The 72,089-nt window shown below is 39.0% G+C and overlaps 1 long non-coding RNA gene across 1 annotated transcript; it reads left to right on the top strand.

Moving 5' to 3' along the window:
• The first annotated feature begins 20,315 nt into the window (after positions 1–20,315).
• Positions 20,316–69,925, top strand: LOC120363655 (uncharacterized). The gene is made up of 3 exons (XR_005579120.2): positions 20,316–20,518; positions 40,829–40,939; positions 69,830–69,925. It is a non-coding gene; the product is annotated as an uncharacterized LOC120363655 (long non-coding RNA).
• Positions 69,926–72,089: the final 2,164 nt, after the last annotated feature.

Genomic DNA, 72,089 nt, shown 5'->3' with positions numbered 1-72,089 from the left:
ACCATTCTAACAGGAACCATCTGCATGGTAAATCCAAGTTTGAAACAATTCATCTATACATTTGATTGCATTATATTTCATAGCTAGGGTATGCTTTCTCTGATTTATAGGTGATTGAGGTGAGTAGTCTTAACCAGTTCTATCAGTCACATTTATATAAAATATCACTTAGCCTTCAGTCAAATATAAGTTTACACTATCTTGCTTTCCTAATTCTAAATTTACCTCAATTCTAAGCTTACTTAATTACAAATTAATCTTAGGGTTTAATCACTGATGTGGATCAGTTAGCTTTTCTTATGTCTCCTTTATTTGAACTAAAATTATTTGGCTCAAAGTTTGCAAACAGAGCAAAACACCTTACATATGTTTATTTGTATTTGTATTTTAATTACAGCAACAAAAGAGTGGAAATGGTAATCATGAACATCTAACACTGCTCATCTTAAAGGAGGACCCCTTGGACATTACCAACCAGGTTGAGGAACATCTTACAAAACTGAGATTTGTCCTTAAGCATATGCATCTGAGGACTGTTACAGTATTTAGTAAGGAAGTGATTAGTAAGGAGATAATATTTAGGAAGGTATGGCCAGCAGCCAGTCCCCAGTCAGTGGTTCAATTCCTCTATGAGTGAATTTATAGAATTCCAGAACTAAAGGAGTTGGTTAAATGCCTAGAAACACAAGTGCTTACTAAACTCAGGAAAAGGAAAAAAAAAAACTAATTTTGACAGCGTGTTTGTAACTATAATGCACTACAGATAACCTTGCAGGTTTTTTTGAGATCTCATTGCTACTTCATTGATTAAATTGTGAAACCTCTGTGAACTCTTCATGGTCTCAGTTCAGCTCACTGCTTTGATCAGGTTGGATTATGAAAGACTGCAGAGAAAATATAATGTGCCACGTTTTTTGTAGTGGAAGCACATTAGTTACACAAGCAGTTTGAACCTACTAATAATGGACAGAAATAGCTATTACAAATTATTCTAGAAAAAATTAAGACATTCAGAACTATAAGCTTGTAGAATAACAGACACACTTTTAAGCTTTTTATGTAATGATAAAGCAAAGCTATTATGAAAGACAGCAAACAAATAATACCAAGACTTACACTTGTACCAATTTTAAAAAATGTTTTCTTAGTTGAGAAAATGCAAATCATATCATATTTAAGAGTTAGTCTCTTTGATTTATTATTTGTAATAGTTCTTAAATCTATAGAACACCTGCTTTTTGTATAGGTATATTTGTGCAGTACCCTTTATAATCAAATTAAAAGCTCCTAATTTGTCTTTAAAGCAGAAATAGACTCTCAGGTTGATAAATTTAAAAAAAAAAAAAGATCACTATAATGGGTCTTGGGCTAATAAGGAAAAAATAAGCCATGTCTGTAATTTTAACAGACACCTTTGAAAGGTATATGCTAAACCCATGGCCAAGGGGGGAAGGTTCTCTGACAGATTATTATAAAAGCAAATAAAAGTTGTACTGGTGATGTTTCTCCTCTCACTCCTTCACTACTCGAGTCCATTATTGTCAATCAGCAACTCCCTGTTTTATGAGCATTTTTGTTGAGATTTATGTGCAAGTCACCTGAAAAATAAGTATACCAATAATTTTGCCTTTGCAAAGTCTAGACTCTATTTTTTTTCCACTCTAGGCTCCCTTGTTTATATAATGCCCATTCTGAAACCCTCTCTCTCCTTCTAGGCTACACTCTCTCAACCTTAGCAGTATTGACTTTTCTGATTCAGATAATTCTTTATTTTGGGGGACTGTCTTGACATTATAGGATGAGCCAGTGTTAATGGTTAATTTTATGTGTTGACCTGGGTGAGCCACAGCGCCAAACTGTTTTGTCAAACATTATTTTGAATGTTTCTTTCTCTGTGTGTGTGTGTGTGTGTGTGTGTGTGTGTGTGTGTGTGTGTTGATGAGATTATCATCTAAATCAGTGGACACTGAGTAAACTGGGTACCCTCGATAATGTGGGTGAATATCATCCAGTCAGTTGAAGGTCTTCATAAAACAAAGACTGGCCTTTCCCAAGCGGGAATAAATTCTCCCAGCCTATTTCCTTTGGATTTGGATGGCAACTCTTCCCTGAGTTTCCAGCCTCCCTGCCCAGCCCGTCAGACTTTGGACTTCCAAGAGTCATGGTCCACCTGGCATTGCTGTAACAGAACATCTAGGACTGGGTAACTTAAACAGAAAAGCGGTTCATTTCTCTCAGGGTTATGCGGGCTGGGAAGTTCAATATTTAGCAAGTGCATGTGGTGGCTTCTGGTGAGGGCCTCTTCTGCATTAACTCATGACAGAGGACAGAGAGGGAAACACGCAAATGTCAAAAGCAAATCGCAGAGGTGGCTTCACTTCACAGCAACCTGCTGTCACCAAAGCCAGTCCACTCCCATTCTTGACAAAAGACAATCATATGATTTGTCCCCATCGAAATTCATGTTGAGGCTTGGTCCCCAGAGTGACACCTTTGAGAGGTGATGTCTTTAGGAGGGTGATTAGGTCATTAAGATGGATTAATTTCTTTTCACTGGATAACCCTGAAAAATACAGGGTTTGGAACTGAGATATGGGTGCCAAGACAAGAGCCTCCTTTTTGGATTTAGCAGAGCAGGCTGCTTAGGGCGTCAGGGGCCAAGCTACTGCCCACATGTGTGGGCACGATGCTGCCCTCAGGGTCCTGGGGTGAGTCTTCTGCCCTCATGAGTGTGGAGAACAGATCATCAAGGGAAAGAGGATAATTCTTAGGCTTTCAATCCAATGGATGTTGCCCCCCTAGCTTTTGAACTTTATAGGGATTCCTGACCTCTTGTTTTTGACTTCTCCCTTTTGGAATGAGAATGCCCACCTTACTTATGCCTGTCTCACAATAGCAGCATGAAACTAACTTGTCTGGTTTCACAAGTTCACAGGATTAATCATCCCTTGAGTCTCATCCATATTTGATTAGAGGAGATTTAAATGAGATTCAGGACATAGAGTTGGGGTTGGAATGATTTCCGATTTTGAGGCTGTCGAGATAGGGCACTGAATGTATTTGGCTTGTGAGAGGGGCATGGATTGATTTTGGAGGTCCAGAGAGTAAAGCCTGAACTGTTTCCCTTCGCATTCTTATTTTAAAACCTAATTCCCAGATAGAGCTTTTGCAGACAAAGCTTTTAGGAGGGAGCCTCTAAAGAGGTCATTAAGATGAAATGAGGCCATCAGGGTGGGCCTTAATCCATTCTAGGTGGTGTCCAGGTAAAAAGAGGAGAATGGGATATACAGAAAGGCACCGGGCACCATGCACAGAGAAAAGGCCACGTGAGGACACACAGAGAAGGCAGCCTCTGTGAGCCACCAAGAGAGGCCTCAGGAGAAACCGCAGCCCATCTTCACGTGGCTCTTGGACTCCCCGCCTCCAGAACTGTGAGAAGATAAGTTTCTGTTGCGTAAGCCCCTGCCTGTGGTGTGGTGTGACAGCGGCCCACAAGACAGTATGGGCAGTGTCCCTGGCCTCCTCCCATTCAATCCCATGACAGTGGCCCACAGCACAACATGGGCAGTATCCCTGGCTTCTCCCATTCAATCCCAGTGGCATTTCCTTCCAACCACCACCTTCACTCTCCAAATCATGACAAACGAAAAATATCTTCAGACATTGCCGAATGTTTTATTGGGATGATGCTATTTTAGGTTGAGAACAGGTGCTTGGACGGAGAAAACAGCTACAAAAGCTGTTACGTGGATCGCTTCTCTTTGAAATTTCCTGCAATTTGGTATCTATTCGTGGCATTGGCCTCTCTGTGTCTGAAGCTTCTTTATTCTGCCTTCTTTCTCCATCTTCTGTATTTTTTCCTTTGATATTCTCATTTAGATTTTATTGTCCTGGCCTCTCTCGTAATCCCGAAGTGTGAATTTCCACTTGCCAATTTTCCAAACAGCTCTTCTGGAAGACCTTTCCTGGATATTCCACCACCACAAACTCAGCTGCTTCCACCACACGGTCTCTTCCGTAATCCCTGTTCAGATAAACAGTTCGGCTCAATCAAAACAATTTTTGAGCACGTTGGGACCTTGTGATTAGCTGGTTTGATATAGAATAGAGTCACCCAAACAGATGTAGTGCAATGTGATGAGCTCAATGACAAAAAAAAAAAAAAAATATGGGGAGTACAGAGGAGGAGCATTTTATCTAGCCTGGGGTGTCAGAAGGCTTCCTAGAAGAGGTAAGTCATGAGCTGATAGGTTAGGTTTCCTAAAGGTAACTCAACATCAAGTCACTTAAAGTTTGAAAAGTAAATTTTAAAATGCATGTAGATACTGAGATCTCTACAGCACTGTCCTGCTAACTACTGCTCTGTTGCACCACATGTTCATAAAAAGAAGAGAAATGAATTTGTTCAAGTATCTCAGCACATGAAGGCAATGTTTGACAGTCACTGGAATTTCTACTTCAGAGATACCTGAGAACTTATATGCCAGAAGATGTAACCCGATAAAGGAAGTCGAGTCTGAAACAGAAGCCAATTACCACAGCAGTGACTCTGACTGTAGCTTTCTTTGTCCCCAAGGGCCACGACAGGGGCTCACAGCCAGTGCCACGATGTGCACACAGTAGGGGCTTGCAGGACCCAGAGACCTCTGCGCTTGCTCTGGATGTGCCCGACGGTCACAGGCCTGACATCATCAGCTTGGAACAATATCCACTGGGAGCACTGGTACTAAGGAAATTCTTATAAGCCTTGGGCTCTGCCAGTTAACGCGAACAAACTCACTTCCAAAGGGAGAAGGCTGAGTCTTTCCAGCTCACCAGCCGTTCAGAAGGTCCGTTTCCCGGCAACTCCTGTGGAAGGTTGGATTTACATGTTTTTCTCTCTCTTTTAAAACTTGGGCATCACTTTAGAAACTCAGACGCAGAGATCCCTTTGGTTTTTATTTCATCTTTCTGCATAAATGCCATCTTCAACAATTGTTTATGAATGTTCCATTTCAGTTATTGGTGAGAGTAGAAGCTGGCTCGTGAGGGAAGGTGCAGAGAGGAAAGGGTCAATTCTCAAGTCATGAATAGCGACAAGTGAAATTATATGGAGAAAGGAAATCAATTCCCCCAAATGAAAAAGGGCGAAGGCAGAGTTGAGGCAAATGAATCGTTACCCACAACAATGACTGCTTCACATCTGTGAACCAGAATCTGAAAAAGTTCTCGGTGCAGCACTGGTGATGAAATATCATCCATCGATAGATTTCCAACCAGCTTCAGAGACAATGATCTGTTCTTTTCAGGGCATAAGCTTTGATTTGCTGGAAGAAAGAATTCGAGGGGTTCCAAGAACAAAGTCTCTGGGCATATTTTTACTTTCTTTTTCCATCAATAAGAGGCTGAGGCTGGTAGAGTTCCGATTCCTGGGCTGGGGTTGTAAATTGTATTTGGATGTATCAAGTACCAAACTGTGGAAAAAAGTAGCACAACTCTGGTTTGATTGAAAGACGGTGTTTGAGTCTGAGCATGGCCTGTGACGAGCTGTGTCACCCAGTGGCATATTCATCTTCTGCAGGAGTCCGTTTCCTCTCCCAGATGCTGAGCCTGGAGACCAGCTTCTCCTCCAACCCCTTCCCAGCTACAATTCTATGAAGCAGTAAACGATACTTTTATTTCTTCTGTTGACTATTTGCTTTAAAACCTAGTATCTCAAGTTTAGACTGTTACCTGTTGAAAATTGGAGAGGAAATTAAATAAAGATGAGAATCAAGAAACGTCATCAAAGCTCACTCCTAGAGTGAAATTTACCCCAGCTTTTGAAAATCGAAACAGAATTCAGGGTTTGCATTTTGCCACCTGAAAGGGCGATTTCAGGTCCCAGTATGTTAGGTTAGCTAATGCGTCCCTGTTTGCTTGGAAACATTTATGCTCCTTGGGGGTGTGACATATGCTCTCTGAGAAGTTATTTGCTTACCTTGGAATTGTACCCATTATGATAATCACAATTTTCCAGGGACCCATAGAACCCAGTGGTAGGGTCCCATCTAAACGACAGCCCAGTTCAGCCCGAGCTGCAATGGCACACAGCCCAGGAAGGAGGGACCCTCATTGCAGGGCTGAATGGAAGTTAGAGATAGGCATAATACCCAGGGAAGGATCAGAGAAGGAGGGCAAAGGAGACGGACATCATCTTTTAAGAAGAGGGAGAGACGGAAAAGTTAAACGTCGTTTGTCTGTGTAAAACGTTTGTGACATTTCTCTTCAGAGAGAGATTTTATTGCTCTGAGCTAGGCGGCAGCTTGTACTCTGGTCAACTGAAGCCAGACGCCTAAGGGTTAAAGGTGATTTTTCCGATTGATCTTTCTCCTCTTTATCCTGCCCCCAGCCAGCCTAGCACATTCCATTCAAGTGCCTATCCCATTCAAAGGTTAGGGGCTTTTGAAAACCAGATTACAAAGTCCAGAGGAGTGGAGCAAGGCTTTTTCTACGTGAAGAAATTGAATATTCCCTGCCTCAAATTTACTTGCCAAAGATGTAGGATTACATTTTCCCTCCATTCCACAAATTTGTTTTTGAAAAGCTCCTAAAGTGATATCTTTTAAACCTAATGCTCTTTTTATCACAGAATTTAGGGAACCACTCAATAAATTTCACAAGCTGCCCTGGGATTCTGGAACCTCCTGGTAAATAGCTACAACTCATTTATTTAGGAAAACACACTTTATCCTTAAGGGATCTTGTGTACAAAAATGCAATATTTACTTATACATAAATTTGTTCTTTCTCACTTATTCAAGAGTCAAATTTTACTATATTTTTTCTTTTGCTTCCACTTCTCTTGGGTCTAACACAAGACCTGGATGTGCTGCCATCACAGCTGGGAAACCCTAGGAAGGGAGAGGAAAATGACAGATTCGTAGCTATCTGTCAGCCTCTGCTGGTGATGGCAGTCCTGCCTGGCTGTCCTCGCTGGCCCTTCCTGAGCTGCAGGCTGCATTGACAATCAGAGGTAACTTCCTAAAATTCGAATGCACCTCACAATAATGTTGGTTACCTCGTGAGGATTCTAATGATCCCAGCAAGGGCTAGAAGACGTAAAGGAAGGTTGGATGAGCATCAGAAAAAATTCCACTGACTTGACTTTTGTCTGTAAATAATTAACAAACATTTACTGATTGTCGCCTGTGTTTCAGGCACATTTCAAACTGATGAACAAGAGAGATTAAACTCTGCTTCCATAGACCTAATGTTTGTTCTTGGTAGGAGTAGGGAAAGAGTGAAGATGAAAAAGAGAGAGAAGGAGAGACTGTCGAGTAGTGATTCAAACAGGGCGGCCAGTGACCTGGTGGCTGGGGAGTCAGCACAACTTCCTGGGTGCACTTGGACTGATGGTTGAATGACTGCAAAGTGCAGGCTGAGCTAAGACAGGAGTCTTGCCTCACGTCTTCTAGGCTACTTACATCTGCCTTCCAACCGTGGAGTAAACTCTTAGGAACTGCTAGATTAGACGATATCGAGAGAGTCCCAAGGCTCGTAAAACCCTAACATGCAGGCAGCCTTAGCATTTTTGAGTGGTAGGGTAAGAGTGCTAAAAACATGTTTATGCCTTTAGTGACAATTATTGTAATTTTCCTGAACACTCACTATGTCCCAGGTAGTATCTGCTACTTCATCCGATTCTCACAATCCAATAGGCTACTGCCCATTGGTTGATGATCCATCCCTCGTTATTCTGTCTACTAATTTTTGGGACATAGCATTTCTACAGCTAAAATGCATTTACGTGGCCTCTGCCTGTGTGGCTGCATCTATCTATCTATCTATCTATCTATCTATCTATCTATCTATCTATCTATCCATCTATTCTCCCACCCATCCATTCATCCACCCACTCACCCACCCACTCATCTGTCTATTTATATCTATCTTCAGAAATAAAAGTTTAATAAAATGCCATTTTCTTTTTTGTAATATATTTTAACTGGATCTTGCTCGATTTCCTTTTTCTAAAAACATGGGTAATTAGTAACTAAATTTATTTTACAACTTATTTTTGTAAATCGGTGGCATAAATAATAACAGTTATGGGCCTGCATTTTGCTTCAGACTGATCCAGGTTTGAATTCTGGCTCAGCTATTTACTAGCTATTTAAATTAGGAAATGCTAATTTACCTTTTATTGTAATCTGAATGTGTCCCCTAAAATTCATGTTGGTATTGTTGGGCTGTGTCCCCCCACCAAATCTCAACTTTTTAAAAATTGTACACCATATATATGGTGTATGTATTTTTGCATACATATGCACACCATATATTTGTATATATTATATACACTATATACTTGTATATACTGTATATCATTTTATTCTTGCTTTCCCAAAATACATACACAGTGTGAACATGTGTCTCTTATTCTTTGTTATCTTTTTGAGACAGAGTCTCACTCTGTCAGCAAGGCTGGGTTCCAATGGCCTGATTTCAGCTCACTGCAGCCTTCACCTCCCAGGCTCAAGCAATTCTCCTGCATCAGCCTCCCAAGTAGCTGGGATTACAGGCATGTACCACCACGCTTGACTAATTTTTTGTGTTTTTACTAGAGAAAGGGTTTCACCATGTTGGACAGGCTAGTCTTGAACTTCTGAGCACAGATAATCCACCTGCCTTGGCCTCCCAAAGTGCTAAGGTTACAGGCGTAATCTTATCACCTGGCCTCTTACTCTTTAAAGTCAAGGAATTGCTAAAACTAGCAATGAATAAGAGGATATCTAGATTTTAGTAAATTTACTATTTATTGCTATTATTTTGTATTGCTCTTTGAGCTTCACTATTCAGTAAATAAAATCGTCTCAAACATCAATGAAAATATCAAGGATGGTTTAACATGTTTTTCTCAGTCCTGGTACCATCTCTCTCCCTGACATTTTTCAGGATGTAAATATCACAGAAAATGATACAATATGAAAGTAGATTAATAAAGTAAGTCATGCTTTATACTTTGAAGATATCACTGAGACTTTTATTAATATATTTCTTATTCCTTAATCTAAGAATTTAAATATAAATGAAAAATATCTGGTAAATGCCACTTCAACAGCCTTGTCTGAAATGGTAATCAGTCTGACACTCCTCACAGTGGAACTTTAAAATGCCTTTAGAAGTTCTCTTCCTGGTAGTCCCCACCATTTGGCAGAGGAAGGGAGACCTATGTGTTCTCATGAATTTAAATATTTAGTTTTCTATTGTTTTTTAGCACTGTGAACTTGGCTTATAAATTACACAGTTTTGTGATATTCTTCCAAACTATCAGACTTGAGAAGCCACAGCATCAATTCCAAATTAGCAGGCTCTCAGTTTTAGGTCATGAGATTTTTTAGAGTAGAAATACTATCTGATTAATCTTTTCCTCCTCCATGGCTGGCACAATCTGTATTATATAGATGACACTTCTTCATTCAGGAAATAGTCAATGCCCTCTTTGTGTCAGGAATCATACTAGGAACTGGTGAGAGAATAGTGAACAAATAGACAAGGAGGGAACACACATTCTTCTAGCAATAGGAAAAAAGAAAAAGAAAATGAACAGATAAATATACACAATGCACAACTGCAATAAGAAAAATTAGGTTAATCAGATAAAAAGTGTTTGGGGCACAGGACAAGGATGGCCATAACTGGCCTCTTTGAAGAGGTCACATTTGAACCTTTAAAAAAAAAAAGCCAGAGTAGAGCCTGTAGTGGATTGAAGAGGGCTGCGAATTGTTTCCTAAGCCTCCCCTTGAAAGATGTTTTCAGAATCCTCCCTGAACCTTGCTGTGATGCATAGTCCATGGAAGAAATAATGCTCTGTAAGTTCTAAGGTAGGAACTTAGGAGATCTGTAGCTTCCACTTTTATGCTCCTGGAACATTCCCTCTTGCAATGCAGCCACCATGTTGTAGGAAGCTCAAGCCACATGAACAGGCTAGGTGGAGGAGGACCTACACCCAGCTGAACATCCAGATCCCAGCTGGTACCAGCTGCCTGCAGGTGAATGAGCCATCTGTGTGTTTGTGCTCAGTTGAGCCTGTAAGTGACTGCATCCCTAACTGACATCACATGTGAAAGAAGAACCATCCAGCTGAGCCCAGTCCACCCAGAGGATAGTGACAGATAATACTTGCCTTTATTGTTTTAAGCTACCAAGTTTCAGTCTGACTGATTACACAGCCACATGTATCTAAATCACTTGTTTTAACACAATGTATAGCAAATGCAGAGGAATCAAGGTGAGATTGTATTGGGCATCCTTCCAGAACAGCAAGGAGAGAATTATGATTAAAGCAAAGTTCCTAAGTGGGAGAATTTTAGCACAGGGAGCCAGAAGCAAGATCATGTATGATATTCTATTCTAGGAGTCACCAAACAATTTGACCCCCAAGCAGCCTGCACTGGGTCTGTAAATAAAGATTTGATTAGCACAAAGCCACACCCATTTACATACACAGTGTCTGTGGCTGCTTCCACACTCCAGGGGGAAATCTGTGTAGTTACAACAGAAATTTCATGGCCCATACAGCCGATGTGACTTATGACATAGCCATATTCAGAAAAAGTTTTTGCCAGACCTTGTTACAGGCCGTTGGGACCCCTTGTAGCGACCGGGTGGAGGAGCAGCCTGATAAGCCTTATGTTTCACAAAGAGCTTCCTGGCTGCTATGTAGGGAATGAACTGACATGGAAAAGACAGAAACAGGGAGAGTATTAAAAAGACTGGAGTCCGAAGATGACTAAGTACAAGTGATAGAGGTTAACAAACATACACATATACCCCTTAACCAAAAATAATTAAAAATTGAAAAACAAATCGTCGCATTTGTACATAAATTGCCGGCTGTATTCAGAGGGTTCAGTAGAGGCAGATCATCTAAAAATAACTGCAGGTGGAGTCTCAACAAAAGGAGGTGCTCCCTGGGAAACACGAGATGACCTGTATTAGATTCACAGAAAAACAGACCTGTGGGGGGCTGTGTGTGCCTCTCCTCCACCCACACAGTCCAGGTGTGAGTAAATCGAATGTGGAAAAAGGCAGCTTGTTTAACAAGCGACCTCTCACTACTGAGAAACACCTTTCTGAGGAATATATGCAGAGAGCTGTCACTTCCAAATCCAGTAACTTTTAGTTCCAACACCAAAATGTGTGACCTGGCACCTCTCAGGAAATGGGAACCTTCTGAGAACCTGGAAACTTTCCCTTGATTAGAAGCAACATTGTCCTTCACTGTTCACAGTGAACCCGCCTAAGAACCCGGCAGGCAGCTTCCTGGTCCTCCTTTGAAGAATCTGATCATACATTTGCTCCAGCTGAATCCCACGAAAATTACAGGAAATTGTTCAAAAGTGTTCACTCAGCACAGTGCTCCTCAGCAATGTTTCGTTTCTCTCATCAGGCTTTGTGTGATGATTTTTCCCTAAGGGCAGAGAAGGCAGACAGCAACCGGACAGACAGAAACAAGGTTTTTAGGGGGACATGGCATAATGAGAACTGCTTTAGGAGCAGGAGCGTGGGACTCCACGGCAGACCTTGAGGCCTATGGCTGTCACTAAATGTGTTTTTCTTACCTTTTAAATTGTATCACCAAAAATGCAGAATCAGCACAATTCAGCATAGTTTTTTGAACTAAATGCAAAGATGAACTTACTGGTGTGTAACTGTAGCACAGTTGGGAAAATTAAAAAGAACTCAAAAAACTGATGGCAGCACCTCCACCCTAAACTCTAAGACCTCCCAGTGAAACAGGAGGCTCTCGCCTCTGGAGAGCTGAAGGTAAGAGTTGCCCCAAACCACAGCCCAAAATGAAAATGGATATCAGATGCAATGACTGAGCACTGACAATTTTTCAAGCTTAGGAATGGCCTTTCTTTGCAGCTGCGAGGCTGACTTTTGTATTTATGAGCTCTTGGTGAGTACTATGACAGGTTTATTATTTGTTGGCTTTTTCCAGCATTGCACAGTAAAAATTGTTTTCAAAGAGTATTCAAAAGTGAAGCTGGCTGTCACTGTAGCAAACCAAACCCATCCACTGATATATTTCACGTTCTTGATTGATAACTGGCTCCACGGTTTGGCATTTCAGGAAAAGAGTAGAAAGAGAACAAGTCTCTGAGGTCATTAATCCTTGCTCTCTCTCAGGCTCCCTTGGGCAGCTGCTTGTGCCATTATCCACAGTTCTTACTGCTGATCTCAACAAGCCCTTGCTGGCCCCAAACCCCGGATTGTCACCAGGTGTCCTTTGGACCTGCCGTGCTATTATCCTGATGACTGCGCATGGGCACTGAAGGGGCTGCTTCCTGGGGAGTCCTCAAAGCCCCAGGTTTGGTAGGACCCTCAGATCACAGCTCTTCAAAGGCAGCCTTCCTGGCAGCGTCCCACACTCAAATGAGGAGCAGAAACTTGTGAGAACCCCTTTGCTGCTGAAAGTGGCATGAAACACAAGAGCGTGTCAGGCTTGAAGTGGGTGTTCACCTGCGCATCTGTCTCCGTGGCCATTTGATGCAATTGTTCTTGATGTTCCACCTATTGTGCCATGAGTTAGCACAGAGGAGAGCTGTAACCGTTCCTCTAGCTGACAGCATCGGATAAACCTGCTTTGGTGTCGGGGAGAGAGGCTGTCATTTCTTATTGCTGTAAAAAAGCTTAGTGTGCTGGATGAAATGTCAGGAATCGTTAAATCAAATCAGCCCCCAATGAAAGAGCAGTCAGTGGTTATACAAACTTGGGATTGCTAATTAATCGGAAGGTGAAACTTGGAAATCAGGGCTGCATGTGTGACTGGGGGAGTGCGTGGAAGTCTCCTCAGAGCCTTCCCTGGTTTGCCTCATTTCAGAGAGATTCCTCCAGCTCCAGATGGATTCAAAATCCCTACGTCTCAGCTCCTGATGAGGATTCAGATAAAGTGTTCTTGTCACTTGCCAGAAACCTGGGGGTATTGTCATAGTGCTGGACGTGTAAACTCTTGCAGAACATTTAAATTAAACACAACTTTCCATCTGTCCTCTATAGAATCAGCCCTCATAGGCAAACTTTATTCCCCCCCCCCAAAAAATTCGTACTTTTCCAATTGGAGAGTAAGAAACCTAAGCCCTTCAAATTTCTATTCTTTCTATTGAGTGCTATTATACTTAGTCTATAGCATTAAAGGATTTATTTTTTATTGCTCAGGGAAACCGTTCAATATGACATTATTAAGTGATATGGAGTGGAAAGTGTATACAAATTTTTAAATGTGCTTCAGTCAGTGGAGGTAAATGATGATGGCTTGTGGGAGCCTTCAGGCATCCCCGCTGACTGCTCAAGGAGGCTTTGGGGTCTGAGGACTTGAATGAGGAAACGTGCAAGGCACATCTCAGCAGCTGTGGGGAAAGCGGAGGTTCAGCCTGACGTGGCTTTGCACTACCGTAGCATTCTCAAGAGCTTTGCAGACAAAACCTACATTTCTATTTGCTTTCTTTTACCTATAAATGTGTGTGTGTGTGTGTGTGTGTGTGCGTGTGTGCATGCCTTTTTCTTCAAAATATATGTGAAAAATATATTTGCAAAAATTCTATGGTAAACTATCATATGAAAACATGGATTCTAAGGAATCTTTGATATGCTCTTATTTTTGTGAAATCAATTTTATTGAGTTAGATTTATCTATAATTTATCCATTTTAAGTGTGCCGCTGGTGTGTTTTGACAAATATATACAGTCCAGTAACCATAAGCACAATGAAGTCATAGCAGTTTTCACCCCATCAAACTCTCTAGTGCTCCTCAGAAGTCAACCCCCTTCTCCAGCCTCAGCCCCTGGCAACCACCGATCTAATTTCTGTCCCTAACATCTTGCCTTTCCTGCAACCTCACATATCTGGGCCCACTTCTGTAGAGTCTGTTGTCTCTGGCTTCTATCACTTACCATCTTGCTTCCAGGTTCATCCATGTCATTTTGTGTGTCGGCCGTTCTTCTCACTGCTGAGTGTATTTCTTATGCAGGTGTCCCACAATACGTTCGTCCACTCCCAGTAGATGGGCATTGGACTGCATCCAGTCTCTGGCCATTATACATGCGGTTGCTCCTAACTGTGTGCACAGGGCTTCTAGAAGAAGAGGAGAGGAAGCCACATGAACACAGACCGACGGAGGACACGGAGGGAAGGCCACGACCTGCACATCCGGGAGACAGCCCTCAGAAGAAGCCGGCCCTGCCGACACCTGGATCTTGTACTTCCAGCTGCAAGCGCTGTAAGGAGACACGTGTCTGTGGTTTGCACCACCCAGTCTGTGGTGCTTTGCTACGGCAGTCACAGCGAACGAACGCACTCACTCACTCCTTTACCGTTCATCAAACAATCATTTACAGCAGCTCTCCTCTGATGGGCGCTGTTCAAGGCCCTAAACAGATGGCATCCTACCCTACAGAGCCAGCCTTCCAGGGGTTGGCCACACATCATAAAAGGAGGCAGGCAAACAGGACAGGACAGGACGAGACAATCATGTAGGGTCAGGCGCTTTGACGGAAAGAACACAGGACACCATGCTAAGCACTGACGGGTCACTTAGGACTGGGAGTGCAGGAAGGGGCAAGAGGACTTCTTAACCTTAGTGCAGAGTGACAGGAGAGAGGCTTCAAGGTGACACCAGGAAGAGGACAGGGAGCCAGAGCTGCAGTGCCAAGCACAAGGGAAGGTGCTCAGCCTCAGAATGTCAGATTGGCATCAAGTGCCATCCAGCAGACACTATCATTCTCGTCACAGGCTGCGGGATGGCTACCTCCACCTTCACAGAGGGGAAACTGAGGCCAACTGGGGATGTCCTCCCCACACAGACCTGAATCCATGCGGGAGTGCACATCCTGGGGGTAAGCAAAGGCTTTTCAACGGTGGAGACATGGTATAGGAGAGATAATTTTCAGATCCTAAGTTCTTTGTAGTTTTTCCTAAAATATCCCTGAGAACATGCCTGACATGAAAGAGCTGGCCTTTCCTTTCCTGCCTCCCCATTCCCAGTTGGAAAGCACGTCTTCGAGGTAGGAATCTTTCTGTGAGCCTGACCCAAGGTTATAAAAACCTGGATTTGCCATAAAGGAAGGACTTGGAATATTGCTGTTGAGAGAGTTCGTGGTTCTGAAGATTGCATGAAAATGCTTTTGTGAGCTCTGGAGGAGAAGCTGCTGCATAATTACCTGTGATTGTTGTTGATGTAAATGATTATGGAATTTTCCACATATAATTCAAAAGGATTTAAAATAATTGAGTGATGTTGCTATGGCCAAACTCCTTCCATTTCCATCTGCTTGTTTATTGGAACAAGGTTTTCAGAAATTACATCTATAATAGTGAAAAGTAGGAACAAAACGGATGGAAATACAACCCACTAGAAAAGATAAATAAGCTAGCCCGATTCATCTCAGTAAGAGATTCATTTCCAAAAATAACTGACTTTAGATTTATTAATCACTTAAAATTTAAAAAAAACATTTCATTTGTTTTTAAAATTGGGTTCTAATAATAACCATAATAATGTAATTCTGAAGAAATTTTTAAATACTTACGTGACTTATGTTCACATGAAATACTTATGTAACTTGTGGTTACATGAAATAAGAATAACAAATAGCAATTTGTATTCAGAATGTTGCTTGAAAAATACGATTGTGTTATCAGTAAAAGACTTTTAAGCACAAGTATATTACATAAAAATAATATTCTGTGAGGATGAAAATGGATTCAAAGAGAAAAAAGCAATGTAAAATTGATAGCTATTAAAAAAGTTATTTATAAAGGCTAAATTTTATATAGTATATAAATATCACTGGATATACTTAAGCTAATAATTTAATAAATTATTTAAATTTTTTAGGATTAAAATGGGCTGGAAATTAAATTCTTTACAACTATCTGAATTTAGGATAATTTTTAAAATACCAACTCATCTTCAGTGTTTCCAGGTCAATGCATGGACCCCGATCTTAGTGCACTCAGCCTGTGTTGAATTCTACAAAGGATAATCATCTTGTGTGTATCAGACACAGCCACCCTGAGTCTTAAGAATCACTCTTGGATCATCGAATTCTCCCACAGTCTTAACCCTTTCCACTCCAGTAAACATTCTTCTTGATGGCTGATATCATAAATTGCACATGTGACTAGGGCTGCATATTTGTGTGAGGCGTGGAGCAACATATTATGCAGAGGTCAATAACTCTGCTTTTCTAGTTAGGATCCGGATTCTACATCTTTGGAGCTGGTTTTTGGACACTTCTGGTTTTTAACTTTTATGTGCCTCATTTGTTTAAATTCTGAAATGGGCATAATCATAGCGGCTACTTCATTGGGTTGCTGTGCGGAATGAATATGTTAGTACATGTGAAGTGTACAGACATGTGATTAATACGTAGGGTTATATTCTCATTAATTTTCACACAGGGCTTGTAGAGTTGCTCATCACATTATAGACACCTCTGTAAGTCAGTATCTATGCATACTGTAAGACTCACTGAAACTTAGTGAATGTATATTTTCACGTTTTTTAGATTTGCTAATTTGACATTCAATATATTTCCATGCAAAATACCTTTAATTTCATACAATGTAAGCGTTTTGTGTCGTGTTTCCATTTCACTTGAGTAAAAAGTTTATCTACCTTATTTTTCGAACTATTTTTTTGTAACCAAAGACATATTGTCCATAAGAAATGTGAAGCCTCTTCACGGCTGTGAAAGAATGACTTACGGTTTGTCTACTTACGTTGGAATTTAAAAAGTTACCAGATTACTTAGTGAGTGATCAGTACTCCCTTTTCCTTTGAATAGTGGTTTCTAATCTTGTGGTAAAGAAAGAACTGATTAGTTTCCTCAGGGAGTGAACAGAGGAATCTGAGTCAGAAGCTCAGATTTAAATCTTCTGTTAGGTGTGAATGGCAGCCTCTTACCTGTCTCTAACCTCCTTCACTTTCTCTACAGCCGTCACAGTGTGTCCCTTGCTCTTGGCTAATTTCATTTTTCCCCAATGTTACAGGCTAACCTGAGTGATTAAAGATTGAGCCTGCATGTTGTATGTGCACACACACTGTGTCACCTGATCCAAATTATTGGTCAGGAAGTCTCATCACTCATGTGACTTTTCAAGGAGCAGATACAATGTTTGGAGAGTCCAGTGCTTTCTGCCTTACTCACTGCCTGCAGAGCAAACTCATGTAAAAATCTGTTTTGCTGTTGAAATATTGAAAAGGAGGGTGCTGTGTAGCAATGACAACATTGTATTGGAATGATTGATATCATCATGCAATAATCCTTCTACCTAAAGCATTAGCATATGCTTCATTTGACCATCTCATTTGACCTGGAAAATTGAACTGGAAAAGGAAGCAAGACGAATATTAATGTTATAAAATCAGGAAATTATTTGCTTAGGATCTTTATAACCGTTTTGTGGTGGACATAGCCTTGAAAGCAACGTGCTACTCGATTTGGAGGGCATTTTGCCCATGCAGTGCCCATCAGCATGACCAGTCCAGTGTGGGCATGCGAGGGGCTTATTAAAGCCCATTCCTCATTCACTCAGGAAGTGTTGCTGAGTGCCTGTGTCCAGGTGCTAATGGTCTGGGTGCTTTTTTTTTTACCCTCCTACTTCAGGCTCCTAAATAGCTGGGACCATAGGCGTGCATCACCATGCATGGCTAATTTCTGTATTTTTTTGTAAAGAGCAGATCTTGTCATGTTGCCCAGGATTGTCTCTAGCTTCTGGGCTCAAGTGATCCTTCTGTCTTGGCTTTCCAAAGTGCTGGGATTACAGTAGTGAGCCACACTGCCCAGCCAAGGGTCCTTTTTTAAAAATTAATTTTAAGAAGCAAGGTTATGCTCCTGTATTTTATTGAAAGTTAATCTGGTGCTAGCTAATAAATACTTTCATTTCAAAGCAAAGCCTGGTTGATCTTTATGTCTTTCTCTGAAAGATATTTAAACCCTCTGTGTTACTTCTTCCTAAGCGAACCAGATCCACTTGTTATAAGGTTTTTTTGTTGGAGAAATTGATTCCAGTCTTTTTATTTGTTTTTAACTTGTGGAGGCCTTTAATTCATGTCATCTCCTTTAATATGTGCAGGCTCCATGTCCAACATATTATTGAAAGACTCTGGCTATTGAATTTCTTTTTCTTGTTAGTGTGACTTTCTGAAAGCTCAGTATTTGATATAGCATTATAAGCATTTATTCTTTAACAAGATCTATTATTCCAAATTTCCCCTAATTATGAAAGTTGTTTGGGTTGTCACATTTTATATATTTGATAAGAATTTTTATATTATATTTCTAGTTATTAAAATTTAAATTATCTTACTTTTAATATTAAGTAAAATACTATTATTTAAATATTGTTAATGTGAAATTTCTATTTAAAAGAATATTAGTCAATTAAAAATAGTATTACTTAATTTTCTTAAATTAGTTTCCAATTAACTCAAATAATACACAGAGGCATCTTAATTATAAAAGATTCAAGCAATACATACAAAGTTATATGAAGACCTTCTTTACTCTTTTCATCTTTTTTTAATCTACTAATTTTCCCAGAAGTGCCAGGATTAATAGTTTCTTGTGTTCCTTTTGAGACTTCTCCTGAATTGGTGCTACATATATCATACACACACACTCACATAGACTAATACACTGATTTCTAAGGACCCTCATTTTTTATTTTTAGTGTAAAACATGGACTAAATCAGGATTCTCTCACTATTTTTTATTTGTCATTATTTGCACCTAGTGGCCCTTATAAATATGGAGACATGAGTTGTTCTCAGGTTTTAAAAATCGATTTCTGTAATTATTTTGGCTTTCCGTTGGCACTTCTCCCATGGCCATTTCTAAGATTTTGGAGCATCCTTTGTGCTTCTAACTCTCAAGCCCTTTCCATATTGGAATCTTTTGACTGGTTTACTGGGAGAATCTTTTAAAAAACAGCTCAACTAATTCGCTTTCAATAGAGTGCATTCTACTTTTTAGATCACCCATGGATATTTAGACAATTGTATTTAAATAATTCTGAGATCAGCAGCTATTTATTTGTGAGGTACATACCATCTTCTCTAATGTCCTCGTTGTCATTAGTGTTACTTGTTATATTTATTAATTAGGCTGCTGTTGTGTTCCTGCTTCTCTCAGCTGACTTTGGTGCATTTTACTCCGGGCACAGTGTTTGCTCAAACGCGTGTGCATTTGTCTTTTCCTTTGAAAATGCATGTCCATTTGGCCATTCTGTTTACAGGAGTCAGTCGTGGATAGCAACTGCAAGTGAGGGCTGTTTGAGGGCTGCTAGGATGGATTCGTTCTTAGTCTGATGCCAGCAGCTCCCGGGGCATGCTCCTCATTCTCTCCCTCAGGAAATCTCACTTTCTGCTTTCTCAGGGGCAAATGCTCTTCCTGACTATGGCTCCGAAAAGGGGAAGAAGACGTAGGGGTCAATCGGGTCCAGGTGCTTCCATTGTCATTATCGTATTAATCACCCCCAACAACTACCCCAGAGCAGTTCTTATCTGTGGAGCCTTAACTCTGAGCTCCTCAAAATCCATGTCTAGTCAATGGCATTTTTTTCCTAATTGTCCTTTGGATGTCTTCTAGGCTGTTTTCCCCGTATTCTTTCTTTGTTGGCTGAATATGCTTTTTCTTTTAGGAATGCTGCAGCCCTCCTGCTATGGGTTGAATACTTATGTCTCCCCACAATTCGTACACGGGTGCCCTAGTCCCCATTGTGATGACATTTGGAAACAGGGCCTTTGGGTGAGGATGTTATGAGGCTGGAGACCCCACGGTGGGATTGGTGTCCTCCTAGGAAGAGCACGAGAGCAGGATTCCTCCCTGCTCCCCCTGCCATGTGGGACACAGGAGAAGACAGCACGTCTCACCCAGGAAGCCGCGTTCACCAGGCCCCAGGTTTGCCAGCTGTCTGGTCTTCTCAGCCTGCAGAACGCTGAGAAATGAATGTGTGTTGTTTAAGCCACGCAGTCTGCGGTGTTTTTTGTTATAGCAGCCTGACCGCCGTAGAGACCTTCTTACACTCTTTCCCGATTGTTTTCCATGTTCTCTGTTTTAATTCTATTATTTATGAGAGGCAGGATAGAGTGATTTGCTCACTCTGATTTGTTGGCTGGTTGGTTTCTGCCCTGAATTTTTCAGAGTAAACACACGGCACACCACTGAGCTGTGCATTGTTTCTTGGTGAACTGGCTCCCAGCCGAGTGGGGTGGAGACACAGGCTGCGGCCTCTCCTCACGGTTCCCAGTTCTGTGCATTCTCTTCCACCCCAGAAGATTCAAGAATCTTGGAAATCACATATGCCCAATTCTAAATGAGTAATTGAAGATTAACTACTCTTTCCTGGGGGAGTTTACATTTTTAAAAGAATCTAAGTCACGTCTTAAAGCAATGCATGTGCTTACAAGCAATCTGGGGAAGTTACCGGCAGAGATGAAGGGCTGGGCGCTCACACGCAACGCTGTGGTTGTCTCGGTGTGTGTTGAAGGTAAGGAACATCCCTGCTCATTTTCAGGCTTTGATTTACATGTTCTCCACAGGTTCTTTTGTCAGAGCAAAGAGGTCTTGAGTTATTCTTGCTCAGTCAAAGGGGATAAACGTATCATTATTATATCTTTACATACTATTCATTATTAATTACATCCTGGTGCTATTCTGGAAGGCCACAAAAGTCCAGAGAGTGAATATTAGTTGAAAATTTGTTATTACAAGATTCAAAAAAAGAAATATTTTGATAAACTCACAACGTATTATTATAAACATAATAAGCTTTTATATTTTAGAGTTTCTGAAAACACATGGTTTTTTATTTCTTACTATTATTGATTATGCTCAAGATAACTTGGAAATCAGTTGGTCAAATGCCCTAATTTAATAGACGAGGAAATGAAGTTAAAGACATAAGCTAGGTGAAGCATGCTCACTCAACTAGCCACTGGTTGCAAATGGAAAGCAAATTCTCACCCTAGCCCCCAGGTCTTCATTCCTTCCCTCCTGGCGTGGCACACAGGAGCATTGCCAGTGGAATATTTGCCCCTAATCAGGAATTATTCCAAGGTGCAAATCTGAGTGTAAGAAATTAAAGAAATTATTTTGTTTTCCATCAAATCTCTTTAATAAACTTTAAAAATGTCATTTCCAGTAACTTGTGCCTGATTTCTCTGGAACAGAAAGAAGGCAGAAAGTAAAACAGGAAATACGCAGGTAGACTTCAACTGGTGGAATTGTTTTAACAAATACTGTTTAACAAACAGTGAATAGCACATTATATTTTTACTACGTGCAGTTTATGTTGTATTTTTTACATTTTACTTAATGGCCTTTGACTTTTCTGATACTTTTTGTAAACAGAAACAAAATAATGGGGTACTTATTCATAGAACTAGGTCACCCCTCATAGTCATTGCCACGAATTACATAGTAGTACTTAAATGTAACAATCATTTTCCAATCATAAGTTGTAATTATACATCATGTGGGGACTCTTTGCTAAATGTTAATAAATTATTTAGAAAAATGCTCACAGGGAGGAAGAGTTATGGTAACTCACTGGAGTTCACTTGCTTCTTAGATATCATATGGAATTAATGTGATGACCCAAAATGTGAGTGTGACTATGTGTATGTGTATGTGTGGTGTGCCAGTGTGTGTCTGAGAACACAATTTATGCAATCTGGAAAATGTCAATCTTTCAGAATGATAAAGGAGAGCACAATTTATGCAATCTGGAAAACGTCAGTCTTTCACAATGATAAAATGTTTAAATTGCATTTAAAAAACTCAGCAATTTGACATAAGGTTAAACAAAACAGTGGAAATTATATTAACAATAGCTTAATTAAGTGCTTATTATATGCTAGGTACTTTCCCAAACTTTTTTATTTTTAAATTTAACGCATTCCATCCTTACACTACAGGACAGACATTTTCATTACTCCTGTGTTAGATGGGCATGGAAACTTGCACAAAGTCAAATACCAGGGAGGTCATAAAGCTGAGGTTTCAGCCGACGCTATCTGACCTTGCCATTCCAGCCTTCAGCTGTCTCCGGGCTAATGCTCGCAGGTAGCCTCACCCACTTTACTTTCCTAACCAGCAGCCAATATTGTTACCAGAAGCCCAGGAGTACTCAGGATTTTATGTTCTCTAAATTGATGTGGCAGTGGTGGTGGATTTTTTTTTTTTTTTTTGAGACTGAGTTTCACTCTTGTTACCCAGGCTGGAGTGCAATGGCGCCATCTCGGCTCACCGCAACCTCCGCCTCCTGGGTTCAGGCAATTCTTCTGCCTCAGCCTCCTGAGTAGCTGGGATTAACAGGCACGTGCCACAATGCCCAGCTAATGTTTTGTATTTTTAGTAGAGACGGGGTTTCACCATGTTGACCAGGATGGTTTCGATCTCTTGACCTCGTGATCCACCTGCCTCGGCCTCCCAAAGTGCTGGGATTACAGGCGTAAGCCACCGTGCCTGGCCCTGTGGTGGATTTTAAAATTTTTTCGTAGTGAATTCATTTGTGAGCTACTTTTTGATAATTTAAGCAATCTAACTGGTTAATTCTTTTCCCCTACCTGAGAGTTTCATCTTAATTTCTTTCTCTTTAATATATTTTTTCTTTGGTAACAATAAATGACTAACATTTATTGTCCCATGATCTACAGTCTTGATTTTGTTTTCATTGTATTGAAATTATAAGGTATGTGTACATTTCATTGTTTAATTTTAATTTGGACAATGTTTTATACACATATATATATATATATTCTTAGTAAATACCTTATTAATTTAAATCAGCTTTTGGAAAGAACTTTGTCAAATATGATATCAGTATCTATTTATCAATCAATAAAAAAAGTTTTGCACCATTTCCTCAAGTGGATGCAATATTCTTAAAGTGTCAGTCATGGAGCAGGTCTTTCTTTGTTTACTGTTGAATCCGTCCTCACTGCTTCTCACATACTCTGGCATAGCAGGCATTCAATAAATCTTACAACAAATGAACCCATTGCCAGCATTTGCCTGCAACTATTATATTACCTGTGCACTTTATGACTTGATTTAGATGATTTTAAATTCTGAGATCTTTCCTTTTTGATATTTTGTACTAAAAAACAAAGAGTATAGGTAGCAAATTGCCTCTGACTAGGATCCTGCACTCTTTTTTATAACATAAAATTGTGATGAGGATTCAAATTAGTATTTTTCAACTATCAATTATAGTAACTGGGACATGATGGGGCTTAAATAAATGGAACTATTATTATTAAGAGGTTAAAACAATCAATAAAACATGAAAAATGTTCTCATGTGAAGTACTATGGATTGGGGAGCACTGCACTGTGTTGGACATAGCAGGCTGAATCTACACACACTTCCCCGCGCACACCTGGTTATACTGCTGGACTTTTGATCTTGGGAAGCTCCAATAGCATAACCTACATGATGGGATCTTGGTGTGCATGTCATGAAAGCTGGAAATCTGTTTCTCATCCAGCAGGTCCCAGCTCTGTCCTTGACCATTTCTCTCCAGCATGCTGTATGTCCTGCCTTCTCTGTTGAGGGGCTGTGGGGACCCGATTATTCTCTAATCTTTCCTCCCTTACAGATCTACCAGGTTTCAGGAGTGTACAGGAGTCTCTCTTCAGAGAAAACCCTTCCCTATCTTGTACGCTGTGCTAAGGATGGTCCTGATCTCCTTACACACAGCTTCTCTTAATGAGCCGTCGAATGGTCCATATTTGACACTGCCCTTCTTCCTTCCTATTCCCTTCTTCTCTCACTCTACCATGACCTCATCACGCCTCCAGCGTGCTGTCACTAGTGCCTGTTCGAGGACTCAACCCAAAGGACACTCTCTCTCAGTAGACTTTCTTTTGTTGGCATTCAATAATCAGGAAACTACTTTGTGTTGGAAACACGTTCTCCTCTCAGCCTCTGTGACACCCCATTATCTGACCCTGCCACTTATTTGACTGTTTCACTTATTTTCCTTGTCAGTTACTCATTCCTTATTGTGATCCAAATACCAGAGATTTTTAGGCCTTAGTCCTGGGCTTTCTGCACACTTTCTGCTCCACTAAGATGGAATTAATTCAGTATACATAGATAAAGATGTCTTGAGAGGTAACATGGAATTTCCTCATTATTATTGTAAGTTTGGGAGTGAATTTGAGCTCCTTCCATGTCCCACCCAGAACCTTACTCTTTGATTTTCTGCTTCTGTTAGAAGTCTGACCTCTACATCCATGAAAACAAACTTTTCTTTAGAAGGGCATGGCTGAAGCATCCAAGTGTGCCTGCACTTTACACCTTGGTCCCCACTATCATGCGTTTTCACCTTTGGCTTTTGTGATCCCAAATTGGGAACATCCTTCTATTCCTGTTGCATTTCGGCACATCACTTACAGTCCAGAACAACAGTGAATGCAGGTCATTTTGAATCTTGAGTCCAACATCCAACAGGGTCCTTATTCTCCGTGCTTAGTTACATGTACATTGGAAAACCATGACTTTGGTTTTATTAAAATCAAGGGGAAAGGACAAAGTGAAAGAAGGCTAGGCGAGAGTGCAATGATGCTTCACCAGAGGCTTCGTGTTAGCTGATACTGAGGCCTTAAGACCTCCCAGAGAAAGCCGTTCAAAACGGTGACTAACAACAGATTTTATTTTGTTGTCATGTCTACTTATCATAGCCTAAACATAACAAACATTTACTGGGCAGTTATGTACAAGGTATCATTATAAGTGCTTTTATATGTCCAAATCCACTTAATCCTCAAAGCACATCTAGAGCAGGTGATATGATTAATAATTACACACTTTTACAGATAGAGAACCTAGAAAGATTAAGCAACTTAACCAGGACCACAAGGTTAGTGACTAGCAGAACTGAGGTTTGAACCCTGGCAGTTTTAATCTAGATCTTGTATTCTTAACAAATGTGGCCCATTGCATAGTTGCTGTAGAATATTCAGAAGTTTATTTTCTTTAAATACAGCCAAGAATTATTTTTTCTTGGAACCTATAACCACTTATTCAGCTAGGGCGATTTAATTAAGTTTTCAAATAAATTAAACCAAAAAATGATTATTGTTTATTTAGACCATTTGGGGAAAAATGACCTTTCAAAGGTCACAAAGCTAACTTCTATGCCTCTGAATATTTTCAGAGTAATTTTTTTAATGAATAATATTGAAGTTTTTCTGAATTTAACACTTCTCTTAAATTTGGTCAGTTTTTTTTTCTTGTTTTTTCTGGCACACACACACCTTGGATCTCAATTGCCATGTCTTAAATGTTGCTTTGTACCTGGTCTGGTATTCCATTTTGAGGGCAGTGCTGTCTGGGGACACGAGGCTCATCAGCTGTAGGTGCTCTTGCAGCAGTTTCCTGATGGTAATAGATCATCTAAGTGCTGCTCTTCCCAGTGCAGCTGTTCAGCGATTATGTTTTATAATCCAGCTGCTTTCTGTTGACACTGCTTAGATATGCTGAACTGTTCTGGAAACTACATTAACTTTTTCAGAAGGCTAGATGCTGTGCAATGTTCAGAATCGGAATTTCCTAAGTAGTTCTCTTGAACCCTGAAAAAAAATTTTACTTCCAGATGTGTTCCATTTCTAAGAAACAGGTTTAGATACCTGGAGAAAGTGACTCAATGAATGTTAATTGATGATGATGATGATGATGATGATGATGATGATGATGATGATTGTACAAGAGCTATAAATCCATCTGTTATCTTTGTAACTGTTGCAAATATTCTTTTCATTCCTGACCCAACTAAAATTTGTTTCAAATATTTGACTGAATTTAGCAAATGTAAGTTGTATATTTACATTAATTTTAATATGTACTTGGTTTCTCTCGGTTTTGAATTTTCATTAGTATGTGTGATAATACTAAACTATGTTTTAATATTGTCAGAAGTAGATCTGCTTCTATATCACTTTGTTATATTTCAGTGAAAAAAAATCATCTTATATTTTCAAGTAAAACAAGAGATATTTATTAACAAATGGAAAATATAAAGAAAAAAGATAATTACTTCTAACACCACCTTTCAGTTACAAATACTACCATTTTAGTGTATCTCCTTCAAGTATTTTTCTATCGATGACTTTCTCTTATTTTTACAAAGAAATAGGGTCACTGATTTTTTGAGTGTTTGATCATAGCAGTTGTGCATAATAGATGAAGAGTCTGTGTGTCCATCACGGCACAGAGCTATGCAACACTCCTTGTAATTGATCCATCCATGTTTGGCCGTAATTTATTTATGTATTGCTTTATCAGAGGACGTTTAGATTCTTTCAAATATTTGTCCAAAGCTATTTTCATGTCAATTGATATGATCATATGGTTTTTGGTTTTAATTCTGTTTCTAAGCCAAATCACATTTATTAATTTGCGTATGTTTAATTTCTAAAACAAGGAAAAAGGCCTAGTGAGGGATCAAGTCATGAAGGGCTCTTTACACCAAACTAAGAGTCTAGTAATTTTCTGAAAGCCAAGTGAGCCAATTAGGACATTATTCAAGGAAGGGTCAGGATAAAGCTTGCATACAGGAGCACGTCATTGGTTAGAGGCAGAATCAACAGAAATGATATTTTTTCCTTTGGAAAATAAGAAACAAGAATATTTTTATGTTAATGAGTTGAAATTAGTACCAAAGGGAGCATTAAAAAATAAATTAAAAATTTAGGATAATATTACGGTAGTTGGTGGAGGGTGAAGAGCACAAATGGCATCAGGATTGAGTTTGAGCCAAACGGGCAATCTTAAGAGGCAGTCCTAAACACTGATAGGTATGCAGATTCTTGTTTCTCTGCAAAGAGCCAGCCATCATCTGTGTTGATTATATGGGGTTCAAGAGAAAGAGCTTAGGCTGCCAGGGATAGACTTTTGTGTGCTGATGCTAACTTATAGGAGCCACTGTTCTTTAAAAGTTTTGTAAGTTGTTCAATTCAATTATTTTCAGATTTAGTATCTCATGATTGTATAAACTCACGTTAGCAACTTAGAAATTCACATTAACAATAAAAAACAAATATTCCTCTGTGGCTTGGAAAAGCTTAAATCACATGATAAAGTATAAAATCTAGGATATACAGTGTGGCTATAGAACTGTGGAAGTGGTCTTCATCACACTCTTGGATCAAAAATACTAAAAATGCTAATGGATAATATTGTGGTTTAGCACTTTGAGTCACTTATTTCTTCTTCCAACTTTTCTATTTTTTTCTGAAGTTTAAACAATATGTATTTTCCTAAATATAAATAATATATATGCACATATAGGAAATAGAAAGCTTATGTTTCTTTAAATGCATACCTTTGTAATTTTGAATAAAAGATCAAGAAAGTAGATATAATTTTTATAGGAATACAAAAGGTTTTGGAGGGAGTTTTGGATTTTCTTACCTCGATCAGAGTAAACTTGAGAAAATGACTTTTCTTTCTTCTTTATCATTGTAAATTTAGTATAAGAATTTTAGTAGGTAACAAAAGAAGAAAATTAGAAGATACTAAGAAATGGTTAAGAATGATATTACAGTTTCAAAATGGTCAGTTGAAATGATGATAAAATAATAACAAAAACAAATTAAATTATAGCTGACATTAATTGAGCCTTACCATGTTCCAGGTAATATTTCAGGTACTTTACAATAAGTATCTTATTGATATATAATGATAATGAAAGAGGAAATTAAGATAATAAATTAAGATAGTAAGGATCATGTTTTAGGAGCCCAATTAGAAGGCTCACAAAAATTCACCATTATTTCAAACTCATTATTTCTAAAACTCACTGGCTTCTCTCTCAAACATGCTTTCTTTTATATTCACTCTCTTTCGACAGTAAGTTCATTTTTTCTTCTCTTTTTTTACCCACAACTTAGAGTTATTTTGGACCTCTCTCTTTTGTTCTCCTTTTAGCATTTAATTCCTTTAATCAGTCTACTGGTCTATTAGTTTTACCTTTGCAAGATTCACCTTTGCAAATTACAATTAAAATTTAAAGAGCAATGCAGATGCTATTCTCAAAGACTGTCTTAAATCTGAGAGAGGAACGAGAAAAAGGAACAACGTAATTTCTGCTAGAAGACAGGCGTTGCACTGAGTGTTTTCTATACTTGCCTCTTCTTAATGATTCTACATAAGGAAGATTGTAGACTTTATTTAACTTAAAAGAAAGAAATAAATCTGACCTCATATAGATTATGATTTAAGCTGTCTAAGGTCACATAGCTCCTAAGTCATAGATGCAAGATACACTCCAGGGTGTATGTAATTCCTACTGCATAATATAGACTCACCAATATTCTAGACTGTCAAATTATTGACTATATGATGTACAATTAGTTGCACTGATTTGTCTTAAAATAATTCAATATCACAATCCATTTTAAAAATAAAATTGTTTTATAGTTATAAATGTTTATGAAAATGATTGATCTGTGTTAGAATAAGATTACCAGATAAAATCTAAGACATTGGTTAAATCTGAATTTCATCTAAGTAAGGCCTAATTCTTTGGAATAGTATGTCCCATGTAGTATTTGGGATATAATTGTACTACAACTTACTGATTAGTTGTTTATCTGAAACTCATTTAAAGTATGTCTCAAATATTGCATGCTTATACAAAAAATCACTTGTTTATCTGAAATATGAATTTAATTGGGTGTCTTATGCTTTTATTTGCTAATTTGGGCAACTCTGTGCTAGGCACAAATATCCAATCTTGTAGATGTGACTTTAAGTAGGGACAGAATATAATTATCATCATTGTGTCATTATCATCATCATCATATGCTAGACCCATGAAGTGCTGGTGTATTCATTTAATTTCTTCGCAACAAAAAGTCAAGAATAATTAAATGAAAGTACATTTATTTTTAATTATGCAAAGATATAAAGCATAGTAAAAATTTTCTATAAATGCCCAGATTTTAAAAATAAATTGCTATTTATTGAGATTTTTAAGGCAAAATTTGTTTTACTCATAAACTTATAAAAACATCAGATTGGGGCCAAAAAAAAAAAGCTGAACTCTGATTTGCCATTTCTTATCTACTTTGATAAAACTTTTGAATTAATAGTGAGTTATTTCAATTCAAAAGTAATCCTGCATTTCACTAGATTTAGTCAGTAGTGTTGTATAACTCTTATTTTTTGCTTTCTCAGCTGAAAAATTGAAATGTTAATAGTGACAGACAGTAGGAGAATGTGCTGGTGACTTATAAACCACTGCAAATATCAAACAATAAAATGTTGTAAAAATGAGATTGTCAGCCGGGTACGGTGGCTCACACCTGTAATCCCACACTTTGGGAGGCTGAGGCAGGCGGATCACCTGAAGTCAGGAGTTCAAGACCAGCCTGACCAACATGGTGAAACCCTGTCTCTAAAAAAAAAAAAGTAAAAAAAAAAAAAAAATGAGATTGTCGGCTTTTATTTCTGAGAAGTATACATTGTCCTACTCCCATCCTCAGCAGTTAACAAAACAGTTGCATTAGCAGACAAATGCTATTTTAATTATGAAAGCAAGTCTTCTATTGAATAAGGATTTATTAGAAATGTTTCAACACACAATGAGCTCATGCAGCGTTTACTGGGGAAAAGTTTCTGGCTGCCGCACCCAGTCCTAATGTATTATTGTAGAAGAAGAAATGCATTTCTTATATTTTTCTCTAAGTGAGAAATTGCCTATTTTCCCACAAAAGCAATGTTCTTTTAATTTTATTCTTTGTATCCATATGCTATCCTATTAGAACTATTGTCATGTTATTTGGTCAAATACGTAAAGTGAGGAACATTTATTTCGCACCACTCATGCTGAATAGATATCCGACGAAAGATTTCTGTTTCTTATAAGCTGGGAAACAGCATAACAGGCTTGCTGCAAAATGATAAGTGAGTTACCAGCAGCCTCATGTGCAAAGTGATGTCTGTGGTCCTCCACAGGAGGTGCTCAGTGAAGCGATGAAAATATGGTCAAATGCAGGAAGCTGCTGGATCCTGGAGATGAAAATGCAGTCTGCGGTGTGACCCGCAGGCCTGCATGAGAGTACCTGCCTGTTTGTTTTTCAGTCTGAGCTTCAGAATGTTTGTGGTGGGAATTCAGGGGAAGGAGTGAGCAAAAAAGTGGCTTCTGTGCTGTGTGTCCAATCACTGTCATAATTTACAAGACATTTGATCCATTTCCACACTTTAAAACACACAGTTTGCAGTTTATTTGCATAGCAAAAGATGTTTGTTAAGTGAATGGATGATAGTGAGACTCTTGATAGGAGTCATGGAACAATGGCCTGACTGTTTGAGCAGATCAGGACCTCCCACTCACTTCCTGAGCTGCTGGTCATCCCTGTAACGGTGTCTCTGATTGTGCTGCCTTTTTTTCCTCAGGCTAAACTTGAATCTAGAAACGAAAAATGTTGGTATAGCACAGATATAAAATTTAAAACAAAAGCAAAAAAATTGTGAGTAATCAACTCTTTAAGACCCTCCAGCACAGGCAAATAGATCAACTTGGTGCAGGAAGTTAGCTATCTTCTAAATTCAAGCATTTTTCTTCTAGATAATAGGTAACTAGAGAGACGTCCATTTCACACAGGTTATGCTCCAACCCTACTAATGAAGCCTGCCTTCCTGCTTCCTTTTAAAAATATTACTACATGAAGTATCCTTCACGTGCTCTGAATTTAGCACTGTTAACTCAGTGGGAAAGTTTGTAGCCAAAATGAAAAAGGGCAAGAAAAATTATGTGTACATTAGGTCCTGAAGGGATCCGAGTTTAATCCCAGGCACCTAATAAAACCTATAATAGAAAAACTGAGCTATACCATAAATTTCTTACAGGATTCATCATCCAAATAAGATTTTTTTTCTGCCTTTGCTTCATTCCTGTGCTGAATGTTTTGGTTCAGAGAGAGATTGTGTCTACTGTAATAGATTTATAGCACAGTAATATAAATTGATGCTCTAATGATTCCTATCTTTCATTTTGGATTTATGTGTTAGCTCCAACTTTTTAAAGTAATTTTTCTCCTATGAGACATATGATCATTGCTAAACTATCTGAGAGATCTGGAGACACCAACCATCTCCCATAATGAACAGCAAGGGGCCCCAGATGCCAGATGAAACAGTTCTTCTTTCTGTGAAGAAGTTATAGCTACAGGCCACAGCCACATCTTCGGTTTTCCATCTAGACCGCTTATACTGAGATAAAATAGAAGATATAATGAATCTGTTTCTAATAACCAAAGGGGTATAGAGTCTGTTTTTAATAAGCATAGTTTTAGAATAAAGCAAGAGCCAAAGAAAATGCCAACTGAAATTCTAATTATGACAAAACCTCCTTTTAAGAGATGTATTGGATCATTTACAAGCAAGTTTTGTACACATTAAAGTTTTTAAACTGTCCAAATTCTACCAGAGAGATTTGAACTCCTCAAACACTCATGATTGATTTGCAACCTGGCAGCTATGAACGTGAAGGTGTGCTAGCTTTCAGGTGCAAGTTGAAAATTAAAAATACAGTTTGAGAAATAGGAGGCGTGTTTACAGTAAACAGGTGGCTTCTGTTCAAAAGAGAATTGCTGTGGACTCTTTTATGACTATGCTGATGCTGTGACATATTAAGTGGAGCTTGTCACCTTCCCATCTGGTCCCCACAACTGCTGGAGGCGGGACCCATTTAGAGAGTGGTGAGCACCAAGCAGCTGCTCCTCAATGTCTCATTAATAACCCAATCATGGCTGCATTCTGCTTTATTACATCCGATTTACAAGGATTGGGTCATTGTTCTCCGAGGCGATTGTCCACAGAGTGTGGCTTTTAAGGAACTCAGTGTTAATTAAAAAAAGTTGTGCAGTGCGTATCCAGTTTATGTTTGTTGATTATACTTTATCTAAACAACTATGCTTGATAAAAAGCCCTTTCCTGCGAAGCATAATGCCTATTTGTCTCAGAGCAACTCTGTGGACTTGCTTTAATCTCCCCTGGACACATTAATCCATGAGTTTTTATCTCTCAAAGAAGCAGTTTTGGAAAATGCTCTCTTTTCTTCACACATCTCTCAACTCATTTACTTACTGCTGTATTACTTTCGTGATTCACAGATAAAATAAGAACATTAAAAGCAAGGTAGAATTTACCAGGTTTTTTTTCTTCTGTTTTTCCCCATAAGATGTTTGATGTTTCATCAGATTAGATAGTAATAGAAAAGTAAAAGAACATTTTCCCTGCCATATATATCAAAGGATTCTATTTAACTTTTAGTAGTTTGTAAATCCCAACAGTGTTTTGCTCTGAATCAAACGTCTTGTAATAATAAGCTTGGCAGTTGAGATTATTTTTTTCTCTGCTCTTGGTCTGGATAATGTTCAAATCATTGTTTAGATTAAATGGCAGTCAGTACATGTGATTTGTCTGTGAATACCTGATTGTTAGGACATGTCGACTTTTCCTGGCAGAACATTCTCTTCTGTCATGATGTCACTGGCTGATAAAACACATAAAACCACCAAGTGTAATCACACCTGTGAGTTTCCAATATGTTTGGTAGCAGAAGGATTCCAGTCCCTGTACATTTTCAAAACTCATGGTACATAGAAGGCAGAGAGAGGTACATCCATCAACAGGAAGAGATTGAGGGACTCTCGAGGCAGGCTGGTCTCCAACTTGCTCAGAAATTAAATAGCTGAAGTTATTCTGAGCAGCCTCTCAAGGTCACCCAGGAGTCCTTTTCCATCATACCCTTTATGTATAACTGTCAAGATGCAACATGTATCTAGGAAAGACACATATTTTGCTGGAGTATACAAATGTCTTTGATTCTTTCCAGAAGCTGTGAGTCTAAACAATTTATTATCAAACTAATTAAACTAGTATGTTCAGTTTAGTAAAGCAGAATGAGATGTTGAACGTCATTATAGCTTGCTGAATTCTGAACAGAAAGAAGTAAGCAAGGTGTCTGAGATGCTAGATTTGAAATTGAAAGGTCTTTGAGTGCTGAGGGTAACATACGGAGGAAGAACTGCCTCAGTCTGTGATTCCAGCATTTACTCCCTGACAAGCAAGAAACTGAAGCATATCCATAACAAGCCACTTCTGTGGATAATGATCTTTGCTTCGTTATTCTTCAACACAAAAACTGTTTAACTAATGGCATTATAACCCACCTACCAGAATTAGTTTCTTCCTGTGTTTGATAGACTGTGATTCAGTCTAAGTAGCACGTAAATCTCTAAAAGGTTTTCAATGAGTCATTGCATTAGCACAACTACTACATTTGTATTTCATAATAGTTGTTTTTGAGAAATTACTAAAATTATCATGTTTACTTCCTTTCATTTTAAGTGCATTTATTACACTGGCTTTTTTTCTTTGATAATTTTTCTCCACATTTTTTATGTTTTGAAATGAGCACTAAAGAAGTTGGAGGGAAGATTGTATTTTAATTTCTTTTCAAGTTTAAGTTTGTGAAATGATAAAGAAAAGATTGAAATTAAATAACAGTTGACATGAAAGATGTCAAATAACACAATTTGGCTATCTGGCTGTGGATTTTGATTTTTTAAACAGAAGGATAGATTGATGACTAGAGACATTTTATTGTGAAATTCACTTTGTAGAAATGTATACCTACTATACAGAAAGAGGAGCAATTGGTAGGACAGTGCCTAGTGACTTTCAGAAGGTCATTGCCTATGATAATCTAGTCTCAGAGAATGTAAAAAGCTATCAAATTTTAACAAAAGGAAATGAACACGATACATCAGGTAACAGCAATACATATTGAGATAAAAGTCATGATGAGAGTGTGTCAACGGAACTCCAGGATCATGTTTCAAAAGAATCTGCTGTCCCAGGAGCACAGGGTGGCAGGTTCAAATACATGCAGGACCCCGACAAGCAGATTCTGAATGGGAGAGCCTGGTGGAAGAAAGCCCAGGGCACTGGGGTGAGATGGCCTCTTTTGGTGGGGGAGAAGCTTCATGCTTGTCTCACGTAATTCACAGTACAGAGAAAATATGCCTGTCACTGACATCAGATTTTCAGACATGTGCAAATCTTACACTGCTAAAGCTGAGTGCCCGAGAAAGGTCCGCCCTACCTTGGTGACAACTTCATGTATTTACTTGTGAAAACAAGAGGGGGTACTTTCTGTTAAAGTATAAATGTTCAATACGCGTAGTCTTTGGCATCTGCATAAGTGAGGAAGGATATGCTTAGACACGTCACTTAGACTGGAAGGTCTAAGAAATTAAGAGTCTCACAGTCAGTCAGCTACAGGGAAATGAGAGGCTTCTCAAAAGCATAATATTAACAGTTCAGTCGAAGATAATGCCAATGATGAAGAAAGAGATAAAATCATGTAAAAACGCCAAAAGCTGCTGCATTGAGCATTTCCCACTACATTAGATTTAACTTCTTATATATAGGTGAGTGTAAACCAAAATATGTAAAGACATAAAACAATGATCAGAATGTATAAGGGCGTCTGGAAACCAAAAGCTATAACAAGAGCTGAAGATCTATTGTGAAACAGGTTAAGAATAATATCGGGCTTATTCAGACCTGTTTCCATAGAAACTGCTGGTCTACGGTAACTTGCAGTACTGTTTATGGGAGAAAAACATTGTGCACTAATGTTATAAAAACCAACAAGTATATGACAGGATGTGTTGGTGTGACAAGTGCTATGGAAGAAACTAGACCAGCATCGGGGTGGAGGTGGGCAGGTGCAGAGATTGTGTCTGGAAACTGAAAACTCTGAAAAGAACTGAAGATTGTTAAATATGTTGAGAATAATAACAGGACTTGCTCAGATCTGTTCCAACGAAAACCTCTGGTCTAATGTAACTTACAGTCTTGTTTATGGAAGAAAGACAGTATGCAATAATAAAAATGAACAAGTCTGTCATAGAACATGTTAGAAGTGACAAGTGCTATGGAAAATCTAGGCCAAGATCAGCGGTGGGGGAGCAGGTGCAGGCAGGCAGGGCGGGCTCCTGAGCAGGTCACGTTTAAGCAAGGACCTGAAGTGGGTGAGGAAATGAGCCACGCACACAGCGGGAGGAAGAGCATTCTAGCACAGGGCCCTCCATGAGAGCCCGCTCTTGCATCTGAGGAGAGGTGGAGAAGCCCCTGTGCTGGGTGAAGAGGGATGGTTGGGGAGGGCAGCTGCTGGGAAGGGGACGTGACTACACAGGGTGGGGAGCGCCGGGCCTGACCCGGTAAGGCCTGTTCTCGGCCCCAGAGTCTCCTGAGAAGCTCACGACCTCCGCACACAAGCGTCTCATTCTGTGACACCTCACAGCTTTGCACAGAGCTTTTTTTTTCTTAATAAAGCTTGGCCTTCAGGCTTTCTGTTGTGTTCATCGCTGCAAGGGTCGCTCCTTTGTGAAATCCATTCCCTACCCTCTCCCTGGCCTGCCTGGCTTCAGACCTTGTGTCCTCAGGACTCTGTGCCTCTGACTTCAGGGCTTTAGATCAGATTTCTGCAAAGACCCTGCCTCTCCTGGCTGGCTGCTGAGAGTGAGCAATGACCTGGAATCATTTAAGAGAGAAAACACCAAGATTTCTACAGAGAGATTGTAAGTTGCTGGAGTTAGAGATTCCAATGTCACTAGGGTGTTAAATAAGGAACCACAAGAATGAACCATGTGACAAATAGTCAGTTTAGAGCATGGACGACTGCAGCTGTGAACTCTAAAAACGGAAGTCTCATACATCACCTTGTTCAATATTAAACAATATTTATAAATATTTATAAAAACTGAAGTCTCATACATTACCTCATTCAATATTAATCATTTATAAATTAGAAAATCTGCTTCTATTTACTAATTTTTTTTTCAGTTAAACAACTTTATTTCACAGTATAAATAACAATATTAAAATGACTTTTTAAAATTGTACTTTAAGCTCTGGGGTCCATGCACACACCCGCAAGGCTGTTGATAGGTACACAAGTGCCACGGCAGTTTGCAGCCTCCACCGCCGCTTATCCCATAGGCAAGACCTCAGGCACTTCTCCCAGTGTTTTCCTTCCCAGCCAATGGAATGGGGCCATAACTCAATCTTTTCCATTTCTTAGAAGAAAAATCCCAATAATTTATTGTTTCTGAAGTCACACAACTGTTTTACTTTCTGAGTTGTTTACCTGGCTTTGAATACCATTCCTGGTGTAAGAGCCTCTCACACTAACTTATCAGTTTTGTCAGCAATAATAAACTTCAACTGTCAAGCACTATGTTGTTCGAAATTATCTCATTAGACTACCACAGTGTTTTATAATGAGCTCCTTCACACTAAACATCCATTACTTTATGTGTATCCATCAAAATAAGGCTCACAAATTTATCATGAACAGAAATAGAGCCATTTTTGAAACTGCAGGAATACGGGCTCTGAATTTGGTATACACGCTGACAATCATAAACAAGAAGAGAAGTGTGGAGCCATTGCTTCCTTCACAGGTGTATACGCCTATTCATTTGTTGCTTTCTGCTGGACACTCGAACTGCTAAAAAACATTTCAAATAAAATGTATTGAATCGAATCCTAATGTTTGTCTATTGGTGTTAACAATGCTGTTGTTTAGAATCTTGAGTTTCATATCTTCTCTTCTCAAAGCCAGTTTTCATAGTCATATTCAGTAGCTATTCTCATCCTTTACCTAAATGTATTAATTCAGTATGTATTTCTCAGAGGCCTACCGTGTTAGGGATATAGCAGGAAAGAAACAAATCTTCAGCTTGGATAGAGTTTAAATTTTACTTGGAGAGGAGGCACACAAATTATTATGTATGGCATAAAGTGGAAATCAGTGCCATGAAGAAGAATAAATCAGGGAAGAAATTAGACATAAGTGGGTGGGGCAGTGCTATCTTATGTGAGGCAGTCAAAGTATGCTAAGGCCAAGTACCATGAAAACCCGTTCCTTGGCAGGTTCATGGCCCTGGTGAGCTCTGCTGACTTCCATTTGGCCCCAGGAGGTCCTTGCACTGAGCCCAGGAGTCAGGCCACAGAGGCTTCCATTCCTTTGGGCTTGACTCTAGAATTTGTTTGGCTTCTCAATGTTGTATGAGTCTAGGGGTAGGGCCCATGGTCCTTTTACCATATCAACAGATGAGAAAGGCGTTCCAAAATAGTGAGGACTCAGAAGAAAAACCAAGGAGTCACCATTTAAAAGGAGAGTTCCATAGAAATAGTCCAGAGAACATGCTAGATAAGCAAAGACTTTCCAATGCCTTTCACACTCCAGCAGCATCGCCCAGTGTGCTTGGCTTTAACTAATGTCCTGTGTGCTCCTCAGGGTAAGATGAGATAATCTCAGGGTTGGGGTAGGCCTTGAGTTCCATTACAGCTGATGGTCTCACCTGCGTGCCTAAGATTCATTTAAGGAGCTTATTATAAGGCAAATCTCCAGGTGTTACCACCAGATAACCTGCTTTATCAATTCTGGAATACATCAAAAAGTATATTTAAAAAGAAAAAAGAAACCCTCAGGTGATTCTGCTGCAGAAGGTTTATCCAACACAAACTGAGCCACCTCTGGCCCAGTGATTAGACTCCTTCAATTTATCTAGGTCTGTAAGATTGGAATGGAAATTCCCAGTCAGGTTGATCATAAGAATCACCTTGAGGATTGTTTTAAAAGCTAGACTTTCAGTTGAATATTTAAGCTACATGAATCTGAATATTTAAAGACTAAGTTTTAGAAAAGTGTACTTTTTGAAATGCTCTCCAATTTTATTCCTCAGAAATTATTAGTTCAATTTATTTCAACTTCTGTGCGTTAAGTAGGAAACTCACAACAACGGTTACAAACGTTTTGTGCATTAATGATGATATCATATTTGGCTGGGATTCTGAATCTCACAGTCTTCTACTAACCTGTCAAATCACGCCACAAGTTTTCAATGTACATGTGGAAAAGAGGAATCTTGGGATAACTTACTTGGTGTGTAATTCTTTATGATCTCACAGTGAACCGTGATGCCGAGGGAACCAGAAGGATGAAGGCATATTTTGTTAGTTTCGGGTTTTAGCAGCTGTATCTTGTCCCTCAAGATAAGCACTGTCTAAAAATATATAATGAGGTCTCAAGTGTAATTTAAATTTTAGTAGCTCCATTAAAAATAAAAAGTAATATGTGAAATTAATGGAATAATATGTTTTATTTAACCCAACATGTCCTCACAATGACCTTTCAACTGATAATGCATACCACAATCTTCAGTGAGGGGTTTCAATATTCTTTCTTACCCTGCCTCTGAAATCCAGCGTGTATTTTACAGCTAGGCACGTCTTACCTCGGGCTCCTCACGTTTCAAGTACTCCAAGGCCACAGGTCACGATTGGCTCCCTTCCTGGACACTGTGGCTCTGGATTTTCTATGCTAAAGGAGAGAAATAGGAAACTAAAAGATAAAATAGAATGGAGAAGAAGGAGCTATCAAGACAATTACATTTAATAAGCCAAATATATTCATAATGTTCATGTAATTGAAGATATTTTAGTTTCCTCTGAAGACTAGACATGATCAAATCAAAGCAGCTTTTCTTAAGACACTTGGGAAACAATGCAAGCAAATGCTGAAAGGAAAGAGAGCTTTAAGCTGACCTAAAAGGCGTATTGTACAACATAGAAAGAGATAGCAATATGACTCTCTAAGAGACCGCATATAAGACATGACCATAGAAATAGTACGGCCTTAGACTGTGTTAGTTAATTGACTAACAATATTACAAGAGTTAGCACTCACAGATTCAAAGGTCAAAAGCAAACAATGCCAATTTAATATCTACTTATTTTAGGTAAACTATAGCTCAAATGTCCTAGTGAAACATAAAAATGCAAATCTTAAAAAATTTAAATGCATTTTAAACAGATGCTGATTTAGAAGAAAATTTTCACCTAGGAGAATTCTACCGAAGCCTTTTAGCCATGCAGAATTCAATTCCCATATTGTATTCTGTCTTATTTCACTGAAATGTGATGTATGTTTTACCTTAGCAGTACAACACTGAGCATCCAAACGAACTCAGAGAACTTCATTAATTTATCTCTGTAACTTTTACTAAATAACAATAAATTTATATACCTCCAAGCAAGTACAACTTGGAGTAAAGCCAAAATTTTTTAAAAAATACCAAGGATTATAAAAACCTACTAAAAGTTATTGTCTACTATCTAAACTGTTTTCTTGTGTCTTGATAAAAAATTTTAGTGGAAAATCCCAAGCTTAAATACATAAAGTAGAGATCCGGTTTAGAGAGTTTAAACACAAATGACAAGATTTCAAAATGATCAATTAGAAGAGACAGCATAGATTGAATCCTTGAAGATAACTAAATATATCCAGGTGCCCAAATGACCTGTGATTCAAAGAGCACCAAAAAGTAGAAAATGCTATTTTCATTTGAAAAGATAATTTGTAGCTCTGAACACAGAGCAAGCATTCAAATAGCAGCTGCAAGACATTTGACTAAAATAACTACTTTCTATGCCTCGCAGAAAGTTTAAGTACAATTGACCCTTGAAAAAGCACAGGATTAGCACAGTTAAAAGTTTACATACAACTATCGACCCCCAAAAGCTTAACTGCTAATACCCTATGGACAAAACTAATGCTCTATGTGCTTACCAACTGAAGGCTTAGAGATGACATTAACGGTCTACTAACACATACTGTGTATGTTATCTGCATTACCCACTATATTCCTACAGTAACGTAAGAGAGGAAAAATGTTATTGAGACAAAAGTGAGGAAGAGAAAACATACGTACTATTCATTAAGTGGAAGTGGATCATGATAAAGCTTTTCATCCTCTTCGTCTTCACATTGGGCAGGCTTAGGAGGAGGAGGAAGAGGAGGGGTTGGTCTTGCTGTCGGAGGTGGCAGAGGTGGAGGAAAATCGGAGTGTCTAAGTTGACTTGGGCTATTCAAAGTTGTATTCTCAGGGTCAGCTGTAGTAGCATTAAGATCATCATGACAGTGAAGTTTTTTAATCTCTCCAAAATTTTTCCCAAAAACCATAAACAAAAAATATATGATTTTAAGCACAACACCATCAAACAAACACAAAAGAGTACAAATGGGGTCTTCAGCCAGTGTAGTCCCAGACTGCTGGTGGCTGTGGCTGAATCAGCTGTGGCCACAGTACTGTGCGGGTTCTCTAGAGGGGCAGAACTGATCGTATAGATATATGTATGAAGGGGTAGGGTAATTGACTCACACAGTCACAAGGTGAAGTTCACAATAGGCCATTTGCAAGCTGAGGAGCCAGGAAGCCAGTCAAAATCCCAAAACCTCAAAAGTAGGGAAGCTGATAATGCAATCTGCAGTCTGTGGCCAAAGGCTTGGGAGCCCCTGGCAAATCACCGGTGTAGGTCCAAGAGTCCAAAAGCTGAAGAACTTGGAGTCTTATTTTCCAGGGCAGGAAGCAACCAGCATGGGAGAAAGATGGAGGCCAGAAGTCTCAGCATCTGCTGTTTCCCTGCTTGCTTTTTAGGCTGGCAGCTGATGAGATGGTGCCCACCCAGGCTGAGGGTGGGTCTGCCTCTCCCAGTCTACTAACTCAAACATTAGTCTCTTTTGGCAACACCCTCACAGACACATCCAAGAACAATACATTACATCCTTCAACCCAATCAAGTTCACACTCAGTATTAACTATCACAACCACAGGAGCCAAACCTACCTATATGCATGTAACTGGTAAATATTTTGTTGTTATAGATTTGGCTAACGTGTTGTGTTTTGTGACTATTTTAACAGAGTCTCAGCCACAGTCTGCCTCCCCTCTGAAGGGTCCAGGTGTCCCACGGAGTGCCTTGGCAGGCTTTGCAGACAAGATCTCACTGCAGCCACCTTCCTACAGGAATGCAGGTATGATATTATACTGATGGCATCCTTCTCAGATAAAATTCGTTTTACAGCTAAGAACATACAGGTACAAAGAGTCTCATACAAACGGAATGGACCTTTCCCCAACACGTGGTGCAAGGCCCTGCCCCTTTGGTTAAATTCCTGAAAATTCTTTGGTAAACTGAGGGCTGATGTATCCCCGACACTTTCAAGAAGTGGTTATTGATCCTCTCAGTATTGACAATGTTAATACAAGTCCATTCTTCTTTATTGATGTAGTTTTTGAGACACAGTCTTGCTCTGTCACCCAGTCAGGAACACAGTGGCTCAGTCTTAGCTCACTGCAGCCTTGACCTCCTGAGCTCAAGCAATCCCTCCACCTCAGCCTCCCAAGTAGGTGGGACTGCGGGTGTGAACTAGCACACCCAGCTAATTTTATTTATTGTAGAGATGAGGTCTTGCTACGTTGCCCAAGCCGGTCTCAAACTCCTTGGGCCAAGCAATCTTCCTGCCTCAGCTTCCCAAAGTGCTAGGATTATAGGTGTGAGCCACTGGGCCCAGCCCTTTAACTTTTTATTTGGGGTGCAGGTGACAACATAGTCCTCATTTACAAATTTTACTGGATCTCACTGATGCTGTCACTTGCAAACTAACTCACCTTGAAAGAAGCTTCCTCCAGCAAGTCTGGAATTTGTCCAAATTTAACAGGAGCTCTTATGACTCCCTCAGAGATCACACTGCGGATGCTTTAGCAACTCCCTCCCGTGCTTCCTGAAATATCTGGGCTACATATGGAGACCGTAAGTTGTCCATGGACTTCCGATGCGGAAAAACAAACCTGCCCTCTTTTGGCCCCATGCTGTACACCATCAGGGTGGTGACTGCTGACCACGTCTGGACTCTCCTAGAAACAGAGGGCTCTGCGTCCATGTCATGAGCCTTCCTGCCCTTCTGGACATCAGGCCTTGGAAGCAGCACCCCACAGTCTTGGCACAGCTGTAGAGACCTCCTTGCCTCAGGACATAGTCAAACGTGGAACCCCGCATTCTCATCTGCAGGAAGCAGTGGCCTCCTTCATCCCCAGGTCATGGTACTGGAAGTTACCTTTCTGCCAGACCCCTTGGCATTGCCTGAGTGACCAGAAGTGAAGCTCATCCACTTTCTGAATTGATGCTATTGTCAGATGTGATGGAGCTCAGTGGCTGCCGCTGCCTTCCCGCTCTTTGCTAGGGTGCTCCTGATAAAGGGTGAGACCCAGGCATCAGTACGGCCAGCCGAGCTTTGGGTGGTCGTCTGAGCACTGACGCTGCACCAACACTTAGCCCCATTTGTACATTTTTACAAACTTTTTGGCCGTTACCAAGAATTGTCCACCTCCCCTACCCATTGAAATAAAGAAACCTCTTGTCTCATGGATACTCAGAATACCAAGCAAGGTAATAGATGCCTTTTTATTAACTAAGGACACAGTATGGATCTCACACGGTCACTCCTTATTCCCTGCAGAGTTCCAGACACTGCTGATGGTGACCAAGGCACAGATTTCACTTCTCAGAAAACAGTTCTGGGCTTTGAAGATGTCCAGTAGAGCTTCCACTGCCCTGATAGGCTGCCAGCAGCTGCTTTTGTTGAGAGAGAGACTGAACTTCTCAAAGAATTCCTATTTAAGTTACAAAGCAGGGAGTGGATGTCCTGCCGGGTCCACCATTGCCATGGACTTTGATCACTCTAAGTTCATATTCCTCAGGAACGTGTGCTTTTTACACCAGCATTACACAGTTCCCTCCGTCGCCTTTACTGGACATCAAGGAGTTCACATTTTGACCACCATTCACTCCTGGACTGTCCAGGAGGCTGCCTGCTGCATGTGGGTCCGTAATACCAGACTTACCTAAAAACTTACTGGAGACACGAAAACCAGTGCATGGGAAATGCGTAATGTCACCCAAATATTCACGAACATGCTTGTGCTGCCAGAGGCCCCACCTCCTTTTACCTCCTGCTGAGTAAGTGGGGGCAGTAGCTGTGCATCGGCTTTCACATTTCAGTAATTATAACTGTGGCCCTCCTAATCTCTCATACCCCAAGCACTTATTTCAATTTCCCACCAGTCTTCTCTCAGCCTCTCAAAATATGAGTCATCATTAAATCTATGTCTCATGTTAAAGCATCACGAGTCAATTATATCGTGACACCTAAAATTTCACGCAACACCCCACGAGGTCCTCAGCCTAACGGCTTTTACCACCTGCCCAACTGCAAAACTCTTCACATAAGTCAAGCACTTTCCCCCAAGGGAACAGAGGTCACCCCAGCCTTTGATCACTGCCAAGCCTTCCTCCCACACCTTCTGCTTGCTCATCCTGTTCCGAAGTGCAGCCCCCACAGAGACCGGCAGAGATGCAGACACATCTGCCCTGGGCTCAGTACGAGTGACTAATAAATTATTGTCGATTTCATCTTCTCAGTGTTCCCAGGGCAAGATGAGCTCCTTCACCAGTGAGGTAAACAGGAGGGGAACAAAGCTAGGAACTGCCTTTAAAAAAGTCCTTGTCACCCTCTTAATTACATATGCACGCGTTCTTACAGCTCTTTTGCTCCTTCCATTTCCTGAGGTCAGCCACTGATATTTAATCCATCCTTGGCCTCAGAGGATGGCAGAGGAACACTAAGTCATATCGACTTCCGCAGCAGTGACATGATTCCTCCTGTGCCATTAAAGTTCTTGCCTTCTTTAACCTGATGCTCAGTAGGTTGTGTTTCACTCATCTGTGCAGATTCTCCGGAAGAGGAGAATCGGTTTCCATTTTGGATGTTGCCATAGAGAGGACTCTATGGTAATTTTTATTTGCAGAATCAACTTTCTCTTCTTTTCCCCAAGGAATTGCCAACTCTCATGTAAGAGGCAACTTTCTGGAGTCAGCAAATACAGTTTATCTTCCCTCTTTTGAGGGCAAATTTCTTATATTCCCATAAACAATAATATACTCACATATAATTGTGGCATGTCGTATTTATTGGCCACTATAAGGAGAAAATTATTTGTTTTAAATCCAGATTAATTGTGAAACTTTGGGTACCTACAGAAAAAAATCTTTGCATATACATTTATAGACCTCTTATTAGGATTAAATGAGGTATGAATAGCTCAATATTTATTGTGCACTTAGCATATGCAGAAGCTTCCTGTGTATTATTTTATACCATATTTAAAACAATATTTTATATGAAATGCTATCATTTCCCACTGCCTCCAATTTAGACATGATAAAACTGAGCCTAGGAAAGTATCGTGCCCCAACGTTCTCTGCTTAGTAAGAAGTAGAGGCAAGGCAAACCTAAGTCGTCTGATTTCAGAGCCTGTAGAGTTAAATGCTTTGACGCAGTTCCCATGACGATGGTGACAAGTAGATGTATGATATAGGACAGTGATACATATGATGTAGGACAGTGCTTCCCCTGAACATGCTCGAGATTCATCCGGGGATCTCCTTAAAATTCAAAACCATAGACCACATTTGGAGTAGCTTGGATAAGGGGTCAGAGAATTGAAATGAATGTGTAGGTGGCTGTGCTGAGATTCTCCTGCTCCTTCGGGCACCGGCTCACCAGATTAACATAGTGGAGGACCTCTACCTTTTGCTGGAAAATAAACGCACACATGTAGGATGTGACCGTGCATATGGAATATCTGTTGTGTTCTGGATGTTGTGCTGGACACCAGAGATAAGGAGTCAAATAATCCCTTGTCTCTATTGGAAAGGAGCTTGCTGCACAGTGGCTTCTGACTGCAATGTCTCTCCTCTTCTGACCTGGGAGGGTGGGCTCCACCTCAGTGTTGGTAACTCAACACTGCCCAGTGGGTCTGATGGGGGAGACCATAGCTAGTTGTGCTCCCACAGAGCTGTGAACACAGCAGGTCTCATGATGCCATTCACCCCCTTGTCAAAGGGCATCCGCTGGTGACACACACACTCCCCATGATTATAAATTCTTCCTCCTCCCACCCAAGTGCCCCCAAGTTTTGCAAAGATAAAAACATAAGCCATATTCTTGACATGAATTGTATATTAATAATGAGATTTTCTTACTTTTCACATATTTAAATTTTTCTCTGTTTATAGAATATACTGATTAAACTAGGAGTGAATTTTAAGCATGCACATCTATTACAAACTTTATGGTCTACTTTGCTATATTAAAATTTCTTATGCTCTTATAAAATGTGTGTTCTGGACTCGTGTTGGCTTCCATTTCTTCCCTCTGGCTTCTATTAGTTTAGGCTATGAGCAGAGATGAACAAGGTGGCTTCTGTAATGGATCAAGGCTATGAGAATTGTGTGAAGAAGGATGGTAATTGTAAATATCAGAATGAACCCAAACTTACAGATTCAAAACTGGATTATAAAACAACTCAAAACAAATGAAAAGCAAGGCTCTGCAGTCTTTTAGACTTTGGAGGTCAACATAGGTAGATTGCTTGAGCTCAAGAATTTGAGACTAGCGTGGGCAACATGGAAACAAATCGTCTCTACAAAACAGTTTTTAAAAATTATCCAAGCATGGTGGCACATGCCTGTGGTCCCAGTTCCTCAGGAGGCTGAGGTGGGAGAATCACTTGAACCCAGAAGTTTGAAGCTGCAGTGAGCCTAGATCACACCACACTGCATTCCAGCCTAGCACAGGGTGACGCCCTGTCTCAAAAATAGAAACGAAAACAAAGAAACAAAAAACACAGCTCTAAATAAAGGTGGTTAGACATAGTTCAAGTTGTTCCTGTCTGGTTTACAAACAGATGTAAAATAACTATTTACCCGCCCCCAGAAGCTCCATAATGCTGAGAGCAAAGCCAATTGTTCCAGCAGATTCTGAAAAAAAAAAAAAAAAAAAAAAATCTATCGTATCATGGAGTTCAATGCCAATATCAAATCATAAATATAAGGATCAAATCTGAAAGTGAATCCAGTTTCAGAGACCTCAGAAACCACTATGGAATAACCTCCTTTCACATAGAGACAAGGGATTGTGTGACTTTTTATTTCTCATGTCTACTGACGTGTTCAGAACACAACAGACACTCCATGTACGTAGTTACGTTCTGTGTGTGTGCATTTATTTTCCAGCAGGACTAGAGGGCCCAAGCTTTGTTTATATGGTGAGCCAGGGCCCAAATGAGCAGTAGAATCTTAGCACAGTCGCCTACATGCCCATTTTAATTCTGTCCTTATCCAAGCTGGTCAGAGTGTGGAATACGGTTCTGCATTTTAAGGAGATCCCCAGGAGAATCTTGTGCATGTCGAAAGAGGAGAGCATAACCCTCAAAATCAGAGCAGGTGAACCAATTTAATTCTTAATTTATAGAGGTGGGCTGGCTGTTCATTTATCTCATTGATGGGAAGATTCAGATCAACATACACAATCACCTCCTTGAGGATTTTGGATTTAAAAAAAAAAAAAGGTTTAGGTATTAGATGTGGTTCACAATTGCATGCCACTCTTTTTGCTACAGTATTGAGAAGCACATTTCCCATAGATTTAGATGGAAATTTCTATCTCATGATCCTTCTGTTGGTATTTTCAGAATTGGATACTGAATAAATAGTGGCCACATTGAATCTGTTAAAGGGATCTCACTCAAACTACAGTCATACTTTCTAATAGACCCCATAAAAATCATTGTTTTAAAGAAGCCTAATATATTTATCCACCTCTTGAGACACTTTGGTAATTATAACAATGCAAGTTTGTGTGTGTGTGTGTGTGTGTGTGTGTGTGTGTGTGTGTATTGTGTACTTTCTGGTCTCTTACCCAATTGCTGCTGCAGTTGATGGTGGTTCAAGTTTAATGTAAATAATATCTATCAATGTAGAAATGTTGACTTTTGTTTGCCCATCAGGTACAGAAGATAAATGATATCGTAGAGAAAATTTTCATTATGGAAAAGTGCTTACTGTTTGAATATTCATTTTATGCTTCTTGCAGATATTATACCCAGATAATATCTGGGTGTAGTAATGTTGATTCCAAGGCATCAAAAATAGAGAATACATTTTATATTTCTAGCTGAAATAATAACAGTAATTAGCTTACCTTTGGGGAAATGTGATAAAAATATTAATGACCATCACAACTTATTAGAAGCATAAAATTTGCAATGCTTTAAACTACATGTTCTTCATATGAATCTGTATAGAAATATACACACATTTGATAAATGCTGTTTAAAGTCTAAGTGCATTGGTAAATCATTCAGACATTTGTAGGTTGAAGGGATTACTTTTATCTGCTTTGACAGTGAGAATTAGATTTCTATTCTTTATAAAGCAGATGTTATCGATTTTGCATGGAGTAAAAGTGTTCGATCCTTATTAATAATGATGGCAGCTGTGCTGCAGAAGAGAAATCCTGTCAGTGTAAAGTATTCAGTTTTACATCATAATCAGAGGTGTGTCAATCTCTATTGAAGGCTGAATTAAAAACCCCTTCAAAATTTTTTACAATAATAGATGAAAAACATCTCAAAGTCACCTTTAGCATTTGAATATACAATTCCACATAACAGGCAAGGGACCAAGAACCTCTTAAAGAAATACTTCACTATGGAACTAATGTTTTAATTGTGATTTCATCAGGAGGAAGTTTTCCCAAAAGGTCTTTTGACCTCAGTAAGAATCTCCTTAGTTTACTCTGGCAAATATTTTCCAGTAAAATGAGAAAGACTTGTTTTTTAAAAAATGATAAACAATTTACAGGGTTTAATCTAATGTTTTGATTTCCAAAGTGTTACTTGTGCCCTTGTGGTGACATGTGTATTGATTTGCATTTTCTTGGCTCGTTCAAATGCCAATAGAATATTTCACTATCCAGGCTCTGTCGAAACTGAATTAACTTCCAAAAAGTGAGGATTGTATGTATGCTGTTGTGTATGTGGGGGTGTATGTGTGCGATGTCTGTGAAGGATGTGAGTGTGTGGTGTGTGTATGTGTGATATGTGTTTGGTGTGCTGTATGTACTGTGTGGTGTGTAGTTTGTGTGTATTGTGTGGTGTCTGTGTGTGTGTGTGTGTATGTGTGTATATGTGTGGTGTGTGTGTTTGATGTGTGGTATGTGTGGTGCTGTATGTGTGTGGTAGGTTCATGTGTGTGTGGTGTATGTGTATGTGCAGCATCTGTGTGTGAGGTGTGTGTGCATGTACACATGGTGTGGCATGTTCAGTGTGTGTGTATGAGTGACCGCTTCTCTTAGCATGCTGACATCAGTGTTCCAGAACAGCTTTCTCCATGTGTCTGGGACCATTAGAAACAAGTTTCAGCAATAATTGTTTCACAGCTTTTCCATAGAGGGACCAAATCTCTGTCGTGAGTGTGTGTCTGCGACATTACAGGAGGGGATGTGATGTCCCTGCTTGGCTCACACCCTCTGTGGGTCTGGGCGGGGCTCAGGGCTTGGAGCATGCCTTGGCTCGGGTTCCTGCTGGATCCCTCACTGCGGCCGGAGAGGGAGGGCTGTGTCACCGCAGGGCCCCAGCAGAGGACTGGTGTGCTGGAAGACCAGGTGATCATAATGGTGTTTTATGCATTGTATGTGTCATAAGGATTTTAACTTTTATGTAACATAACTGCAAAAATGTCCCAGTTGTTTGTGTTTTGCTTTTTACATACTGTTGAAATACGTGAGAACATCACATTTTAGGTAGTTTTGTTTGTTAACCCAATTTTTACATGGTTTCTCTTTGAAAAGACAAACCATGATTTTTAAAGACAGTATTTCCCAAGTCAGAAAACACACACACATATCTAATTTTCTTTTCTTGTTTAGTTCTTTTTTATTTAATACTTGAATTAACTTCTATGTATAGGATGGGATCATGATCTAACTCTGTCATTTTATATTCTCAAATCATTAACCCATATTTTAATACCATCAATGGGATAATTACTCTTGATTTGTAGATTTGAAATGTTACCCTGTTACTACACAAAATTACACAAAATCTCTGGGATTTTAATTCATTTTTGTTTATATGTTTATTTTTGTGCCATATCAAATGTTTAATTTTGAAAAGTTATAGTGATGTTAAATATCTTACAGGTTAATTTTATAATATTGGCTCTCAGTGTGTGTTTGTTCATCAGATTGAATTTAAATCACATTTTCTTCTTCCAAAATATGCTTCATGAAATGTGTATTGGAATGTAAGCATATTTTAAAATAATTTACAGCAAATTAAAGAGTTAATATTATTAGTCTTCTCATCCAGAAGATGAAATGCAAATTTCTCAGACCTTCTTTAATGCCATTTCGTCAAAATTAATATGTTAAATCAATATAAGTTCACATAAATGAACCCAATTAATAATCACGTAAACTAATGTGTTTGGCTCCGCTTTTCCGTCTTCTGCCTTCTATGACTGATGTTTTATTTCATTTATACTTGTTATTTTCTGCATTTTGTTTTATTATGTCTTTGCTCTGTCTTGTGATTTGGAAACTATATGGTGCATTGTAATTTTTATTTTTTTTAATATTTTGTTTTTTAGCTTTCATTAATAAACTTTATTTTTTAGAGAAGTGCAGGTTCACAACTAAATGGAGCAGAGAGTACAGAGTTCTCATATGTCCCTTTCTGCACACACAGCCTCCCCTCTACAGCTTCCTGCCTCACAGGAGCACACCTGTTACCACCAGGAACCTCCCTGACCCATCGTTATTGCTCAAAGCTGACCATGTACATTCAGGTTTACACTTCATGCTGCACATTCTGAGTCTTGACAAAAGTATAAGGGCAATGGGATATTACTCATTTCTAACAGGAGATGAACTATCAAGCCACAAAAACACGTGGAGAAACCTTAAATGCCTATTGCTAAGAGAAGAAGCCAATCTGAAAAGACTACCTACTGTTTGATTCCAATTATATGACGTTCTGGAAATGGTGAAACTATGGGAACAGTAGAAAGATCAATGGTTGCCATAGACCAAGGACCAAGGGGAAGGAGGAAGTGGATACACAGAGCCCAGAGGGTTTTCAGGGCAGTGGAACTATTCTTTATTATGCTATAATGGTAGATACATACATTTGGGAAAGTCTATTTTAACTTTTAATCTTTTAAATTATATTTTTGTTTTAAAGACTATAGACAACCTGGGAGTGGTGACTCATGCCTATAATCTCAGCACTTTGGGAGGCTGAGGTGGGAGGATTGCTTGAGCCCTGGAGCTCAAGACCAGCCTGGGCAACATAGTGAAACCTCATCTCTACAAAAAACTTAAAACTTAGGCAAGTGTAGTGCTGCTGCATGCCTGTAGTCCCAGCTACTCAGGAGGCTGTAGTGACAGGATCACTTGACCCCAGGAGTTCACAACCACCGTGAGCTGTGATCATGCCACTGCACTCTAGACTTGGAGACAGAGCAAGACCTAATCTCAAAACGTAAAACAACAAAAAACACTATAAGCTCACCTCAGAGGTATTGGGGATTTGGTTCAAGACCACTGCAATAAGACAAATGTTGCAATGAAATTAGTCATACAAATTATTTGGTTTCCCAGTGCATATAAAAGTTATGTTTAAACTACACTGCAATCTAATGAGTATGTTAATAATCTTATGTCTAAAAACAATATGTGCATACCCTAATTAAAAATACTACTTTATTGCTTAAAATACTAACAAATATCTGAGCCTTGAACAAGTCATAATCTTTTTCTTGGTGAGGATCTTGCCTCTATATTGATGGCTGCTGATTGACCAGGGTTGGGGTTGCTGAAGGTTGGGGTGCCTGTGGCAATTTCTTAAAATAAGACAATGAAGTATGTTACATTGATACACTGTTCCTTTCCCAAAACATTTCCCTGTAGCATGTGATGCTGTTTGATAGCATTTTAGCCCTAGTAGAACTTCCTTCAAAATTGGAGTAAACCTTCTGAAACCCTGTTGCTGCTTTACCAACTAGGTTTACGAATATTTTAATCCTTTGTTGTCATCTCAACAATGTTCATGACATTTCCACCTGGAGTAGGTTCCATCTCATTCTTTGCTCAACCATAAGAAGCAACTCCCCCTTTGTTCAAGTTTTATCATGATTTCACCACAATTTCATCCCATTAAGGCTCTAATTCTAATTCTAGTTGTCTTGCTATTTCACCACATCTGCAGGGACTCCTTCCACTGACATTCTGAACCCTCAAAATCATCCATGAGGCTTGGAATCAACTTCTTCCAAACTCCTGTTACTGTTGCTATTTCAACCTCCCCCCATGAATCACAAATGTCCTTAATGGCATCTATAATTGTGAATCCTTTCCAAAAGGTTTTCAACTCACTTTGTCCAGATCCATCAGAGAAATTGCTATCTAGGACAGCTACACCTTTACCAAATGCATTTCTCATTTAATGATAAGACTTGAGAGTCAAACTGCTCCTGGGTCCCTGGGCTGGAGAGTGGATACTGTATTAGCAGACATGAAAACATTACTTTCCCTAAACATCTCCATCAAAGCTCCCGAGTGACCAGGTGAATTGTCAATGAGCAGCAATATTTTTAAAGGGATCATATTTTTTCTTAGCAGTAGGTCTCAACAGTGGGCTTAAACTGTTAGTAAATCACGCTGTTACAGATGTGCTGTCATCCAGGCTGTGGTCTTCCACTTCTAGAGCACAGAAAGAGTAGATTTAGCATAATTCTTAAGGGCCCCAGGATTTTCAGAGTGGTGAATGAGCCCTGGCTGTGACTTGAAGTCACCAGCCAGAGGGTCCCTGAAAGAGTCGGCCTGTCCTTTGAAGTTTGAAAGCCGGCCGTTGACTTCTCTCTAGCAATGAAAATTCTGCATGGCATATTTTTCCAATAGAAGGCTGTCTCACCTATACTGAAATTCCGTCGTTCAGTGTAGCCACCTGCACCAGTGATCTTACCAAGGATCTTCTAGATAACCCACTGCAGCTTCTCCATCAGCACTTGCTGCTTTACCTTCCACCTGCAGGTGCAAGAAGCCACAAAAATGGCTTCTTTTCTTAAATCTCATGAACCAATCTGCTGGCTTTCAAGTTTCTTCTATAGCATCCTCAACTCAGCCTTCGTAGAACTGTTGAGAGTTAAGGCCTTGCTCTGGATTAGGCTCTGGTCATGGGAATGTTGTGGTTGGTTTGATTTTCCAGCCAGACCACACAAACTTTCTCCATATCAGCAATGAGGCTGTTCTGCTTTCCCATCATTTGTGTGTTCACTGGAATAGCAGTTTCTGTTTCCTTTTAGGACTTTTCCTTTACATTTACAACTTGACTGCTTGGTGCAGAGGGCTGACCTTTAGGCTTGTTTTGGCTTTTGACATGTCATCCTCACTAGACTTAATCATTTCTAGCCCTAGATTTAAAGTGAGAGACATACAATTATTTCCTTTATTTAAATACATAAAGACTACTGTGATTATTAATTGGCTCAATTTAATATGACTGTGTCTCAGAGAATAGGGAGATGCAGAGAGAGAGAGACAGAAGTTTAATATGACTGTGTCTCACAGAACAGGGAGGTGCAGAGAGAGAGAGAGACAGAAATTTAATATGACTGTGTCTTAGAGAACAGGGAGATGCAGAGAGAGAGAGAAAGAGAAATTTAATATGACTGTGTCTCAGAGAACAGGGAGGTGCAGAGAGAGAGAGAGAGAAAGAGAAATTTAATATGACTGTGTCTCAGAGAACAGGGAGGTACAGAAAGAGAGAGACAGAAATTTAATATGACTGTGTCTTAGAGAACAGGGAGGTGCAGAGAGAGAGAAAGAGAGAGAGAGGGAGGTGGGGGAGCAACTGGCCAGTGGGACAGGTAGCTCTGTATGAAGTCTGCCTTCCTATATGGGTGGGGGTCATGGCACCCCAAAACATTTGCAATAGTAGCATCAAAGATCACTGATTGCAGATCACTGTAACATAAATAATCATAATGAACCATTTGAAATATTATGAGAACCACCAACTGTGACACAGAAACAGAAAGTGCTTTTGCAAATTGTTGGCAATAGACTTGCCCAGTGCAGGGTGAGGGTGGCCACAAACCCTCAACTGGAAAAAAACCATTATCTGCAAAGCACAAGAAAGTGAAACAATAAAATGAGGTGTGCCTGTACTTAAAACTGTCCTGGTGTGAACGTAGGGAGTGAGCTCTTGGTAGGTTTGCTGGATCTGGTGATTGTGTGGTTTCACTCAGCAGTCCCAAGATGCACTCAGTAATTAGCCTCCTGGCAGACTAATTTTTCTCTAAAAAAATAGAGAAATTTTTTAAATATTGCTGCTTATTTCATAAATTCTAAATATCCAGTTGTCCTTTAAAATCATATAATACTCTAATGATTGATTTATTTTTTAAATTAACTCTATCGCTCTTCATCACAGCAACTCCACAAACTCTACAACAACCATCCCAGAGTACGTGAAGGAGCACCATTTTAGTACAATCCCATCATGCACTCCTCTGTTCATTTACCATTTTAGTACAATCCCATCATGCACTCCTCTGATAGTACAATCCCATCATGCACTCCTCTATTCATTTACCAGGTTAGTACAATCCCATCATGCACTTCTCTGTTAGTACAATCCCATCATGCACTGCTCTGTTCATTTACCGTTTTAGTACAATCCCATCATGCGCTCCTCTGTTAGTACAATCCCATCATGCACTCCTCTGATAGTACAATCCCATCATGCACTCCTCTGTTCATTTACTGGGTTAGTACAATCTCATCATGCACTCCTCTGATAGTACAATCCCATCATGCACTCCTCTGTTCATTTACTGGGTTAGTACAATCCCATCATGCACTCCTCTGTTAGTACAATCCCATCATGCACTCCTCTGATAGTACAATCCCATCATGCACTCCTCTATACATTTATCCAGTAGTTTGGCAACCACAGACTTTGTACTGAGTGTCAAGGTAAAAATTCAACTTAGGGTGTTACTACTTGGGACTTTAGGTTAGGTCAGAGATCCCTCATGACAACTGATCCCAAAATATAATTCAAGTTTCAATTAGAAGGCTCTCTACCCTTTAAATGTTCAGGTATATAGGATTCAGAATTCAAACCTCAATTTTTCTCCTTCTACTTTATCCTCCAGCCACAGAAACCAGCTGCTTCCTCCACAAGACTGACATGGCTGCAAAATTATTCTCCCGTGGTGGTTTCTAAATCAAGCATACCAATAATTTTTTTTCAGAAGATTTAGGAGTTCCAGGGAAGCATGTCCATCAAGCATGGCCTTGGGACAACCTGTTGAAATTCCTCCTGCTCCTACCTTCATCTGGGAACCTGACTCCACCTTCATCTACCCTTCACAGCACCTCAGGCTCCTTATGTGGCCCCTGCCTCCCAGCACAGCCTGAAAGAAGGGTGGTTCATTGCACCTCCTCTGGCTGCTGCTTTTAGGAGAGAGCAGCCCTACCAGTTTTGACTGTTTTCCAAAGTCCTTAAAATAAGTATAGTTAAATCTTGGATTAATGTTTTCCAATTTACTTAAAGGCACTCAACTTTTAAACAAAAAAAAATGTATAGTTATTTTTGTTATAGAACCAATATTTCAGTATCAATGTATATCACGGTCACAAAATCTACCACCAAGACATTTCTGATTTGGAAGCAAAAGCACTAAAACTTTTACTATTAGCAACTACGCATATTGTTTTAGCCATGAAATCAATGTTGAAGAGCTAATAATTTTCATTCTTGGTGTGGAAATCTGTTTATATTTCCCATTGAATTATGTCAGTCAAGGCATGCAAGCATTCATTTGATTCCATTGCAAAGCACTGGTTTCCTGCATTACTTTTTTGGTTTTTTTTTTTAAAGCTTTTGCTTAATTACATATTAAAATAATAGTTTATTTAACAAGCAGTTGTCTATACATCTGATATAAGATACATCTGATATAAGATTTTAAAATATATTTGCTGGGTACAATGGCTTGCACCTGTAATCCCAGCACTTTGGGAGGCTGAGGTGGGTGGATCACCTGAGTTCAGGAGTTTGAGACCAACCTGGTCAATCTGGTAAAACGCTGTCTCTACTAAAAACACAAAAATTAGCTGCGCATGGTGGCAGGTGCCTGTAATCCCAGCTACTTGAGAGGCTGAGGCAGGAGAATCACTTCAATCCAGGAGTTGTAGGTTGCAGTGAGCCAAGATCACACCACTGCACTCCAGCCTGGGTGACGGAGTGAGACTCAGTCTCAAATATATATATATATATATATATACACACACATACATACATATACATATACACACTGTAAAAGTCAAAATAAAATATATTTAGGAATTCATTTTGTTGAAAAATCATTTTAAATCAAATGTCATGGGGATACTCCACAATGCATCCTTGGGCCCATTTCTAAAACAGATTTATCTATTGTCAGCAGCTGTCAGGAGACAGGAGCTATGATTGCACTCTAAAATTTATTTTACTACAAATATAAACCCTAAAAAACTTTCATAACATATTTTTCCCAGTTGGTTTCAGTATGAATTGTGCATTTTGAAAATACCATGACTAGCTTAAAATCCATAAAAGAGTGAAAAGAAAGATTTACATTTCCCAAAAATATGGCCCGTTGCCTAGATCCCCTACGTTGGTAAACAGATTCTGCCATTTAGGAAAATGAATGTTGTCTAAATGATCTTCTCATGGCTATTGACATCAGCATTGTATTTTGCTTTCATGGCAATATTCTGCCCAGTGACTGCCTAACCCTAGTCAGGTGCTATTCCAGATGCTGCAATCCAGCAAGAACACGGCAAGAGTCCAGTCTTCATGGAGTTTACTTTCTAATGAAAAAGGCAGATGATAAAGACAAAATCAAGTAAAATCATGGTATATTAGACGCTGTTAGGTGTATGAAGAAAAATAAAACAAGCAAAGAAACAGGGAGTGCCTGGCTGGGCTGTGGGGGTGGAGTATCTTGCTGTTTTATGTAGAGCTGCTGAGGGACGTTTCCCAGACATGGTGATACTAAGAATAAAGTCAGTAAGGAAAGAAGCTTTGCAGCTATCTGGGGAAAGAACATTCCAAAAAGGCCCTGGAGCAGGCTCCTGCTTGCCATTTCTAGGACCAGTAAGGGTGTTAATGTGGCTGGAGCACAGAGAGCAGGTGCCAGAGGAAAAGACCCAGAGATTAGAGCCAGGGGAAGTACATGTTGTAGTCAAGAAGGCCACATGGCCCATGGTGAGGACATTAGCCTCTGAGGTGCTACAAGAAGCCTATGAGAAGATTCTGAGCTCACCATGAATGTCTCTCCTACCATTGAAAATAATCACCTTGGTTATTGTGCAGGGCTCAGAAACTGACGTGGGGAAAGCAGAATGGATATTGCAATAAGCCAAGATGAAATGATGTTAATGGAGGCCAGGGTTGTAGTGCTGACAGTGAGAAAATGATCAGACTCCAGAAACGTGGAGCTCCTAGAGCCAGCTGAATAACTGGATATGGCTGTGGAGGAAAAAACAGTGCAGCTCATTTTTAGCCCAGGTTTGCAACTGAAAGAATGAGGCTACTATTAAAGGTAACGGCAGAAACACTGCAATTACTTTTTCACCAACCTAATATTAACACATATAAGGAAGGGTGAAGGAAGAACAATTTTGAGGATGTAAACGGGTTTAAGAACAATTCTGAGGATGAAACTCACCAGTTTCAGATGAGCAAGAGTTGAGACACTTGTTAGATTCCAGATGGAGTTGTACGGACACATCAGGAGTCCAGGTCTGGGCTACGGATAACATTTCCGGAATCATTGACTGCAGTTATTTAAAATCACAAATTTAGTTTATTTGGACTCTAGAATAAATATAGATAGAGATTTTGAGGATTAACCTCTAGAGAACTTTGGCAGATAGAGGTGGATAAACCAAGTAAAAATATGAGAAGGCACCACTAGTTAGGTAGATTAAGGGCAAGTATACTTAAGTGAGATTTTAAGATTTCAAAATAAAAGAACATAAGTTAATACAAAATATCAGCTCAGCTGGGTGCGGTGGCTCAAGCCTGTAATCCCAGCACTTTGGGAGGCTGAGGCGGGTGGATCACGAGGTCAAGAGATCAAGACCAACCTGGTCAACATGGTGAAACCCCGTCTCTACTAAAAATACAAAAAATTAGCTGGGCATGGTGTTGCGTGCCTGTTATCCCAGCTACTCAGGAGGCTGAGGCAGGAGAATTGCCTGAACCCAGGAGGAGGTTGCGGTGAGCCGAGATCGTGACATTGCACTCCAGCCTGGGTAACAAGAGCAAAACTCCGTCTCAAAAAAAAAAAAAAATACCAGCTCAGACAAAATGATAGTGAAATTGTCTTTATGTAATGCTAACATCTTGTATTTTTTTTGTAAGACAATTTAAAAAGAATTAATGTGGCTTCAGATTTTTTTTAAAAAAGCACAGCTAGAAGTAAGAAAAGTATATTCAAGGTCAAGTTATGTCATTTCTTGTAAGTACACCATGCCGTAGAAGGGAGTTAACGTGTGTAGGCCACAGTTTGATTCAAATATAAATAAGAGCGTTGTCTGTTAGACACTGCACAACTTCTCACACCTGGAATCCAGGGTGACACCACCCACCATCATATTCTGTTTCACACTGATTTTAGTATAATACTTTTCTTTTATCACAGAAACCTCTAATGACCCAACTTCCCAAAGACACAACGTCATTAAAAGACATGGAGCATGAGCTAGTTGAAAGTGAATGACTGCAAGCTCATCTTGAGGTCCTTCAAAGACATTGAGGGTCATCATTTTTACCAAATTTGTGAAATTGCAAATTCTTGAGTCCCTGCCACCATCACCTTTTCTGGGGAATACAACAATCTCATTCTCATGAGATTTTTTTTTTCTTTTAATCTTGTTCTCCAACTCTTGTTTCACACTGCAGCCAGAATAATCTTTAAAAAGACAGGAATCTCGTCATGTTGATTGTGTCTGTAATCTTTCAAAGACTTCTTACACTCTCAAGAGGGTCCAGTTCCTCATCCTTTGTGTTTTGTGGTCTGCTGGCCCCCAACCTCATTTCTTACCAAATTCACACCTCTATTCGTTTCACTAAATTCCATGACACGCTGTGTTTCTCTCAGTTTCTCAAATGTGCTAAATTTTGGTCTTTTTCGCAGACTCTTCTTTCTGCCTGGAACAAATAAATGTTCCTTCTTTTTTTACCTGGTTAATTTCTCATTTTTTAATATTTGTTTCTTAGCTATTTTTTTCTCAAGGTAGCATTCTCAGATTCCACAGGCACAGTTAAATTTTATTGCTGTGTGTTTCCTTCTGTAACTCATTGTAGGACAAACTGAAATCTTGTAAGTAAATGTTGGATCGCATATACATCTTATTTTTCCTTCACTAGTGTATGTACTCATTGAAAACACTATTTCATGGTCGCACCACCTTTGAGCAGTATCATGATAGGTGCATAGAAAGGGCTCAAAAATATTTATTAAATAAATGAAAATAAAACTGCCATAACAAAACATAGATCTTAAAGACATGGCTGATCAAGTAATAATAAGTATTGCATTAAGAGTAGAAGCGATATAGTCTTCACTGATAGAACTGTACAACATGTACTCCAGGAAACTTGTCTGTTTTGTACAACATGCACTCTGGGAAACTATTTGCATATTATGTATTCACTGAAGTTTTGACAGGTACCGTATGCAATGGCATCCCTTTCACTCATATCATTTGGTTTTGCTGATATGGGGAATCTAGTATCTAGTATGAGTCAAATTCATATCTATAGCACACTAAATTATTTGTGTAATTTCATTCTTGCAATATTTAAATTATGTGCAGTTTGATGACTTATTTAGAAAAACTTGCTCATTTGTACAGAAAAATCAAGCATTGACAAAAATAATTCAAATATTTATTTTTAATAAAGGAAAGCTAGACTCAGTTTTGTCTTGAAACAGTTGATGTATAACCAGCAGCATTTGGGAAGTTTGGTGACATTTACCTGAATGCCTCTTAGCGACCTAGCAGTCACACAGAGCAGGCTTTGGATGGAGAGAACATTCTAGGTCTTCATCCTCATCTCACACAAGAAAGTAGGAGCTGGAGGATGCAAATGCATTCTGCTTCCACCTGGGAAGGAACATACTTTCCCCTAGGCCTGGGGAAGGTGGTTCTTTTCAGCAAAGGGCAAGAATACCTTGAAAATGTGAAATAAAAGCTGGCATATGTATAGCAGGCCATGTCAATGCTTCTGGCATGAAGGCTCACCCAGCCTTGCTGACTTTCTAGTCTATTTCCTATAGGGCTTGGTCAAATATCTGATATCTTTGGCCCAGAAACATCCCTTATGAACTGGGTTTGCTTTGTTGCTCTTTCTGTTGAAGGGAAGCGCTTTTAAATGCTCTTTAGCCCTTTACCTAGGAAGAATAGGGATTATTTGCATTTTGTCAGTGTCTCAAACTTGACTTAACGAAAGAGGACATCAGCTCATTTGTTTCATCACCAGGAAACCTTTGCTTCTCTTATGAAAAAGAGAAGAATCAGAAGCCTCCTTTTTAAAGGTCTGTCATACTCAGTCATCTGTACTTCAGAACTTGTTTTATGATGAGATGTTTTAGCCTTGGAGAAGTTTTAAAAGACTGAGCATTTGGGAAGGGCATGGGCTGAGGAGTAAGGTAGTTAAGTGTAGAAAAACCTGCTAGCTCCTTATTAAAGAAATCTAGAATGCAAGCTCCATGGTAGGCAGTAATTGTCATTAAAACAACAACAACAACAACAACAACAACAACAACAACAACAAAAACTGCTATAGCTGCAACACCTAGAGCACGGTCTAGCACATTTCAGTTACTCAATACATACTCTTAAAATGAATGTATAAAAGCAAGCCCATCTCTTCCTGTGTTTATTGATGACTGAAGGAGCATTTCTACACAGGGGCATGAAATGGGACCACTTCACACCTCGTCTCTGACACTTCTCTTTGCATTTTATGAATAGCAAAGTGGGCAGAGGTACTGCTCGGGGGAACAGAGCACAGCTGTCTGCACAGAGATTGCACTGCCCAGAGCTCAGGGGCCCAGCTGGGTTAGGGTCTTAACCTTTGTGCTGGCAGTGAGTGCAGCACTGCAAGGGTAATTGAGAGTTATTTGTAATTACTTTAAAACCTATCATTTGGCATGTAATTTGTCTTTCTCTTATTCTTTCAGGCAAGAGAAATCATATTCCCTCTAAAAACCCATTACGTGGAACATTACTCTTTAGAATTTGGCCTCTTTCTGTAGAATAATGTGTAGTCTTCTGACCACCATTTGTTCCCACAGCAGTTCTATTGCTTTTGGAAGAAAATGGGTGCTAGATCTGAAACACCCCATGCATCATTCCAGTCTAAACAGGACACTACTGGAGATGGTGTGACAGATCTGGCACCAAGAGATGGTAATAAAGAAACAATTTCTAAATTGTCATTTAAAACAGGTAGCAGAGACTGGGCAAGGAAGATGCTTGGCAAAGTCCTGCTTTCAAAACTGATTTTAATTATTCTTTATTCAATTCTATTATTTGTTTATTTCTGATTTCAAAAATCGTGCAAGTTTTTTATGGTGAAAATTTTGAAAAAATACAGAAAATAACTACAGAAAAGAGAGTAATCATAATTTCATTGCCCCTGTAAAATTATTGTCAACACCTTGGTATGCAGCCATTCCATCTTTTGGTTTTTTTAACTCTTATTTTGGGTCTGGGGGAACATGTGAAAGTTTATTACAGAGGTAGACACATGTCATGAGGGTTTGTTATACAAATTACTGCATCACCAAGGTATTAAGCCCCATACCCAACAGTTGTCTTTTATGCTCCTTCCTTCCTCTCACCCTCCCCACTTAAGCAGGCCCCATTGTCTGTTGTTTCCTTCTTTGTATTAGTAAGTTCTTATCATTTAGCTCCTACTTACCAATGAGAATGTGTGGTATTTGGTTTTCTGTTCCTGCATTATTTTGCTAAAATAATAGCTTTCAGCTCCATCCATGCTCCTGCAAAATACATGATCTCATTCTTTTTTATGGTTGCATAGTATTCCATGGTATATGTGTACCACATTTTCTTTATCAAGCCAGTCATTGATGGGCATTCAGGTTGATTCCATGCCTTACTTTGTGAATAGTGCTGCAATGAACATTTGTATGCATGTGTCCTTATGGTAAAATGATTTATATCCCTCTGGGTGTATACCCAGTAATGCGGTAGCTCAGTCAGATGGTATTTCTACTTTTAACTCTTTGAAAAATTACCATACTGCTTTCCACAATGGCTGAACAGTGGAACACTGTTCCACCAACAGTGTATAAGTGTTCCCTTTTCTCTGCAACCTTGTTGGCATCTTTTATTTTTTGACTTTTTAATAATCACCATTCTGACTGGTGTGAGATGGTATCTCAAGGTGGTTTGATTTGCATTTCTCTAATGATCAGTGATACTGAGCTTTTTTTCTTATGCTTGTGGGCCTCATGTATATCCTCTTTTGAGATACGTCTGTTCATGTCCTTTGCCCACTTTTTAATTGGGTGGTTAGTTTTTCTCTTGTAAATTAATTTAAATTTCTTATAAATGCTTGTTGATAGACCTTTGTGAGATGTATAGTTTGCAAATATTTTCTCCCATTCTCTAGGTCAGGCGTCCCCAAACTTTTTACACAGGGGGCCAGTTCACTGTCCCTCAGACCGTTGGAGGGCCACCACATACTGTGCTCCTCTCACTGACCACCAATGAAAGAGGTGCCCCTTCCTGAAGTGCGGCAGGGGGCTGGATAACGGGCCGTAGTTTGGGGACGCCTGCTCTAGGTTGTGTGTTTACACTGTTTATAGGGTTTTTTTAATTGTTGCCGTGCAGAAGCTCTTGAGTTTAGTTAGAGTCCACTTGTAAGTTTTTGGTTTCACTGTAATTGCTTTTAGTGTCTTTGTCATGAAATCTTTGCCCATTTCTGTGTCCAAGATGATATTGCCTAGCTTGTCATTAAACAAAAACATCCATTTGGTCCAATGTTGAGCTTAGGTTGAATATCTTTGTTAATTTTTTGCCTTAATGATCTTTCTAATACTGTCAGTGGAGGGTTGAAGTCTCCCACTACTATGTAGGAGTCTATGCCTCTTTGTACAACTCTGAAAACTCATTTTATGAATCTGGGTTCCACTGTGTTGGGTGCATATATATTTAAGATAGTTAGGTCTTGTTGAATTGAACCCTTTACCATTATTTAATGCCTTTGTCTTTTTTCACCTTTGTGTTTCAAAATCTCTTTTGTCTGAAATTAGGATTGCAACCCCTGCTTTCTTCTGTTTTCTGTTTGCTTGGAATATTTTCCCACATCCCGTTATTTTGAACCTATGAGTGTCATTACATGGGAGATGGATTTCTTGAAGACAGCATGCTATTGGGTTTTGCTTTTTTTATACAACTAGATATGTGTGGATTCGATCCTGTCATTGTGTTGTAGCTGGTTACAATGTCGGCTTGTCAGTGACACAGGTTTCTGTGTTTAAGTGTGTTTTCATATTAGTTGGCAGTGGACTTTCCTTTCTTCATTTAGTGCTCCTTTCAAGATCTCTTTTAAGGCAGGTCGAGTGATAATGCAGTCCCTCAACATTTGCTTATCTGGAAAAGATCTTACTTTCCTTCACTTAGGAAGCTTAGTATAGCTGGATTTGAAATTCTTGGCTGAAGATTTTTTTCTTTAAGAATGATGAATACAGGCCCTGGTCTCTTCCGGCTTGTAGGATTTCAGCAGAGATAATCGCTGTTAGTCTGATGGGGTTCCCTTTGCAGTTGACCTGTCCTTTCTCTCTAGCTGCACTTAACATTTTTTTCTTTTATTTTGACCTTGGAAAATATGACAAATATGTCTCTCAGGGATGATCTTCTTGTGTAGAATCTCTCTGAGTTCTCTGTATTCTTTTGATTTAGACTGTTGGCCTCTGTAACAAGGTTGAAGATGCTTCCATGGATGATATCCTGAAATGTTTTTCAAGTTTTTTGTTTTCTCCCTGTTGCTTTCAGGGATGCCCATGATTCACAGATTTGGCCTCTTTACATAATCCCATACTTCTTGGAAGTTTTGTTCTTCCCTTTTTATTTTGTTCTTTATTTTTGCCTGACTGCCTTATTTTATACAAGCAGTCTTCACATTCTGATATTTTTTCCTCAGCTTGGTTTATTCTCCTGTTAATACTTGTGATTGCATTGTAAAATTCTTGTATTACTTTATTCAGCTCTCTCAGACCCATTAGGTTCTTTTTTATACTGGCTATTTTGACCTTCAGCTCCTGTAAGACTTTATTGTGATTCTTATTTTCCTTGAACTGGGTTTTGCCGTTTCCTGAACCACTGTTCTTTTAAATATAAAGAAGTGTGCTTCTTGTGCCTGGGAGGTTGTGAGTTGCAGAAATAAAAGTCATTAACTTAAAAGATTTCCCAAATGATTACAAATGTAAGAAGTGGCTCTTTCATGAAGTGTATCAGTAATCTCTAATTAAGTTAAACACAGCTTAACTTTAATGGTAAGTAGCTTCTGGTAGATGAAAAAATAGTCAAGCCAAAGAGACATAAAATGCATTACTGTAGATCAAATATTTAAATTAATATTTTCATGTGTGCATACATAAAAGTACACTGATAAACTACAGATAATGAAAAATGATGCTTTTGAATGTGTCTATTTGCTTTCCTTTTTATAAAATCGTAATTTCTAAAACATGGGGACAAATGGTTTCTAACTTTTGTGATCCCAAATGTGAGAAATAATGCAAGGTAAATATAATTAATGCTGGAATGATGAAACAGGATGCACTTTAAGTATGCAGCTGTTTATAATCTGTTCAACCATCCTAATGGTAGAAGCAAATAATGATTGTTTTCACCACTGAACTGAAAATTTAAATGATGTAAATAACTATAGATCTATTCCAACCTCAGATTTGGCAAAGTTTGTGGAAACCTGACTGAACAATGTAAAAAAAAGGAGAGAGAATCCAAAAGAGACTATATTTAGAATAGGAAGTTGATTTCATCTTTGACATTTTCAAATAATGCTTAGCTGAATGCTCAAGTGATCTGTCTGCATTATAATTCTTAATATTAATTTAATGCAGAATGTACATAATATTTTAGCATAAAATCAATTATTTTAAAATTAATATTTCCTATCAAAATATTTACATTTAATGAGAAAGTTAGGTTTTCAATTAATTGTGACTATAACATAATTATGATATAATAATAATGATGGTTTGGTTTTATTTGTATATTTTTTAATATCTAAAGTGTCAACATATATAACCTCATTTATTCAGCACTATAACATTTTCACTTGTTTTTAAGAAATGAAGATTTAGACAGATTATATAATTTACCCAATGTACTAATTATAAAGAAGTAGCACTTGTCAAATTAAGGAAAAACTCACGTCTTGGAGAATGTACTATGAGCTCTACCTTTCACTACAATGCTCTGATGATGAAATGATTATTATCCTCACTGACAATATTAGTTAAGAGTTATAACCATGAATTAAGCAAATACATTTATATATGATTTTTGCTAACTTTTTTCTATAAAACATTTTAGTTTTTTCTGTAGTTCTCATGTATGAATTTAGGTTATAACTTGGGGTACATTTGCTATGCAGAAAGGTTATAGCCTAGGCTGTTCTTAAAGTCCAAGGATTGAGCTGGGGCATGTGAACTTTTATCCAGAATGCCTTGGAAAGGCATAGTTTAATATATGAGAGACAATTTGAAGGTGGCTTTTTTTTTTTTTTTTTTTTTTGAGATGAAGTCTCACTCTGTCACCTAGGCTGGAGTGCAGTGGTGTTATCTCAGCTCACTGCAACCTCTGCTTCCCAGATTCAAACCATTCTCCTGCCTCACCCCCCCAAGTAGCTAGGACTACAGGCATGTGCCACCATGCCTGGCTAATTTTCATATCATTAGTAGAGACAGGATTTCATCATGCTGGCCAGGCTAGTCTCACACTCCTGACCATGAGCAATTCACTCACCTCCGCCACCCAAACTGCTGGGATTACAGCCATGAGCCACCATGCCTAGCCAAAGGTGGCTTTTATGACCTTTTGAAAATTTTGATATTCATATTCCAAGCCATTAACATTTCAACATTCTTGATTTCCAAATGATATTTTTTAAAATCCCTGACACTCTCCACATTTCTAATTCCCACCCCTCACTGACTTTCTTATACCTCTTAATTCACTGCATTCTTCAGAGTCACAAATGGAAAACATACCAGTACTCTGGTAAAATGCAGGCTGGGTTGAGTCTGTTTGTGTGATTGATACATTGTGGCCAATACACATTTCATAGTTTGCAAACTTAGGCATAGAAATAAAAGCAACTTTGTTTTGCTATAATTGAACTTAATTTATAATATGAGCAACTATTTCATTCCAGTGGCTAGAAATTTACTCTCACACAATTCTGGATTAATCTGGTCAATTCCATTGTCTTCCTTACAATTCTAGTTAAGATTCGAAAAGCTTTATTAGAATTGTCAAGTTTATTCTAAGAGGCTACAGTAACTAAAACAGTACAGTACTAGTACAGAAAGACACATTGACCAATGGAACAGAAGAGAGAACTCAGAAATAAACTTGCATGCTTACAACCATCTGATCTTCTACAATGTAAACAAAAAACAAGCAATGGCAAAAGCACTCTCTATTCAATAAACGGTGCTAGGATAATTAGCTGTCCATATGCAGAAGAAATGAACTGAACTCCTACCTATGCCCATATACAAAATTAACTGAAGATGGATTAAAGATTTCAATGCAAGACCTCAAACTATAAATATTCTAGAAGAAAACCTAAGAAATAGTCTTCTCAACATTGCCCTTGACAAAGAATTTATGTCTAAGTCCTAAAAACCAATTATCATAAAAACAAAAAATGACAAGTGGGCCTAATTAAATTCAGGAGCTTCTACCTAGCAAGAGAAACTCAACAGAGTAAACAGACACCCTCTAGAACGGGAGAAAATATTCACAAATGATGCATCTGACAAAGGCCTAATATACAGAATTTATAAGAAACTTAAATCAACAAGCAAAAACCAAATAACCCCACTAAAAAGTGGGTAAAGAACATAAATAGATACTTATCAAAAGATGACATACAAGTGGGCAACAGGCATATTAAAAAATCTTCAACATCATTAATCATCCAAGAAATGCAAATCAAAGCCATGAGTTACCATCTCACAGCCGTCAGAATGGCATCTGTTAAAAAGCCAAAAAGTAACAGATGTTCATGAAGCTGCAAAGAAAAGGGACATTTATACACTGTTAATGAAAATGTAAATTAGTTTAGCCACAGTGGAGGGAAGTTTGGCGATTTCTCAAAGAATTGAGAGTTGAACTACCATTCAACCCAGCAATCCTATTACTGGATCTATAGACTCAAAGGAAAGCAAGTCATTATAAGATATGTGCACTTGGATGTTCCTTGCAGCACTATTCCCAATAGCAAAGATGTAGAATCAATCTAGGTACTCATCATTGGTGGACTGGATACATAAAATGCAGTACATATATACCATTAGACCATGGATTACTACACAGCCATAGAAAAAAATGTAATAATGTCCTTTGCAGAAACATGGATGGAGCTGGAGGCCACTATCTGAAGCCAATTAACAGAAAAACAGAAAACCAAATACAGGGTGTTCTCACTTAAAAGTGGCAGCTAAACGTTGGGCACACATGAACATAAATATGTCAGCAACAGACACTGGGGACTAGTAGACGACCTATTAGGTACTAGGCTCACTACCTGGATGACAGGATCAATGGTACCCCTAACCTCAGTATTGCACAATACACTCAAGTAACAAACCTGCACATGGACTCCCTGAATCTAAAAAAAAAAAAGAGTTGAGAAAGAATTGTCAAGTTTAGGGAAAGGAAGGCACGCCTGGCTTATCTGTCAACGCCCCATGTTGGCAAAGGACAAGGCATCCATTTTTCTTGTCTGGTCCTTGATTTCTCCCATTACCTAACATGGCATATTCTAGCAGGTCACATTACACCAGGGATGTGAGAATTTTTGCTAACTTTATGAACTTACGGCTTTTTCTCCATTCCCAGTACAGGAATCTTCATTTCCTTCAGGGCATGGAAACTGACTTTTATTTTGTCATACATTCTTTCTAGTCTATTATTTATAAGTGAACTTTATTTCTCAAATCCCTTAGGGTTCTAATATTTGGTTCTTAAAAAGGCTTGAAAATCATTGCCTCCTATATGTAATGTCTCTACAGTGAGTTTTGAAAATGTATTTGGGGGAAAAAAAGCAGCAGCCAAAAATAGTTTTGTTGTAACCAGCATTTTTGGAGGTAAATAATAAGTGCTACCTCTAGGGAACAGGCATAAAAGAATAAAAATGAATTACTGAGAGGAAATTCGATTGGTTAAATTATGGCATTGGTATGTTTAGGAAATAGAGTTTTTAAAAGAGTAATGGTTTAAGTCATAATATATCTCCTCAGGGATGAGGAATCAAAATGGCTGTGTAAGAGCATGTTGTAAACGAGATTTTCACTGGAGATCTCAACACCCCCTCACAACAGCTGAAACAGTAACTGGACAGGAAATCACCAAGGATATAAGAGGACCTCAAAAATCTACAGGATCTGGTAAACACTTAACAACACGCCACCTCTTCTATGCGCCCACGGAATAGTTATCGAAATAGATTATGACCTCGGCTATTTAAAAAACACATAAAAATTGAATCATACAGACTATGTCATCTGACCACAAAGAACAAACTAGAAATCAAAAGAAAAATAACAGGAAAGTCTCCAAGCAGTTGAAAACTACGCACTTCTTTTTTTTTTTTTTTTTTTTTTGGAGACGGAGTTTCGCTCTTGTTACCCAGGCTGGAGTGCAATGGCACGATCTCGGCTCACCGCAACCTCCGCCTCCTGGGTTCAAGCAATTCTCCTGCCTCAGCTTTTGTATTTTTAGTAGAGACGGGGTTTCACCATGATGACCAGGATGGTCTCGATCTCTCGACCTCGTGATCCACCCGCCTCGGCCTCCCAAAGTGCTGGGATTACAGGCTTGAGCCACTGCGCCCGGCCAACTACGCACTTCTTAATAGAAAAAGAAACACAGCGGAAGCCAGGTGAGGGTCAAGATGGCGGACCAGAGGCTTCCGGCATGCGCCGCTGTCGGGTAGGAGGCACGGTGGGCCTTAAACACCGACCCTGTGGGCGCAGCATCTACGAAACTGTGTTGAAATCCAGCAAGGCAGCAAGGGGATTCAGAACGGAAGGGAACATTCAGAACAGCAAGGCGTGGGGGGGGGGGGGGTGCGGGGGGGCTCCACAGCTGGGAAGCGCGCATCAGCGGTCCGGGACCACGCCTTCCGTGCGGCCTGCGCCTGCTTGGACCCAGACGTTCCGCCTCAACCCAGACGTTCCGCCTCGCAGTGCGCGGGTGCAGCAGAATAGAAAAGAACCCTGTGGGTGGGTAAGAGCCCATCCACCGTCCAGCACTCAAACCTCGTCTGCAGGATCAAAGCCTAAAATACAACGTCAAAATGTTTTGCAAGTACACAGTACCTGTGAAAACTAAGGCAGAAATCCAGCTATAAATAAAGATACTAAACAGAGGCTTGGCCCTCTGAAAACACTCAGAAATGAAACCCGCTGAATATTTTCAACTTAGGTCACAGTGAAAGGAACACCAGGCCTCATAAATGAGAAAGAATCAATGCAGGAATTCTGGAATCTCAGAAAGCCAGTATCTTCTCTTGCCTCCAAAAGCACATACTAGTTTTCTAAAAATGGCTCTTAATCAGAGTGAGATGAGTAAAATGAAAGACATAGAATGCAGAATCTGGATGGCAAGGAAGGTCATCAAGGTCCAGGTGAAAGTTGAAACCCAACCCAAGGACTCAAAGGTGTCCAGTAAGGTGATGAATTATTGATTAATTAATAAAATGGAGCTCTATTCCTTTCTAGGGATATTCCCTGGAATATCTCATCACTTGGTAAAGTACTAGTTGGTTATAAAGTTGGATCGTCAAGTTCATCGTTAGAATCTTCTCTTGTTCACTGGAAAATGCATGCATATACATATGATCTTTGGAAATAAAATTTTCACTTCATCACACAGCTTTTCTCCCTCCATTTTTACCTATTACAAATAATTAACCTGTTGACTACCACACACTTATTTCAAAACCTTTGTCTCAGGATATGTTTTGCTTCTAGACTGAAACATAATAATCTAGTTTCATTATAATCAAAATGTGTTGAGTTTCTCTATGGGCTAAAGCATCTCTGGAATCTATCAAATTTATATATTGAAGGATTTGTGACAATCCAGTTATTACTTAAGTATGAAGCATTTATCGCTGTTTGTATGTTTTCTCTATTAAAAAGCCAATGAAGAGCATGATGCTACATTTTTATGTAGTCTTGGTTCTCTTTAGAAAAAATTACAGTATATTGTAAGAATGAAGCTACATAACTAAGAGTAAAATAATTTGATAACCAAGTACTGTTGCTTTAAATATGATCTAGAATATAATAGTCTCATATACAAACATATTAATAATAATTTATTTTCTAGCATGGCATAATATACCAAAAAGGGGTTGTTAGCTACCTTTATTTTGTTGTTGGATAATTGGATAACCAGTATTACTGATAGCAATAAGTAATTTCAGTTTTTTTCATTCGTTTTGTGAGCAATAAAAAAATAACCATATTAAAGAGCTGAAACTTGCTTTCTGGCACAAAAAACATTGAAAATGTCTGTTCTACTTACTTATTTGCAGTGGAGCAGCACCAGGATCCCTGTGGGGGGAAATGAATATTGAAATATTTTTCCTTTTTATTTCAGATTTTCATGGATGATAAAAATGCCTTCGAGGAATGAACAGAAAAGCTACAGAAATTGAATTATAATGGCAAAGTAAAATACCAAATTAATCAGAAAATCTGGATGAAATCTCATTGTTCCATGAAAATAAAAAAAAATCATTATTTTTTTTTTTACTTCTTGGTTAATTGCAATGGATGATATACTGAATGTCAAATCTTAGGAGACTGACAATTTAGAAGAGAATCTTCAAGTCATTTTATTTATACAAATGAAAGAAACATTTATACATATAAGTTGGAACAGTGTGACTGTAATAAAGCATATTTAACTGCATTATGTGCAATATTAGAGTCCGGATGACAGTGTTCACTTCCAAATGAAATATAAAACTGGCTTTATAAACTTTTTTCTTTAGAAAATACAAATATAGATTCAGCTCTTCCCCTGGTTGGCAAATGAACCAATGGTGTAATGCCTGCTATTGGTATTTTAAAAGTTTTTCTGCAAATCTGAAGACTCTAAAGAGCTATTTCTAAATACTAGGACATTTCCAAAACTATAAAATGAGAACAAGTTGGCATTTCTCTGTTACGCTTGCTAACTTGCTATCTAGTTAGAAAAATTTTAGAACTTAATGTTATTTCTCACACATCAGCTTAGCAAAACTAGAAAACTTTGAAAATGTGCTCTTTTGGCAAGATTCTGAGAACCAGTTGTTCTGATTTCTCGTTGGAGGTACAAATTGATAGAATCCCTATGGGGAGAACTAATTTGATAATATCTAAGAAACTTGTATTATTTGACTCAGCAATACCAAGTCTACAAATACAGCTGTAAGATTCACCCCTCCACAAATATAGGAAAGCACAGGTTTTTTTCAGTATGCCATTACTGGTAAAAACAAAAAATTGGGGAATAAAATTAATGCCCATCAACCTAGAACTCATCACCAACTGGAATATTATCAACTGTAAACACACACACAAAGAGATAGAGAGAGAATGAAAATCACTAGGATATATTTTTAAGTGATCAAAGCAAAGCAGGGGTGCAGGATATTATGTATGTTGTATAAAAAAAGAAATAAGAATATATCCAAACACTGGATACATACCCATATATTAAACTAGAAAATAACAAAAATTGTGGTTAAAAACAGGGTAGACAAGTTTGCAAGACTTGTATGAGTATGTTTAAAGCAATAGTTTTGATCTTTAATCATACAAGTATTTTTACATATACAAAAATACATTAAAGGCAACAAAAAACAAATGCTAAAATCGAAAACATTAACAAGAAAAACAGTAGAATATGTTCACAGACTAAGTTAGCCTGACAGTATTGGACATCCAAGGCAAGAAGTCAGCGAGAGAACTGATGGGGGGCGTGTGGGGCTGTAGTCATCATCCATAATTTAGAACTCATCGCCACCATCACGGTATTGAATCACGCAATAGACATTGTGTCTTCATGTAACATTTCACTCAATACTTTTTCCTGGAACTGAGCTGGCAGGGTCTACCATGACTTTTTCTAGTATGCCCCTAAAACAAGTTGGTGCCGTTTATTTTTTATTGTGAGATGACTGGGAAAAAACTGTTTACTGTGTTCACTGAGCCCTTCGGGAGCTGTGATGAGCCAAACTGACAATTTATGTTCTGATTGCTTTATCCATAATGCACAGAGCTGGTCAAAGGGGTCGCCAAAAAGAAGCTAAACAGAAACTGATGAAAGCACAAATCAAGTGTGCAAATAAACATAATCTTATTCTGCAATGCCAGGACTGTGGTTTGGTACCATGTCATCCATCTTTCCTGGGCAGTTCAGCAACCCTCAGTCATGCCCTAAGCAGGATCAGTGGTGACGCTCTTGCACTGTTGGGGTCACCCAGCAGATACTTGGTCAGTGGATGCCTCCATCATGCCTCTTCCACACCGTGAAACCTACACCTCTCTCATATCAAATTTAAAAATCTCTTGCTTGACATGCCAGTTTCTTGGTGTTCTCATTCCACTTTTCTCTCCACCTTGCTGAGATGATTCTATGCTTTTACATATATGTCTAGCCTATAATGCTTTCTCTCTTCTAGATGCCATGACCATTTTCTTCTGTGATTTCCCATTTTTTTCATTACTAAAGATCTATCCTTTCTTCTCTCTTTCTGTCTTAATAAGACGACCGATTATTGATTTCATGATGACATCTTCTAACAATTTGTTTTTCCCTTATAGATTAACCTTTTTGGCTATACAGTTCTCTTCATAATGTTAGAGAATCT

Source organism: Saimiri boliviensis, chromosome 3 (genome assembly GCF_048565385.1).
Source record: "Saimiri boliviensis isolate mSaiBol1 chromosome 3, mSaiBol1.pri, whole genome shotgun sequence".
Classification (NCBI taxonomy): Eukaryota; Metazoa; Chordata; class Mammalia; order Primates; family Cebidae; genus Saimiri; species Saimiri boliviensis.
Note: the sequence above shows the minus strand (reverse complement) of the source record. Positions and strands in the feature narration are given on the sequence as shown.